We start from the raw sequence: 72,089 nt of genomic DNA on the forward strand, positions 1-72,089 counted from the left end.
TCAATGGTGAAAAACTGAAACCATTTTCAGTAAGATCAGGAAAAAAGGCAAGGTTGTCCACTCTCAACACTATTATTCAACATAGTTTTGGAGGTTTTAGCTACAACAATCAGAGAACAAAAAGAAAAAAATGGAATCCAAATCACAAAAAAAGAAATAAAATTGTCAGTTTACAGATGACATGATACTATACAAAGGGAATCCTAAAGATGCTACCAGAAAACTACCAGAGGTAATCAATGAATTTGGTAAAGTATTAGGATACAAAATTAATGTGCAGAAATCTCCTGCATTCCTATACACTGATGATGAACAATCTGAAATGGAAATTAAGGAAACACTCCCATTTACCACTGCAACAAAAAGAATAAAATACCTAGGAATAAACCTACCTAAGGAGACAAAGGACCTGTATGCAGAAAACTACAAGATACTGATGAAAGAAATTAAAGATGATACAAACAGATGGAGGGATATACCATGCTCTTGTATTGGAAGAATCAACATTGTGAAAATGATTCTACTACCTAAAGCAATCTACAGATTCAATGCAATCCCTATCAAGCTATCAATGGCATTTTTCACAGAACTAGAACAAAACATTGCACAAGTTTTATGGAACACAAAAGACCCCAAATAGCCAAAAGAATCTTGATAAAGACAAATAGAGCTGGAGGAATCAGGCTCCCTGACTTCAGACTATTCTACAAAGCTACAGTAATCAAGACAGCATGCTATTGGCACAAAAAAAGAAATATAGATCAATGGTAGAGGATAGAAAGCCCAAAGATAAACCCATGCACATATGGTCACCTTATTTTTGATAAAGGAGGCAAGAATATACAATGGCGAAAAGATAGCCTCTTCAATAAGTCGTTCTGGGAAAAATAGCTACATGTAAAAGAATGAAATTAGAACACTTCCTAACACCACACACAAAAATAAACTCAAAATGGATTAAAGACCTAAATGTAAGGCCAGACACTATCAAACTCTTAGAGGAAAACAGAGGCAGAACACTCTATTGCATAAATCACAGCAAGATCCTTTTTGACCCACCTCTCACAGAAATGGAAATAAAAATAAACAAATGGGACCTAATGAAACTTAAATGCTTTTGCACAGCAATGTAAACCATAAACAAGATGAAAAGACAACCCTCAGAATGGAAGAAAATATTTGCAAAGGAAGCAACTGATAAAGGAGTAATCTCCAAAATATACAAGCAGCTCATGAAGCTCAATATGAAAAAAAACAAACAACTCAATCCAAAAATGGGCAGAGGACCTAAATAGACATTTATCCAAAGAAGACATACAGATTGCCAACAAACACATGAAAGGATGCTCAACATCACTAATCATTAGAGAAATGCAAATCAAAACTACAATGAGGTATCACCTCACACCAGTCAGAATGGACATCATCAAAACTCTATAAACAATAAATGCTGGAAAGGGTGTGGAGAAAAGGGAACCCTCTTGCACTTTTGGTGAGAATGTAAGTTGATGCAGCCACCATGGAGAACAGTATGGAGGTTCCTTAAAAAACTCAAAATAGAGCTACCATATCACTCCGCCATCCCACTACTCAGCATATACCCTGAGAAAACCATAATTCAAAAATAGTCATGTAGGGCTTCCCTCGTGGCACAGTGGTTGAGAGTCCGCCTGTCGATGCAGGGGACATGGGTTCGTGCCCTAGTCCGGGAAGATCCCACATGCCGGGGAGCAGCTGGGTCCGTGAGCCATGGTCGCTTAGCCTGCTTGTCCGGAGCCTGTGCTCTACAATGGGAGAGGCCACAACAGTGAGAGGCCCGTGTACCACAAAAAAAAAAAAAAAAAAGAGTCATGTACCACAATGTTCACCACAGCACTGTTTACAATAGCCAGGACATGGAAACAAACTAAGTATCTATCAACAGATGAATGGATAATGAAGATGTGGCATATATATACAATGGAATATTATTTAGCCATAAAAAGAAACGAAATTTAGTTATCTATAGTGAGGTGGATGGAACTAGAGACTGTCATACAGAGTGAATTAAGTCAGAAAGAGAAAATCAATTACCGTATGCTAACAGTTATATATGGAATTTAAAAAAAAATTGTTCTGAAGTACCTGGGGCAGGCCAGGAAAAAGCCGCATATCTAGAGAATGGATTTGAGGACACGGAGAGGGGGGAGTGTAAGCTGGGATTAAGTGAGAGAGTGGCATGTACATATATACACAACCAAATGTAAAACAGGTATCTAGTGGGAAGCAGCTGCATAGCACAGGGAGATCAGCTCAGTGCTTTGTGTCCACCCAGAGGTGTGGGATGGGGAGAGTTGGAAGGAGATGCAAGGAGGAGATATGGGGATATATATGTATAGCTGATTCACTTTATTATACAGCAGAAACTAACACACATTGTAAAACAATTATACTCCAATAAAGATGTTAAATAAATAACTAAATAACATTTTTTAAATACATATATCTATAAAATCATCACTATGATGGTATGAGCAATAAGAAGATGATTTCAATTTAAATGAGATGTAGATTATATATTTAAATAAAATGCAGGACAGTAATAGGATATTTGTGAGAATGAGGATAATGGAGATAGAGTGTCCAAAGCTTAATTCCGTACTTGCTAATATATTACAAATACCAATTAAGATGCAGAGCTGTTAAATCTGGGTTATTTAGGTATGACGTAATTTGTAACAAAATCATATTGGTAATAGTACAAGAAGGTAAAACAGTCTAAATCTGGATATGCCTTTTAACATGATTTCAGAAATTTAAAGCAAAAACTACATGGAGACTCATGGAGATATAGACTCAAGATCATCAGGTTCATACTCTTTAATAAAATACAGAATATTTGCAAAAAGTATGCTCATATAGTAATCATAAAGCAAATCTAAACACATTTCCCAAGGCCAAATTCATACAGAATACTTTTTAGTCGAGAAAACAATTAGTTTGAGATCATAGGAAGAGGCAGTCCAAGATGGCAGTGTAGGAAGATCATGAACACACCTCCTCCCACAGACACACAGAGTCTACAACTATATATGGATCAGTTTCCTCAGAAAAAGACCTGAAAACTAGCTGAACAACTCTTCCACAACAAAGTATAAAAGGGCCACGTGGAGATGTGTTGGAGAGGCAGAGATGGGGGTCTCACCAAAAACTCTGCCTTCAGAGCAGCAACACACAATTAAAAGGGATATTACAAAGCAGAAGTTTCTTTCTGAGGAGCATGGGCTTTGTGCACCACAGCATGTACCTCAAGCCTTGGGAACTGTACCAGAAAGCACTCAAACCATCTAGTTTTGAAAAGCAATGGAGCCTTTGTCCAGGAGTCCCTAAGGGCTGTAGGAAACTGAAATACTTCTCTTAAGGGGCTTACACACAGACTCAGTCACCCTGGGTCCAGTGCAAAAGCAGCAGTTTGAAAAGTATCTAAACTATTTGTGAAGGACATCCATTTGCTAATCTTAAAAAGCCTTTTCGGGTAGGGGTGGTGCTGGGGGAGGCAGGGTCTGTTGGAAGTCTCTCCTGGACAGAGGCAGTGGTGGGTGCCATTTTTGCACTTTCCTCCTACATTGCTAGTGCAAGCAGGTGTACTCACCTCCTGCAATCTCCCACTTGCCATGCTAATTCCAGCAGGCATGCCCCATCCCTGCACTTTCTAGCTGCTCTGCTGAAGCTGGTAGACATGCACTTTCCTGTTCTTCCATGCTTCCTGCACTTTCCCACTGCCTTGATAAAGCCAGTGGTCATGTTCAGACCACACAAGAAGACTTGACTGCCTGACTCTGGTGGTCAGAGTGGCTTGTGTTCCTACATCTCACAGATCTGTAACAACTGGAGACAGTTCTTGGCAGGCTACTACCCCCACAGCACCACACAGACAGCAGACTGAAACACATCCCCAGTCTTCCTGTGAAAAAGGCCTATTCACATGTTCCTTAGCTTCAGCTTGAGTGGCAGGCTTCAGATTTTCCACATATCTAGAGGCTATAGTGTTGCTCCCAGGGACATATGCCAGGAGAAGCCATCTTTGTTCTCTCCCTAGGTCTCACTACAGCTAGTTGGTACCTACTAGAAAAGGGCTTATACTCATCTGGAACCCTGATTTTTGCAACTGTTCACAACAGACATCTACAGATCACCTGGTTTGGAGGTCACTAGGGTTTATGATGCTGGTCCCACAGGACTGTATACATTTGCACTTTAAAAGCTGTGGACTGAGTGTCCAGCTTCCAATCAGCCTGCAACTAGGTGCTGAGTGAGATTCCTCCTTTTGGAACACTAACAGATTTTTGGCATATCTTCAACAACTGGAACTTACCAAGAACAAATCAGGCTGCTTAGACAATCACAAAGGTTCGAGAGACAACAAAGAGCTAAAGAAAGGTTGAACAAAAAATACTCATTTCCCACATAAGGTCACTCCTTCAAGACTGGGAGAGGCAGCTGTTTCACCTAATACACAGAAACAGAGAGAGTCAAGCAAAATGAGGAAATAGAGGAATATGTTTCAAATGAAAGAGTAAGATAAAATCTCTGAAAAAACAGTAACAAAATTGAAATAACTTATCTAATAAACAGTTCAAAGTAATGGTCATAAAGATGCTCATCAAACTGGGAGAATAGTCGATGAACACAGTGAGAATGTCAATAAAGAGATAGGGAATATAAAGTATCAAACAGAAGTCACAGAGCTGAAGAATAGAATAATTGAACTGAAAAATACATTAGAGGCGTTTAGGAGTAAACTAGATGAAGCAGCAAAAAGGATGAGTGATCTAGAAGACAGGACAGTAAAACTCACCCAAACAAAGCAACAAAAAGAAAAAATAATTTTAAAAAGTGAAGATAGCCTAAGGGACCTATGAGAGAGCATCAAGCAGACTAATATTTGCATTATAGGGGTCCTAGAAGGAGAAGAGAGAAATAAGTATACTATACACATATATAGTATGGTATATGTGAGTCTCATGGTAACCACAGAGGAAAAACCTATAATAGATTCACAAGACAATGAGAAAGGAATGTAGATATGACACTAAAGAAAGTCATCAAACCACAAAAGAAGAGAACAAGAGGAGAGGATCTATAAAACAATCACCTATCAATGATTACTTTAAAAGTAAATAGACTAAATTCTCTAATTAAAAGACATGGAGTGGCTGAATGGATTAAAACAAACAAACAAAGTAAGACCCAACTATATGCCTTCTACAAAAGACTCACTTCAGATATAAGGATACACATAGACTGAAAGTGAAGGCATAGAAAAAGATGTTCCATGAAAATGGAAAACAAAAGAAAGCTGGAATATACTATACTTATATCAGACAAAATAGACTTTAACACAAAGACTGTAATAAAAGAGAAAGAAAGGCATTACATAATAGTAAAATGTCAGTGCAACATGAGGATGTAATATCTGTAAATATTTATGCACTCAGTATAGGAGCACCTACATATATAAAGCAAATATATATATATATATATATATATATATATATATATATATATGAGAGAAATAGTAACACAATAATGGTAGAGGGTTTTAATACCCCACTTACATTAATGGATAGATTATCTAGACAGAAAATACATAAGAAAACATTGGCCTTAAATGGCATGTTAGATCAGGCAGACAGAGAACATTCCATTCCAAAATAGCTGTATAAATATTCTTCTCAAGTTCACATGGAACATTCTCCAGGATATACCATATGTGAGGCTACAAAACAAGTTTCAGTAAATTCAAGAAAATTGAAATCATATCAAGTGTCTTTTCTGACAACAGTGATATAAAAATAGAAATCTATTACAAGAAGAAAACTGGAAAAATCACAAATATGTGGAGATTAAACAACACCTAATGAACAGCAAATGAGTCAATGAAGAAATCAAAGGAGAAATCAAAAACTACCTTGAGGTAAATGAAAATGGAAATATAACATAGCAAAATCTATGGGATATAGCAAAAGAAGTTCTAAGAGGGAAATTCACAATGATATGGGCCTACCTCAAGAAAGAAACCAAAAAGTTCAAATAAACCATCTAACTTACACCTAACTGAACCAGAAAAAGAAAGACAAATAAAGGCCAGTTTACTAGAAGGAAGAAAATAAAAATCAGAGTGCAAATAAAACAAAAAGAGACTAAAAAGGAAAATAGAAAAGATCAATGAAACTAATGGCTGGTTCTTGGAAAAGAGAAACAAAATTGAAAAATGTTTAGCTAGAATTACCAAGAAAAAAAGAGAAAGGGCTTTTATAAATAAAATCAAAAGTAAAAGAGAAGTTGCAACTGATACCACAGAAATATAAAAGATCATAAAAGACTACTATGGACAATTATACACCAACAAAATAGTCAACTTAGAAGAAATGAATAGATTTCTAGAAACATACAATCTTCAAAAACTGAATCATGAAAATGTAGTAACTTTGAATAGAGTGATTACTAGTTAGGAGATTGAATCAGTAATCAAAACTTCCCGACAAACAAACACTCAAGACAAAACAGCTTCACTGGTGACTTCTACCAAACATTCAAAGATTTAATGCCTATCCTTCCCAAACTCCTTGCAAAATATTGAAGAGGAAGGAATACTTCCAAACTCACTTTACAATGGACAGCATTATCCTGATACCAAAACCAGACAAGGATACCTCACAAAAAAAGAAAATTATAGGCTAACAGCACTAATAAACATAGATGCAAAAATCCTCAAAAAATACTGACAAATTGAATTCAACAATACATTAAAAGGATCAAACATCAAAATCAAGCAGGATTTATTCCAAGATGCAAACATTTTTCAACACCTGCAGATCAATCAACATGATACACTACATTTAAAAAATGAAGGATAAAAATTATTTGTCTCAATGGATGCATAAAAAGCATTTGGCAAAATTAAACATTCGTTTATAATAAAAATTCTTAACAAAGTGGGTATAGAGAGAACGTACCTCAACATAAAGGCTACATATGACAAGGCTACAACTAACATCATACTCAGTGGTGAAAAGCAGAAAGCTTTTCTTCTAAGATCAGGAATAAGACAAGGATGCCTACTCTCACCTCTTTTAATCAACACAGTATTGGAAGTCCTAGTCAGAGAAGTAAGGCAAGAAAATAATTAGAAGACATCTAAATTGTAAAGGAAGAAGTAAAACTGTAACTCTATGTGAATGATATGATTATATATATATATATGTGTGTGTGTGTGTGTGTGTGTATACACAAACCCTAAAGATTCCATCAACTAACTTTTAACACTAATAAATGAATTCATTAAACTTACAGGGTACAAAATCAATACACAAAAATCTGTTGTATTAATTTATACTAACAGAAAACTATCAAAAACAAATTAAGAAAACAGTTCCATTTACAACTGCTTCAAAAAAAAAAAAAAAAAAAAAAAAAAAACCTGGGAATAAACTTAACCAAGGACATGAAAACCTGTACACTGAAAACTGTAAGATACTGATGAAAGAAAATAAAGACATAAAACAAAACAAAACAAAAAAAACAGAAAGATATTTCATGCTCATAGATTGGAAGAACTAATACTGTTAAAACATTCATACTATCCAATGCAACCTACAGATTTTATGCATTCTGTATAAAAAGTTCAATGGCATTTTTCACAGAAATGGAAAAAAAAAATCTTAAAATTTGTATGAACACATGAAAAATCCTGAATAGCTAAAGCAACCTTAAGCAGCAAAAGCAAAACTGGAGGCATCACACTACCTGATTTCAAACTATATTACAAAGCTACAGTAACCAAAAGAGTATGATATTGGCATAAAAATAGACACATAGGTCAATGGAACAGAATAGGGATCTCAGAAATAAACCCACATATATATTGTCAAATAATTTACAACCAGGGAGGCAACAATCTATAATGGGGAAAGGACAGTTTCTTCAATAAATGGGGTTGGGGAAATTGGACAACCACATGTAAAAGAAAATAGATTACTATCTTACACCATTCACAAAAAAACTTAACATGGATTAAAGACTTGAATGTAAGACATGAAGTCATAAATCTCCTAGAATAAAACATGGACAGTTAGTTCCTTGACATCTGTCCTAGTGATGATTTTTTTCTATCTGACTCCAAAATCAAAGGCAACAAAAGCAAAGCCAAACAAATGGAAGTACATCAAAGTATACATTTGTATAGCAAAGGAAACTGTCAACAAAATAAAAAGGCAATCTCCTGAGTGGGAGAAAATATTCATAAACCGGGTATCTGATAAGGGGTTAATGTCCAAAATGTATAAAGAACTTATACAACTCAATAGCAAAAAAAAAAAAAAAATCTGCCTGTTCAAAACTGGTCAGAGGATCTGAATAGACATTTTTTCAAGGAAGACATACTAATGGCCAACAAGCACATGAAAAGATTCGCAACCTCACTAATTATCAGGGAAATGCAGATCAAAATCACAATGAGATAACACCTCACAAGTGTTTGAATGGGTATGACCAAAAGGACAAGAAATATCAAGTCTTAGTAAAGATATGCAGAAAAGGGGACCCTCATGCACAATTCGTATTGGTGGGTAAACAAATTGGTGAGGTCACTATGGAAAACAGTATGAAGTTTCATCAAAAAATTAAAAATAAAACTATTATATGATTCAGCACTTCTACTCCTAGGTACTTATCTGAAGAAAAGAAAAACACTAATTCAAAAAGATGTATGCATCTCTGTGTTTACTGCAGCACTGTTTACAACAGCCAAGATATTAAACAGCCTAAGTATTCACTGATGGATGAGTCAATAAAGAAGATGTGGTATACATATGCAATGGAATAGTATTAGCCATAAAAAAGAAAGAAATCTTGTCATTTGTTATAAAGTGGGAAGGACCTTGAGGAAATTATGCTAAGTGAAGTAAGTCAGAGAGAAAAAGACAAAATACTGTATGATTTCACCTATATGTGGAATCTATAAAACAAAATAAAAAAACAAAAATCAGAGATACAGGAAACAGGATAGTGGTTGCTAGGGGTAGGATGAGGTTGTGTGAAATGGGTGAAGGGAGTCAAGAGGTTCAAACTTCCAATTATAAAATAAGTAAGGCATGGGGATGCAATGTACAGCAAGGTGACTGTGGTCAGTAATATTGTAGAGCATACAAAGTTTCCAAGAGAGCAAATACTTAAATTTATCATCACAAGAAAAATAATATAATTTTTTATGGGAAAGGATACCTAGACCTACTGAGGTGATCATTTCACATTGTATACAAATACTGAATTATTATATTTTATATCTGTGACTAATATAATGTTATATATCAGTTATACCTCAATTAAAAAAAAACAGCTTGAAGTTAGTATCTAATATATAACTAGAAAATACCTATGATTTGGTAAGTTAAGAAAATAACTTATTAAATAAACCTTTAGGGAAAAGTCCTAATTGAAACTATAGAATATTTAAGTGAACTATAAGCAAAGAAATATGTATGAACACTTGTGTATTGTTATAAAAAGACATTATATAATCCTAGAAGCAAATATTAGTAAGAAAAAATAGTTTTAATTTCATGAAATTTCATCCATATTAAGAAGTTGGGAAAACATTAGATGAAAGAAAATAAAAAGATAAAAACAGAAATTAATGAAATAAACTATACTAGAGAAGATAATTTCAAATGTTTACTTTTAAAGGCTTTTAAAAGACTAAAATGATATAGGCATGAAAAAATAATAAAGATAAAGATATCAAGTACCATCACTTTGATTCAATATTGAACTAAAGTTTCTAGGCAGTAATGTGGCTGGGCCCATGAGCCATGGCCGCTGAGCCTGTGCATCTGGAGCCTGTGCTCCGCAACAGGAGAGGCCGCAACAGTGAGAGGTCCGCGTATCGCAAAAACAAACAAACAAACTTCTCTATCTAGGCAGTAATGCAAGAAAAAAAAATGATGTTATAAAAATCAAAAAGGAAGAAATAAAGCTCCCATTTTCCATGAAGATGTGGAACACACAACAGATTGAAGATAAATTTAGGGATTTAAAACTGGGTTTAGAAATTTTACAGAATACAAGAAGAAAGAAAATTCTATTGATTTTCTATAAAATTACACACACTTGGGTATGTGAATGCATATATATTCTAATTTTAGGAATATATATAAAACACCCAGAAAGTATCCAACAAAATGTGCAAGACTCATACAAAGAAAAATATAAAAGATTAATGAGGCAATTAAGAAAAAGATAACTAGTTAACAGCAAAGATATATCATGTATATGGTTTGGAAGACTCAATATTAGAATGAAGCTCACTGTCACAAAATTATTCTGATTCGACTCAATCTAAACAAAAAATCTAACAAGTAGACTCTAAAGCACATATGGGGAAAAGGGAACAAGAACAGTCAAAATATTCTTTAAAAATGGAAGACAGAAAATAATGGTTTTCCCAGATATCAGGAATTATTATAAATCTGAAGTAATTAAGACAGTGTAGATTGGGACATAAGATAATTTTTTTTTAAATGTTGAATATAGCAGTAGACAGAATATTTTTCAATAAATAGTACTGGAAAAATTGAATATCCATATATATATGAAAATAAAATCTGATTCCTTTCTTCTGCCTGCACAAAATTCTAAATAAATTGTATGTCTAAGTTCAGATCTTAATTATATATCATAATGTGAAAATACCTTCTTGGCCTGTACATAATATTTTTAAACAATACACAAAAATTCACAACAAATGTAATGATTAAAAACTAAATTATATTCTTATTAAAAACATAATCAAAAGAAAAAAGAAAGTAAAAATGAATATCATCCTTTGAAAATATATGCAGCTTAACTAAAATATTGTTAATAAAATATACAGGTATCTAACTGTACGAGGAAAATATTAAACAAAATCAGCAAGAGATCTTATCAACCACTTTTAAAAAGAGAATATTCCAAGTTCTAATATGGAAAAGTTCTTAACATCATTATTTATAAGGAAAATTAAAAAACAAAATGCTGCAAACCTACCCTGATTACTGAAATTCCAAAGATTTAAAATATAAAGAATTCATAAGGATATGGATCAATGGATCTTTTGGTGAAAGAGTAAACTGGCACAACTGCTTTGTAAAAATCTCTACTGAAGTTCAGAAGTATCTATTGAATTTGAACACGTGTATTCAGACATGTATCAGCATTTGCACTGAGAAATATGGACAAGAAATTTCTGCAAACCTTAACCATAGTAGCTAAATCCTGGAAACAACACGAATGTCAATCAATACTATAATGTAAAAGTAAATTAAGATATATTCATGAAATGGACTTCTATTTAGTAATAAAAAATAATGAACTCCTTCAAGCTATTTAAAAGATAAATCTTACAGATGTAATGCAATCAATGAAGCCAGACACAAAGAAATAAACTTCATTCTTTCCTTGATGCAACAAGCATCAAGCATTCTTTCCTTTATCAACAAGCAAACCTAAACTGTAATTTTAGGTGTAAATACATAGGTGAGAAAACCCTAAAGAAAAGCTAATTAATTACACTGAAGGAGAACTGAAATTGGCAAGAGGTATGTGGAATGCTTTGGGTTCCTAATAATGCTTTATTTCTTTTTCCATGTGGTAATTACATGTATTTAATTGATAATAAATACAGTAAGTTGTACTTTCTTTCACCATAAAAAAGTGAAAATTCAGTTGCACTTAAAACAGAGAGAGAATGGAAGTGAGAAACTTGAAATAGTGAGTATGAAAAGAAATATTAAAGAAATAATCAGTTCACTAAAGAAAGAGAAATGGTGATAGGGGTGATATGACTAAAGTTTTTTGTTTTTTGTTTGTTTCTCAAAATTATGGGAGGCATTACAACATGGATATATAATAGTCAATGTATTAATAGATAGACTTTCTTATAAATTTATGACAGAATGATTAGTTATAATTAGGACAACAGAACCAGAAAGTTTACCAGTTTAAAGAATAGAATAGAAAGCTATAGAAAAATATTTAGTATTACTATAGTAAAAAAAAGATTAAGAACAATATTGAATGTCAAATATATTTTTAACATACCAGATTTGCAAAAATAAAAAATATAGGGCTTCCCTAGTGGCACAGTGGTTGAGAGTCCGCCTGCCGATGCAGGGGACACGGGTTCGTACCCCGGTCCGGGAAGATCCCACATGCCGCGGAGCAGCTGGGCCCGTGAGCCACGGCCGCTGGGCCTGCGCATCCGGAGCCTGTGCTCCACAACGGGAGAGGCCACAACAGTGAGAGGCCCGCGTACCGCAAAAAAAAAAAAAAATATATATATATATATATATATATACAGTGTGTATACTGGAGGAAAAGTGCATATTTTGAGGAGAAACAAGCATTCTGATACAGTTATTTATAGTAAAATACTGTTAAATATTCCAGAAGAATACCTGATAAAACTCATCAAAAACTTTATACTTATTTTTACACAGAAATTCCACTTTTAGGTATTTAAAAACAACAATTTCTTTCTCTATAATAATTATATATAATATTTTATTGCAACATTGTTAACAATTGATGAAATATAAAATAAATATCTATGGGAAATTGACCAAAATTATTATATTTATGGATACATGAAAAGTCACCTGACATAGCTATTCTTAATTATAAAAGACGCTTGCAAGAAAGCATTCTCAGTGTTACCCTATTTTGGGGAGAGAGAGTACCTCATATACTTTTTAGTTATCTACCTATCTTCCCACATATTTTCATAAAGAATTAAAAATAATAATGATAATGGAATACATTCATGTACTGCTTAATTCGGGTCAAACACAGTTTGGAAATCTTAACATTTATGCTTGTATTTAACCTTTACAAGTGCCCTATGATAAAGATATTATTCCAATATAATCTGTGTCTTTTCAGATTCAAAAATGTATGACACAAAAGGTTAATTAACTTGCCCCAAACAATCCCTAAGTGTTAGAGTTTGAATTTTAATTCAGGCGTTTGCTTCAGCATTTATGGTCTTAAACACTACACTGAACTGCCATCACCACAAAGTATTCTATTAAAGCAATCAGTCAATAAACCATTATCTGATAGTTTATTTTTTCTCATCTTGTCAGCTTTTAAATTTCACAGGTACCTCTTATCTGGAGAACTGTCCTCTGCTAAATGGAGCTGCCTCACCAGGGAAGTTCCACTCCCAACAGCAGCCTTCAGTCAATGCCTGCCTGACCTGTGGTTACAAAGGCTAGATGAGACCTTTAGAGGCTTAGCCTTGTGATGCAACTGATGCTCCAAGGGAGTCCCTCTGTGGGTAAGGCCAAGGCTAGGCTTTACCTGAAACCAAATCCTTGTTCATCTCTCTCCTAGATTCCTGTTCTGCTTCACTTCTTCCCTTTTATGCATTCCATGAAAAATCCTCTCCCAACAAATCATACGCACTTGGATCCTTGTCTCAGGCTCTGCTTTTATAGAACCTGGCCTAAAACATTTAACCTTCTCACGCCACATTTTCAAAATGCAAATACATGGAAAATTGAGACACTAATGAAAATAAATGAAGTTGACTGCAGATAATGAACTACAGAACTGAGGACCTCTTAGAGAGGCAGCAGTTACAGGGGAATGCAGCCAGGTGTAAATTCAGCATCCAGTCTCAATTTTCCCAGATGTCTATTTTTAAAAAGATTCAGAAAATATTTAATTTGGGTGAAGCATGTGATGGCTAAATTTGATAAGTTCTTCAATTAAAAAGTTATATTATGTGAGATAAAACATTTACAAGCTAATATGGCATGTAGGCTCTACTGTTAAATTTCTGTATTTCCTTTTTATAATCAGAAAATAAATTATAAAGTCCAGATGATATTTTAAATTTATAGTCTTATCTGATAAGGTTGGATTTTACCTAGCAACTAATGTTTATTGAATCCCCTAAGAATTTTATAACTACACACTTATAGGATCATCAGAACATGATTAATACTTATTAATTATTAAAATCATTATCATTTAGAAAAGCAAACTGAAAATAGATACATTAACTAACTTAACTCTCTGTATGACAATGGGCAACTGGTAGATCAGAGTGTCAAAGATAGATCAGAGTGTCAAAGATTATGTTTTAAACACCATGCTATCTTGCCTCTGACCAACAAAGCTGTTGTTGTTTAGTTCCACTCTGAAATGAAATAAAGCGTATGAAAGAACGTATCAATTAGAAAATGTCCCTAAAGGATGGTGAACTGCTCTAGGACAGATTATACATTCATAGAATTAATCAGTTCTTCATAGCACCACATAATCAACTTTACTGACTGTTAGATTGAACTGACCAATTTAAATAGTCGACTTGTCTTCGAAAAATACATCTTTGAAGAACAGTCACAAAGCCCAGATTTAAAAGGAGAGGATGAAATAATATTAGTGCCAGATTTGAAAATGGTCCTACATACACAGAAGTATGCATATACACCATTTCCAACCTGAGTTTTCTTTTTTTTTCTCTTATGCTTAAATTTTTTTCATCACAAATCATTTTAAAACTTGTTATTAACATGAGTTTCATATTTTTGAATGCCTACAATCTGTCTTATAAAAATAACTGGTTGATAATGAAAAGATTTATCAGAGGCCATTAGGCTTGGGCAAATAAGCTAACTGAGAAAATCTTGAAGAATTAGTGACAGGTAGTGAGTCTACATTAGAAAAGAAAAATAAAATATAAAGTCTGCTGAAAATGTAAACTGATCCATTAAATACATATTTGCAAAGAAGGAGAAACCAGTGAAGTATTAAAATAAAGAGAGAGCAGCTGTTCCCAAGTATGGTCCATAAACCGGTAGCATGGACATTATCTGGGAACTTGTTAGAAATCCAAATTCTTATATCCTATCCCAAACCTATGGAAATTCAATCTGAGGGTGAGGCCCAGAAATCTATTTTAATGATCCTTGCAAGTGACTCTAATCTACTCAAGAGTTTAAAAATCACTGATATATAGAATATAAATTTTTGTGCATATTCAGCATGCCACTCAGCAAATTTTGCAGGTTAGACAGGCTCTTATTTGTTGTTCATTTGTTGTTTATTTTAACTTAAATTATATCTTAACAGAGATCATCAGAATTAAGAATTGTCTCTGCTAAGCAATCTCAAAAGAATTGATGCATTAATCAAAAGACAACTATTAATTTCCTAAAATAGATGATTGATATGTAAATCCAGGTTTTGTATGAGAACAGAAAACACTGCAGGCATTTTATTGAAATGAAATTTACAGACGAAATGTGTTGCCCTCAAAACCATTGCAAATGGATGGAGAACAGCTATCATGGGGACCAACAGGAGGGAATCTGGTGGTATAGAAGTCATGGGCAGCTACCTCCAGTGGTCTAGCTGCCTGCATCACATAAGGTGATTAACTGTAGATGTCAGGGAAGCCACTGCCAACATCATTTCTTCTAACTGCCCAAGCAGTTAGCCATTTCTGCAGGTGTAGCATAATAGCTTATGCTTTTCTTCTAATTTCTAAACCTCACATATGTGCTTTTAATTTGGAATCCTGCAGTCAAGGGAGTCTGGGAAATGTAGTTGCTAGGTTTCCAGCCGTTGCTACACAGCAAAATGTTAGATGGGTAATGGTAGTTTTTTGGGGTTTGGGTTTTTTGTTTGTTTCTTTCTTTTTTTGCGGTACACGGGCCTCTCACTGTTGTGGCCTCTCCCGTTGTGGAGCACAGGCTCCGGACGCGCAGGCTCAGTGGCCATGGCTCACGGGCCCAGCCACTCCACGGCATGTGGGATCCTCCCCGACCGGGGCAGGAACCCGTGTCCCCTGCATTGGCAGGCGGACTCTCAACCACTGCACCACCAGGGAAGCCCTATGGTAGTTTTTAATACAAAAATAAAACAACCCACACAATCTGTCCCTTTGGATGCTCAACTTTCAAATACACCCTTCCATACAAATAAAGTACGGAAACAATAATAACCAAAAGCATGTTTCCACACTGTATGGTGGTAAATATTGTACAAATGAACAGATGGTCACCCTTTTCCCCCATAGGGAAGGCACAAAATCCATCAATCACTGGAGCCATTTCTGGGTACCCTATAGAATCTTCTGTCTTCCAAATATATACCCCTTACCCGATAGTAGTCTCATTTCTTCTTGATCATGATAATAAAGATCAATTACCACAGTCACTGGTGATGTTTCTGTAGCATATGTCTCAGAACCCAAAATGGCCAGATGGCATGAAGAAATCAAAATGGAAAGGCGATAGGATCAAACTCTAGTTCAGTGGAACCATTACTGTTTCATGGTAGAAACACTACTACTAAATTAGGTAGAAACAATACCTCTAAATCACAAGAGGGTAAAATTGGGGAAATAAGAATTAAGGACAACTGAGAACGTAATAAGGAGTAGTAGTGAGAAAGTATTCGGCCTTGCATCTCTTGGTTCTTATAAGTGAGTTCTGGTTTGCAATAAAGTACTCTATTTTAGATGCAGATTTCAGGTGCATGGTATATTTTTATAGATAGTACCTAAACATGTAAGCTCTTATTACCTAGATGGCAGTGTAAATGATATTTCAATATTCTGTTACAAATCTTTCCAAATGTCATGTATGTAGTAAGACTGCAAACTTCCTTGAGGTGTTGCTCGTTGCCTCTTTTGTTATACAATTATTGACTTGTCAAAAGCAATGTTGTGTGAGGTGGCAGGGAAGAAGATGACTAAATCAACATATGAAAATGTGGACAGAAGCCTCAGAAGCAAGGAAGGTAAATCAATATTAAGATTAATTCACTTATCTAATAAAGAAAAAATACTTGCACTGTTAATTTTGGAAAAAAACCAAAAACCTCAGTGTAATCAATTTGCTACCAGGTAGCTAGCTTGTTCTCTTATGGAAAAGTAGCATATTGGTACCTCACACTGGTCTCTACCTTTGACAGAGGTGGTACTCAGAAACGTGTCATGGCTAGTTATGACAATGAACAAGTATAGTATGGCTGAGAAAGCAAGCTGACAATCATATAAACAACTAGCTACGTGGTACCTTTCATTATCAAGATGTTCCACTATGATGGTGAAATTTGGTGTACATACAAATAGGACACAAAATATGCTTGAAATACCAATTCTTAAACCTGTCACAGATCTTCAAGTAAACAAGTCCATGATCATACACCAAACCATTACTTAACTGTGTATAAATTAATGTATATTTTATCCCTGGTCATATTATATACCAAGGAAGGTAAGCAGCAAGATCCATTTTTGACATTCTAATCAATGGGAGGATTTTTTCTCCAATTTTCTTACATAATCACATAAGTATAGGGTTATAATTCAGGACATGCATTGTCAACTCTTACCACAATCTTCTAAAAACCAAGATTGAGGTTTGCTTGTTTGTTTGTTTTCTCAGACAAAATTTCTTTGGAAGCCGCTATGAGACCAGAAGAGAGGGTTGATGGAGAGATCTAAATACATCATAAATAGCTGCCCAGCGGATGAAGTCAGTGTCAAAAACTGTATAGGGTCTGAGATTTTAAACTAGTTGCAAGCTAACAAGTTAGGCTGCCACGGTTTCAAGGATGTTGGTAGTTGACAGGAAATTCCTGAGTCAGAAATGAAGAGAAGTTTATTCCTCATGAAAATAGCTGTAGGCAGAATATCAACATTTTTTTAACCTACTTCCCAAGTCCAAATTCCCACAGGGAGATGGTAAAGTGAGTCAGATGATTACCAGCGCCCACATGGAGTAGCATTATGGGAGAGGAACACTGAGCTTAGGGAATATGAATCTTTTACAATGGACACTAAACATGCCGTCCCTTTGCTCTTGAGGAATACATTTATTATACGAGATAATAAACATACCTGCCTTTTGCTGTAGAGAGAGTAACTGAGGTATGTATGTGTAATAAATAATTTGTATCAAAAATATAAAAATCTTTATGACTCAGTAATAAGTAGACAAGCAATTCAAATATGGGCATATGTTTTGAACAGACATATCACTAAATATGGAGAAATATAAGCACATAAAAGTATGCTCATTGCCTTTCATCTTCAGGAAAATGCCAGTTAAATTTCAGGAAGATTCCACTACACCCAACAGGATATACAATATTCAAAAGACTGAAAATACCTATTTTTTGTAAGGATAGGAAACAATGTTTTTTCTCATACATGGCTGGTGGAATTGTAAAAATATACAACCATTTTGGAAAGACATATGAGAGTCTCTTATGAATACAAATATTTTTTAATAAACAAATTTATTGCCTTTACCCTGTTACCAGAATATAAGCAGTGTAACAAATATTCAAATAAACCTCTAAATCAGAGGGTCCCAATTTTGGCTAATTAATATCTGGTAATTTAACTATATATTTATAGTTATAACTATATAATTAAACTATATTAGTAACTGTATACTGTATATTACATATAATTTATGAACTGTTATATACAATTTAATATGTATATATAATATGTATTATTAAGCATGTGACTAACTATCTGGAATTTTTAAAAAATACCTATACCATTTATCACCACACACACACACAAACCACCCACCCGATGTGTAAGTCTCACTCCAAACAAACTGAATCAGAATTTCTGGGAGTGGGCCTGGGCATAATTTTAGTAGATAAAACAAAACATAGGATGTCAGAACTATGTCAGCCATGTCACAAGAGTCAGGATTCCCATTTGCTTTACACGTGTGAAAGAACAATTAAATAGCAATACAAAAATCTGTGAGGCATATTTTGCCTCTTTTTTTTTTTTTCACAATAGATTTATTTTATTATTTCCCTATGTCCGGCCCTGCCAGTTTATACCTAGAATCTGCATAGCCAGCTTTCTTTCCCCTATACATATAAGACAAACATTTAAACATGCTTTGATTGTCATTTTCTGTTTCTTACAAACTCAGATACACTCCTACACTTGTCTAGTTGCTTCCAAACATCAGGTAGAATGACTGTTCTCTGCTGTCTTACTTGGAATCATTTGGGTCTTGGAATTAAAATTTACAACGTTTCCCCTCCATATGGCAATGTCAAACAATGACACCTAATTTCCTATGGCTGTGCTCTTTGTCACTAATTATCTTGTAAAACTGAAATATTTAAAGAAACATTTCTGATATGATTGTACACTATTACTCTGTTAAAGTACCTATTGCAGGTACACATGCATTATGTTAATGCAGATCTTTGGGATTTTTCAGACTTGAAAAACACCATTTCTTTTTACTTCATACAAAATTTTTGTTAACCTGTAGCCGTTTTACCTCTCCTATCTAACGTGATTGAGACTAATTCATAGGAATCAATAGTTGTTAAGGGATGCCATAAGCTCTGAGGCAGAAGAAATTATTTTATCATGTCCTCCTCCTTGGATATTCAGTTTAAAGGAATGTAGCGGCTTTAAACCTAGGCAGAGACAGCTCTGTATCTGTCCCAAGTATATGGGAACCCCTGTCTTAGCTGCATTACCCCTGGAATGAATTTTGTCTACCTTTGAAAAGTTTTATTCTTGGAGAGCAGAATACTAGAGCATAAATCCTTGACTCTAATATACTGGCTGACAAGTGTTGGGTGAGGCATTTAATTCTCTGAGCTTCAATTTTTCCTCAAGTGTAATGTGGGGGATGATTTCTATCCCAAAGGATTGTTGATTGACTAAGAAAAACTCATGTAAAATCTGGTGCTGGCAACAAGAAGTCGAAATCCAGAAGTCATTACTATTCAGAGACTTACCAGGAGGGTCCTGTGCAGAGGTCCTCCCAGTTGGAATTTACACCAGTAGAGGACAGGGGGAGGTTTAGAGATTATTGTCCAAGGGGTAACTCTGGCTGAAGTGTGGTGTCCATCACACGGGCTGTACAGTAGCCCAAGTCTTGGGACTTCTGCCTTAGTCTCAAGAGGAGCAGTGCAATAAGAACAAGTCAAAAGTGGAACCAGGGTCCCTGGGCCAGCGGCGCCGCGGCGTGCACGCGCATGAGCACACACGGAACTGGGAATCGCCAAAGGACAGGACAGAAGTGCCAAGGAATTTTCATCCCTGAGAGCAGCCTTCAACCAATGACAAATGGAAGCTGAAGGATATATACATATACTACCTGTGGCAGGCTGGAAAATGTCCTCTGAAGATATCAGGCTCTGAAACTGTTGAATTTTATGTTGTAGAGCCAAAGTCGTGTGGATGAAAGGCTCTTGGTGCTCCAGCCCAGGAGGCAGGGCTCTGCCTCTGAGGTAGGAAAGCCAACTTCAGGACACTGATCAACAAGAGACCTCCCAGCTCCACATAATATTAAACGGTGGAAATCTCCCAGAGACCTCCATCTTAACACCAGCACCCAGCTTCACTCAACGACCAGCAAGCCACAGTGCTGGACAACCTATGCCAAACAACTAGCAAAACAGGAACACAACCCCACCCATTAGCAGAGAGGCTGCCTAAAATCATAACAAGGCCACAGACACCCCAAAACACACCACCAGACGTGAACCTGCCCACTAGAGAGACAAGATCCAGCCTCATCCAGCACAACACAGGCACTAGTCCCCTCCACCAGGAAGCCTACACAACCCACTGAAACAACCTTAGCCACTGCAGACAGACATCAAAAATAACGGGAACTACGAACGTGCAGCCTGAAAAAGGAGACCCCAAACACAGTAAGATAAGCAAAATGAGAAGACAGAAAAACACACAGCAGATGAAGGAGCAAGATAAAAACCCACCAGACCTAACAAATGAAGAGGAAATAGGCAATCTACCTGAAAAAGAATTCAGAATAATGATAGTAAGGATGATCCGAAATCTTGGAAGTAGAATAGACAAAATGCAAGAAACAGTTAACAAGGACCTACAAGAACTAAAGATGAAACAAGCAACAATGAACAACGCAATAAATGAAATTAAAAGTACTCTAGATAGGATCAATAGCAGAATAACTGAGGCAGAAGAACAGATAAGTGACCTGGAAGATAAAGTAGTGGAAATAACTACTGCAGAGCAGAATAAAGAAAAAAGAATGAAAAGAACTGAGGACAGTCTCAGAGAGCTCTGGGACAACATGAAACGCACCAACATTCGAATTATAGGGGTTCCAGAAGAAGAAGAAAAAAAGAAAGGGACTGAGAAATTATTTGAAGAGATTATAGTTGAAAACTTCCCTAATATGGGAAAGGAAATAGTTAATCAAGTCCAGGAAGCACAGAGAGTCCCATACAGGATAAATACAAGGAGAAATACGCCAAGACACATATTAATCAAACTATCAAAAATTAAATACAAAGAAAGCATATTAAAAGCAGCAAGGGAAAAACAACAAATAACACACAAGGGAATCCCCATAAGGTTAACAGCTGATCTCTCAGCAGAAACCCTACAAGCCAGAAGGGAGTGGCAGGACATACTGAAAGTGATGAAGGAGAAAAACCTGCAACCAAGACTACTCTACCCAGCAAGGATCTCATTCAGATTTGATGGAGAAATTAAAACCTTTACAGACAAGCAAAAGCTGAGAGAGTTCAGCACCACCAAACCAGCTTTACAACAAATGCTAAAGGAACTTCTCTAGATAAGAAATGCAAAAGAAGGAAACGATCTATAATAACGAACCCAAAACAATATAGAAAATGGGAATAGGAACATACATATCGATAATTACCTTAAATGTAAATGGACTAAATGCTCCCACCAAAAGACACAGATTGGCTGAATGGATACAAAAACAAGACCCTTATATATGCTGTCTACAAGAGACCCACCTCAGACCTAGAGACACATACAGACTGAAAGTAAGGGGATGGAAAAAGATATTCCATGCAAATGGAAACCAAAAGAAAGCTGGAGTAGCAATTCTCATATCAGACAAAATAGACTTTAAAATAAGGACTATTAAAAGGGATAAAGAAGGACACTACATAATGATCAAGGGATCGATCCAAGAAGAAGATATAACAATTGTAAATATTTATGCACCCAACATAGGAGCACCTCAATACGTAAGGCAAATACTAACAGCCATAAAAGGGGAGATCGACAGTAACACATTCATAGTAGGGGACTTTAACACCCCACTTTCACCCATGGACAGATCATCCAAAATGAAAATAAATAAGGAAACACAAGCTTTAAATGATACATTAAACAAGATGGACTTAATTGATATTTATAGGACACTCCATCCAAAAACAACAGAATACACATTTTTCTCAAGTGCTCATGAAACATTCTCCAGGATAGATCATATCTTGGGTCACAAATCAAGCCTTGGTAAATTTAAGAAAATTGAAATTGTATCAAGTATCTTTTCTGACCACAACGCCATGAGACTAGATATCAATTACAGGAAAAGATCTGTAAAATATACAAACACATGGAGGCTAAACAATACACTACTTAATAATGAAGTGATCACTGAAGAAATCAAAGAGGAAATAAAAAAATACCTAGAAACAAATGACAATGGAGACAAAACGACCCAAAACCTATGGGATGCAGCAAAAGCAGTTCTAAGGGGGAAGTTTATAGCAATACAAGCCCACCTTAAGAAGCAGGAAACATCTCGAATAAACAACCTAACCTTGCACCTCAAGCAATTAGAGAAAGAAGAACAAAAAAGCCCCAAAGCTAGCAGAAGGAAAGAAATCATAAAAATCAGATCAGAAATAAATGAAAAAGAAATGAAGGAAACGATAGCAAAGATCAATAAAACTAAAAGCTGGTTCTTTGAGAAGATAAACAAAATAGATAAACCACTAGCCAGACTCATCAAGAAAAAAAGGGAGAAGACTCAAATCAATAGAATTAGAAATGAGAAAGGAGAAATAACAACTGACACTGCAGAAATAAAAAAATCATGAGAGATTACTACAAGCAACTCTATGCCAATAAAATGGACAATCTGGAAGAAATGGACAAATTCTTAGAAATGCACAACCTGCCAAGACTGAATCAGGAAGAAATAGAAAATATGAACAGACCAATCACAAGCACTGAAATTGAAACTGTGATTAAAAATCTTCCAACAAACAAAAGCCCAGGACCAGATGGCTTCACAGGTGAATTCTATCAAACGTTTAGAGAAGAGCTAACACCTATCCTTCTAAAACTCTTCCAAAATATAGCAGAGGGAGGAACACTCCCAAATTCCTTCTACGAGGCCACCATCACCTTGATACCAAAACCAGACAAGGATGTCACAAAGAAAGAAAACTACAGGCCAATATCACTGATGAACATAGATGCAAAAATCCTCAACAAAATACTAGCAAACAGAATCCAACAGCACATTAAAAGGATCATACACCATGATCAAGTGGGGTTTATTCCAGGAATGCAAGGATTCTTCAATATAAGCAAATCTATCAATGTGATAAACCATATTAACAAATTGAAGGAGAAAAACCATATGATCATCTCAATAGATGCAGAGAAAGCTTTCGACAAAATTCAACACCCATTTATGATAAAAACCCTCCAGAAAGTAGGCATAGAGGGAACTTTCCTAAACATAATAAAAGCCATATATGACAAGCCCACAGCAAACATCATCCTCAATGGTGAAAAACTGAAAGCATTTCCACTAAGATCAGGAACAAGACAAGATTGCCCACTCTCACCACTCTTATTCAACATAGTTTTGGAAGTTTTAGCCACAGCAATCAGAGAAGAAAAGGAAATAAAAGGAATCCAAATCGGAAAAGAAGAAGTAAAGCTGTCACTGTTTGCAGATGACATGATACTATACATAGAGAATCCTAAAGATGCTACCAGAAAACTACTAGAGCTAATCAATGAATTTGGTAAAGTAGCAGGATACAAAATTAATGCACAGAAATCTCTGGCATTCCTATATACTAATGATGAAAAATCTGAAAGTGAAATCAAGAAAACACTCCCATTTACCATTGCAACAAAAATAATAAAATATCTAGGAATAAACCTACCTAAGGATACGAAAGACCTGTATGCAGAAAATTATAAGACACTGATGAAAGAAATTAAAGATGATACAAATAGATGGAGAGGTATACCATGTTCTTGGATGGGAAGAATCAACATTGTGAAAATGACTCTACTACCCAAAGCAATCTACAGATTCAATGCAATCCCTATCAAACTACCACTGGCATTTTTCACAGAACTAGAACAAAAAATTTCGCAATTTGTATGGAAACACAAAAGACCCCGAATAGCCAAAGCAATCTTGAGAACGAAAAAAGGAGCTGGAGGAATCAGGCTCCCTGACTTCAGACTATACTACAAAGCAACAGTAATCAAGACAGTATGGTACTGGCACAAAAACAGAAAGATAGATCAGTGGAACAGGATAGAAAGCCCAGAGATAAACCCACGCACATATGGACACCTTATCTTTGATAAAGGAAGCAGGAATGTACAGTGGAGAAAGGACAGCCTCTTCAATAAATGGTGCTGGGAAAACTGGACAGGTACATGTAAAAGTATGAGATTAGATCACTCCCTAACACCATACACAAAAATAAGCTCAAAATGGATTAAAGACCTAAATGTAAGGCCAGAAACTATCAAACTCTTAGAGGAAAACATAGGCAGAACACTCTATGACATAAATCACAGCAAGATCCTTTCTGACCCACCTCCTAGAGTAATGGAAATAAAAACAAAAATAAACAAATGGGACCTAATGAAACTTCAAAGCTTTTGCACAGCAAAGGAAACCATAATCAAGACCAAAAGACAACCCTCAGAATGGGAGAAAACATTTGCAAATGAAGCAACTGACAAAGGATTAATCTCCAAAATTTACAAGCAGCTCATGCAGCTCAATAACAAAAAAACAAACAACCCCATCCAAAAATGGGCAGAAGACCTAAACAGACATTTCTCCAAAGAAGATATACAGAATGCCAACAAACACATGAAAGAATGCTCAACATCATTAATCATTAGAGAAATGCAAATCAAAACTACAATGAGATATCATCTCACACCAGTCAGAATGGCCATCATCAAAAAATCTAGAAACAATAAATGCTGGAGAGGGTGTGGAGAAAAGGGGACACTCTTGCACTGCTGGTGGGAATGTGAATTGGTTCAGCCACTATGGAGAACAGTATGGAGGTTCCTTAAAAAACTACAAATAGAATTACCATATGACCCAGCAATCCCACTACTGGGCATATACCCTGAGAAAACCAAAATTCAAAAAGAGTCATGTACCAAAATGTTCATTGCAGCTCTATTTACAATAGCCCGGAGATGGAAACAACCTAAGCGCCCATCATCGGATGAATGGATAAAGAAGATGTGGCACATATACACAATGGAATATTACTCAGCCTTAAAAAGAAATGAAATTGAGCTATTTGTAATGAGATGGATAGACCTAGAGTCTGTCATACAGAGTGAAGTAAGTCAGAAAGACAAAGACAAATACTGTATGCTAACACATATATATGGAATTTAAGGGGAAAAAATGTCATGAAGAACCTAGGGATAAGACAGGAATAGAGGCGCAGACCTACTGGAGAACGGACTTGAGGATATGGGGAGGGGGAAGGGTGAGTTTTGACAGGGCGAGAGAGAGTCATGGACATATACACACTAACAAACGTAGTAAGGTATATAGCTAGGGGGAAGCAGCCACAAGGCACAGGGATATAAGCTCGGGGCTTTGGGACAGCCTGGAGAGGTGGGAGGGGGAGAGTGGGAGGGAGGGAGACGCAAGAGGGAAGACACATGGGAGCACATGTATATGTATAGCTGATTCACTTTGTTATAAATCAGAAACTAACACACCATTGTAAAGCAATTATACCCCAATAAAGATGTTAAAAAAAAAAAAAAAAAAAAAAAGTGGAACCAGGGGCACTAAGATGCTGCAAGCAGAAGTCAGGATTGTGTTGCAGCCCGTGTATCACATGTGGCACAAGGAGCTGTAGGGCACTCTTCACACTTGGTCTGAGTGATGGCATGAATCATGGGCTGGGAGAGGCTTTGAGGGACACCTTGCTTGAGGAACTTTTAGGCCCAGTCACAGCAGACATCCCACTGCTGTTTGATCGGGAGGAAATAGGTGTGACTCATGCATGGACTCATCAGAAGGACACATACTCAGAACCACTGTGGAGGTATTTGAGGCAATGCTCAAGTATCCAACAAGAAATGGGGGAGGGTGGAGCCAAAAAACATTTGCTCTTTCCAGGCTGCTCTGGCTATGGGACCCGGGTTATTTCTGAATTCTCAGTGATACCTCACGGAGCTCTTCATTCTAGATATCAAGTTCTACTTCCTCTCTAGTTGGCTTGCCATCTATTTTTTTCCTCCTCTATATTTGTCTATGTATCATTTATGCCATTCTTGGAATATGAATAACCACATGTCATTTCTTTGGATTTATTATTAGTTGGATTTTGCCCAACCTTTGTAGTTTATAGAGTGTGGAATATGGTTTTCACACTTGAAATTGTTTTCGCTCCTATTCCTCAGGCTTGTTCCTTGTACCTCTCTAACCAGATAATCTTGGTTCTCCCTTATTTCTAATCTGATTTTTATGATTTCTTACCTTCTGCTAACTTTGGGGATTTTTATTCTTCTTTCTCTAATTGTGTTAGGTGCAAGTTTAGGTTATTTATTCGAGATGTTTCCTGTTTCTTAAGGTAGGATTGTATTGCTATAAACTTCCCTCTTAGAACTGCTTTTGCTGCATCCTATAGGTTTTGGGTTGTCGTGTCTCCATTGTCATTTTTTTCTAGGTATTTTTTTATTTCCTCTTTGATTTCTTCAGTGATCTCTTGGTTATTAAGTAGTGTATTGTTTAGCCTCCATGTGTTTGTATTTTTTACAGATTTTTTCCTGTAATTGATATCGAGTCTCACAGCATTGTGGTCAGAAAAAAATATTTGATGTGATTTCAATTTTCTTAAATTTACCAAGGCTTGATTTGTGACCCAAGATATGATCTATCCTGGAGAATGTTTCATGAGCACTTGAGAAGAAAGGGTATTCTGTTGTTTTTGGATGAAATGTCCTATAAATATCAATTAAGTCTATCTTGTTTAATGTATGATTTAAAGCTTGTGTTTCCTTATTTACTTTCATCTTGGATGATCTGTCCATTCATGAAAGTGGGGTGTTAAAGTCCCCTACTATGACTGTGTTACTTTTGATTTCCCCTTTTATGGCTGTTAGCATTTGCCTTATATATTGAGGTGCTCCTATGTTAGGTGCATAAATATTTACAATTGTTATATCTTCTTCTTGGATTGATCCCTTGATCATTATGTAGTGTCCTTCTTTGTCTCTTGTAATAGTCTTTGTTTTAAAGTCTATTTTGTCTGATATGAGAATTGCTACTCCAGCTGTCTTTTGATTTCCTTTTGCATGGAATATCGTTTTCCATCCCCTCATTTTCAGTCTGTACGTGTCCCTATTTCTGAAGTGGGTTTCTTGTAGGCAGCAAATATATGGGTCTTGTTTTTGTATCCATTCAGTCAGGCTATGTCTTTTGGTTGGAGCATTTAATCCATTTACATTTAAGGTAGTTATCAATATGTATGTTCCTATTCCCATTTTCTTAATTGTTTTGGGTTTGTTATTGTAGGTCTTTTTCTTCTCTGTGTTTCCTGCCTACACAATTTCCATTGTTTCAAATGGCAAAGAAAGAAAGAACCACATATAAAGAGAGGGAGGAATAGTTGAAGGAAAAGTGGAAAGAAGGAGACAAGATACAATTGAAGCAGGAAGAGGTCCATGCTACAGTGCGTATCAGTTGTCAGACCCTTTTGATGGTTGTGACATGCATGAGACAAGGGGCTTTGACTGTGCTGGTTTTAAAAGGACTTTAGTGCTGCAGTGAACATTGAGGTGCCTGTATATTTTTGAATTATGGTTTTCTCTGGTTATATGCCCTGCACTATTTATAACAGTCATGACATGAAAGCAACCTAAATGTCCATCAACAGATGAATGGATAAAGAAGAATGTGGTACATATATACAATGGAATATTACTCAGCCATAAAAAAGAACTAATGCCATTTGCAGCAACATGGCTGGATGACCTACAGATTTTCATACTGAGTGAAGTAAGTCAGACAGAGAAAGACAAATGTCATATATCGCTTACACGTGGATTAAAAAAAATGGTACAAATGAACTTACTTATAAAACAGAAATAAAGTCACAGATGTAGAAAACAAACTAATGGTTACCAAGGGGGAAAGGGGGAGGAGGGATAAATTGGGAGATTGAGATTGACATATACATGCTACTATGTACAAAAATGATAACTAATAAGAACCTACTCATAACACAGGGAACTCTACTCAATACTTTGTAATGACCTATATGGGAAAAGAATCTAAAAGAGAGTGAAATATGTGTGTGTATAACTGGTTCACTTTGCTGTACAGCAGAAACTAACACAACATTGTAAATCAACTATACTCCAAAGAAATTTATTTAAAAAATAAATTAAAAGACTTCAGGAAATAATAAGTATGCAGAATTGTAAGGGTCATGTGCTTCCAATTTGCATATTTTAGATAACATGAAAAGATAACATTTTATTATGTAGTCTACCTTTGCCACAATACAAGTTTAATATTTGACCCTTACAATGTATGGACTTCAAAAAATAAGCACTACTTAGTATAGACTATACACATTTTATCCTGTCTTAATATCAAAATTAGCTCATTGTATCAAAAGAAATCAATCACTGAGACTTTGGAACTAATAAAACACAAATCAGTAAATCAATGTCTGCATATAGAAATGACTTCATTTGGAGATATGTAGCCTCTTTAAAGTGCATGCTGAACAATTACCCCATTAATGTGATCAATGTTGACAGTAATTTGTGATGATTTAAGTTTTGAAGTTCTCTTTTATTTTTCTCTTAGATGCAGAGGGTTTGTTTTACTTTAATTATTTAGGTCATTGCCTTAATTCCCCATTTCACATTACGAGTAAAAAGACGTTCCCATTTCTAAAACGTGGCCTTTTCAATGAAGTTCTTTCTACTACTGACTTTAACCTTTAAGCTCCCCATGTTATGACACTATATGTAAATGGCCACCTTAATAATAACATTTGACACAGCTCTGGAAAGAAGAGTAGCAGGAAAGCAGTGAACTTGAGATTTTCCCCTTCAATTTTAAATATATTGGACTGAATCATCATTTCTCTTGGAAATGAAAAAAAAATTATTCTTGGATATTTTTCTTTTAATTTCTCTTTTCCTCTCTTTCTCTTTAAACCCCTTTCACTCCCTTACTCTCTCCTGTTATATTTTAGAGTGCAGTTTTTATAAAGACTAAATTATATACAAAACTTGGACTTTTATTTGCACAAGTTTTAATGTTATTTCCTAAACAATGTCTCAATAATTACACAAATTAGTTCATAAATTGATATTGTTTAAAATTTAACTGTACTTCTTTATTAAATGTGTTTAAAATATGACATTGAATTTTTGTTTGTTATAAACTAAAACACTTCTATAAATGCATTTTCAAGATTGACTGAAAAACAATGAGTTTAGTAATTTAATAAAATGTGAGTTTTGAGGTCAAGTTAATATTTCCCCCAAAAGACAATGTTGCTTTATGTTTAGTTTTGTTTTATCATGGCATACTTATGTGCCATTATTCTTTAACTCGATTCAGTTTAAAACTTTTGTCTTAGAAAAATTTTATTGCTCTTTTTTGTCTTTATGATTGATAGATGTTCATGCCTTGAGGATGAGAATAACAAATTAATTTTTACATTTAATTCTAATATAATTACCAATGATAAATTGACAAAAGAATTAGGTAGTCACACCTAAGCTGAATTTTAGTTTTAATTTAGCTAAATTTCGATTTTCCATCTTATTGTGAGATAGAACAGCAGGATAATTTTCTTTAAAGTCATTAAGCAAGATTTTGCAATACCTAGGGTGATGTTTATACTTTAAGGGTCCATGTTGATCACTCTGGTTTATGTTTATAAGGGGCTTGGTAACCTTCTGGGAGGAAATTCACTCTAAGCAAAATAGAAACAAAGAAATCTACATAGGATACAGTTTCAGAGATTATGCATTCTCAAATCCTTGAATTTATCTTCAAATATATTTTCCTCTTGTCTACCCAACTACTATGTCATGCTGGAATCCTAGATCTTATCATTACCCGTAATAACACCTTCCAGAGTACCCAAGTGTCCCAAACTTCAGGCTGCACTCATGACTTTCCAGTATTCTAACCCTGTAGTATTTCAACTCCAGAGGTTTTTGGATAAAAATGTAGTCACACTCAAACTAATGAAAGTACAATAATTCTTAGCTGTCTTCCTCCCCACTTAATTGAATGATGAACCATCTGTTGTCCTGTGTAAGGAGAGGTGCTCTTGTGTACAGGATACAGTGTATATTTGATTATTTGATCATATTACATATGCAATTGTTCCTTTGTACTTTTTCATGATTGACTATTTCAGCTTTATTGAATTAGTCGTGTCAATGTACAAGCCAGAACATGAAAAGAAGAAAAAGCAAATCCTTCCAATGATCCTATATCTCATTCAACTATGACTCATTTCTCTGCTCATTTTTACAGCTATAATATTCTATTTTTTCTTGAATCCAAGAAAGGATTTTGTCACCACCATTCCTCTCAAGCAGCTATTAACCTCTAAATGTTGAATCCAATCATCATATCTCAGAAGTCATCTTACTTAGACTGTGAGCAACATTTGAAACAACTGATTCTCCCAGTTAGGGGAATACAACCATTTATAACAAGATGCCTGTGTTCAAAGCTGCCTTGTGGTTCAAGATATTCCTGTTCAATTACCACTGCATTGTGGCACAAGATTTATTTTCCAAATTACCTTTCCAAATCCTCTTATGGCATGAGATCTGTCTAATTTTGTTCTATGGCACAACGTAACTCTGCCCACAAGCTCACCTGTATTAAAAGAAACCTCTCCCCAGACAGTAAATAAGACCCATCAAACTACAATGAAGTGTAATCTTGTAAAGATACCCTTCGTTAATTCCTCATAACCACTGTGTCAGAGACTGCCAAGTATTTCTTGGTTAATTGGTATTCATGAGCAGATAGGATAAAAAACTTTCTCAGCTTTTCTGTGTAATTAGTTCAGTGCCAGATGACTGCATTTTGGTCAGGATTGTGTGGGAAGAAGTAGAGTTGACCCTTGAATAACATGGGCTTGAACTGTGTGGGTCCACTTTTAAGCTGATTTTTTTGTATAAACGTATATATTACTACACTATGCGAGGTTGGTTGAATCTGTGAATGTGGAATGACATGTACAGAGAGCTAACAATGGGACTTATATATCTGAGGATTTTAGATGTGGGGAGGTCCTAGAGGTACCGCTGCAGGTACTGAGGAACAGCTGTATTTGGAACCCTTCAGTCCTGGGCATAAAGACTCCTACATGCTATTCTGTTATGTCTCTCCTTCTGTGAAGGCTACATAGGTCATTTGTCTAAATGACAGCAAAACAGAATGACAGGAGATAAGAACACAGTGCCATTTCTTGGGGAGTCATGCAACATGTACTGAACTGTGACCTAAGAAAAAAATATTGTAAGACACAGAGATATGGGATTTAATTCAGTAGCCAAATATAAATATATATAAAATTTCATACTGTTCTCCCATGTTGACACACATATCTACCATCTGAAATCCTGCTCTTGGAATCCTGATTAGCAGCTGCAAATTGAAATAACTAAAACTTAATTCTTGATTTTCACTTTTCCCAAATAATAGGTTGTTCCCACAGTGTTCCCTCATTTTATGTGCAGTTTAGGCCAAAAATCTTGAGTCAGTCTTGACTCTTTTCTTGTGTTTGCATGCTATATCTAGCATAACCGATTTCTTTGGGCTAAAACTTACAATATTTATAATCTCTATCCAAACACTTTTCCTTCCCATTGTTAGCACCCTAACCATATTACCTCTTATGTAGAACATCTCAGTGACCTTCTAACTGATGTTTGTTTTGAATGCATCATACTTCTGACTAAATCTCTAGAGTGAATTTTCATCTTTTCAGACAAGCCAAACCATGTACTACAATGTTCACTACAGCTCTATTTACAATAGCCAGGACATGGAAGCAACCTAAGTGTCCATCAACAGATGAATGGATAAAGAAGATGTGGCACATATATACAATGGAATATTACTCAGCCATAAAAAGAAACAAAATTGAGTTATTTGTAGTGAGGTGGATGGACCTAGAGACTCATAAAAAGTGAAGTAAGTCAGAAAGAGAAAAACAAATACTGTATGTTAACACATATATATGAAATCTAAAAAAGAAAAAAAATGGTTCTGAAGAACCTAGGGGCAAGACAGGAATAAAAATGCAGACATAGCAAATGAACTTGAGGACATGGGGAAGGGGAAGGGTGAGCTGGGTTGAAGTGAAAGAGTGGCATGGACATATATACACTAGCAAATGTAAAATGAATAGCTAGTGGGAAGCAGCCACATAGCAAAGGGAGATCAGCCTGGTTCTTTGTGTCCACCTAGAAAGCTGGGATAGGGAGGGTGGGAGGGAGATGCAAGAGGGAGGAGACATGGAGATATATGTTTATGTATAGCTGATTCACTTTACTATACAGCAGAAACTAACATACCATTGTAAAGCAATTATACTCCAATAAAGATGTTAAAAAAACAAACAAACAAAAAAAGCGGTCTGTGCTGGATTTGGCTCTAATCTCATAAGGAAACTTTGGTAGGAATCATAGGAAAAGATTTTTGACCTAAGAATCAGCACCTACTTGTATCAGGTGGTAGAAGCTGGCTTAAGAAAGATGGCTAGAAGCAGGCAGCATGGATTCTTTCACTCTTAGAGATTCTGTATGAATGTGAATTTCCCCTTGCTTCTGAATAGAAAGCTCTTACAAACATATAATAAGGAATATTGGAGATTCTAGTGCAAGTTCTTAAATAACCCTATTTGTAACAAGTTAGTGTATTTCCAGGTATTGTCCATGATATCAAAGGACCATGGTTAATTATAGCAGAGGCCACAAAAATATCAATTATCATGAAGCAAGGATATTTTGGAGATACATAGCTAAGAAGGGAAATCATGTAAATCCTTGCATGTGAGGCTATGGCTATAAAAATATCTTAAAATCAAAAAGCAATATATTTTATGAAGATAATTTTGTCAGTTGGTCAGTGAGATAAATTGAAAGATCTAAGACTAATGATGCGAAAAGAGTTAGCAATATACTGGAGGAATCTAGATAAGAAATAATGAGGATTCAAATCTCTGTACAGCAATGGTGTTGTAGAGGGAGTGATTGACAATAATGAAGGAAAATTATAAGAATTTTGTGATTTGGGGAATGATCGAACATTGGACATAAAGAAATGAAAGGGCTACAATATATAACAATACCAGCTTTTGGAAATTGGTGACTTGTGCAATCATCATCTGATACAGAGTTTATAAGAAGTGAAGTTTAGTTTCCCACTTACATATTACCAAGGATCATTTTAACTTAGATTGCAAAAATCAACTTGAAAATTTAATTGCTGCTCCTAATCTAAATTTCAGTAGCGGCAAATGGAAGTTGATAATACGTGTGGTCTGAAAAACATTTAACCATTAAACTGGATTTTTTTTTCTACTGTTCTAACCACACGAATGAACACCTTAATGTACCAAAAAAAGAAGAACACAATATTGAAAGAAACATCATCAGGTCCATGATGCTAATAAGAAATGGATAGTTGTTTTGTCTATAGATTTTAAATTAAAAACCTAAATCTTTTCATCTACAATTAAATGCAACTTCTCGGTATAATTGACCATAGTGATATAATTACTGATTTGGGGCATTCACACAGATACACACACACAATCACTGTTACATTTCAGAAGGTATTTAGACTTACACCTGGAAATCACATATAAAAGATGTAATTCAGGCCTCTGTCATATAGCTGGAAACAACTGTGAAATAAAAAGTCTCTAAATACAACACACTATCAGGGAAAAAGACTGAAACTAAAATTTTCATTTTATAAGATCAGGACAACACGTGGTTACCGTTTCTTTGTTAATACATATAAATAATTAGTACCTTCATTCATTAGTTCCTCCTTAATTCTCTCAACTGGCTAAAGGGTCTCATTACTCTCTCAGGCTGTATTATCATTTTATTTAAAAAAAGTCGGAATTCCCTGGAAGTTCAGTGGTTAGGACTCTGCACTTTCAATGTTGAGGGACCAGGTTCAGTATCTGATAGGGGAACTAAGATCCTGCAGCACAGCAATAAATAAATATTGATTAAAAAATAAAAATATCAAGGCAAAATCAATTGAATTGCTCTTGGGAAATACATCTGCTGGAAGAATCAGAATTAAAAATAAAATAAGAGCTTCCCTGGTGGCACAGTAGTTGAGAGTCCACCTGCAGATGCAGGGGACGCAGGTTCGTGCCCCGGTCCGGGAAGATCCCACATGCCGTGGAGCGGCTGGTCCCGTGAGCCATGGCCACTGAGCCTGCATGTCTGGAGCCTGTGTTCTGCAATGGGAGAGGCCACAACAATGAGAGGCCTGCGTACCACAAAAAAATAATAATAATAAATAAATAAAATAAAATAAACCTTATAACAGTGGATTCATTACATCATACTTTATCTTGATATTGGAAGAAATATAATAATAAAAGTAATAGAAATATTCTACTAATACAATAATAGGTTTGTAAGATTTAATAAGCAGAAACCTCAATTAAATACATGTGGGAAACCAGAGGGAGGAGCTGTCACACCTTGCAGTGATAGCAGAAGCCAATAGGAAGAAGAGAGACTCCTCTTCTTTCCTGGAAAGAACTCAGCCAATCAAAAGCTATGTTTGTTTACTGTAGCCCTCCCACTTTCCTTTCTCCCTCTATAAAAGCCCTCTCCTTGCCTGATGAGCCAGGACTTACATGTGGCTCTCCATGTTGGCAGACCCCAAATTGCAACTCTCTGCTGATCCTGAATAAACCCATCCCTGCTGAAGAAATACCTGGCAGTCTAATTTTGCAGCCAACAAGTATTAATATTAGTATTAAAAACTATATAAATGCCAAGTACTCTTTTACTTACGTAATGTTTATTATATGACAATTATCAGAACATCCTTCAGAGGTAATGTTTTACATGAGGAATGGAATTTGTAATTAATTTTAAGGAAAAACAGTCAATGGTGGTGCTAGATTTCAAATCCAATTATAATATACTGGCTTCCTTTATTTGAAATATTCCTAATATTTTAGTGATAGAAATCATTTCTGATTTTGGCACTGTGGCATTTGGTATTAATGATTTTAAGATTTTCTTGTGGGTGTGCTTCAAGATGGCAGAGGTGTAAGACGGGCAGATCACCTTTCTCCCCACAAATATATCAGAAATACATCTACATGTGGAACAACTCCTACAGAACACCTACTGAACACTGGCAGAAGACCTCAGATTTCCCAAAAGACAAGAAACACCCCGTGTACCTGGGTAGGAAAAAGAAAACAGAAAAAGCAGAGGCAAAAGAATAGGGACGGACCTGCACCTCTGGGAGGGAGCTGTGAAGGAGGAAAAGTTTCCACACACTAGGACGCCCCTTTACTGGCAGAGACGGGGGGTAGGCATGGGGAAGCTTTGGAGTCATGGAGGAGAGCGCAGCAACAGGGGTGGAGAGGGCAAAGCAGATAAAGTCCCGCACAGAGGATCTGTGCTGATCAGCACTCACCAGCCTGAGAGGCTTGTCTGCTCACCCAACGGGGTGGGCAGGGGCTGGGAGCTGAGGCTCAGTCTTCAGAGGTCAGATCCCAGGGAGAGGACTGGGGTTGGCTGCATGAACACAGCCTAAAGGCGGCTAGTACACCATAGCTAGCTGGAAGGGAGTCCGGAAAAATTCTGGAACTGTCTAAGAGGCAAGACAAAATTGTTTTGTGGTGTGTGAGGAGAGGGGATTCAGAGCACCGTCTAAATGAGCTCCAGAGATGGGCACGAGCCACGGCTGTCAGTGCAGGCACCAGAGATGGGCATGAAATGCTAAGGCTGTTGCTGCAGCCACCAAGAAGCCTGTGTACAAGCACAGGTCACTATCCACACCTTCCCTCCTGGGAACCTGTGCAGCCCGTCACTGTCAGGGTCTCGTGATCCAGGGAAACTTCTGCAGGAGAACACACAACACGCCTCAGGCTCTTGCAACCTCATACTGGACTCTGCTGGAGCAGGTTCGCTCTGCATTCCATACCCCTCACTCCCTCTGGCCTGAGTGAGCCAGAGACCCCAAATCAGCTGCTACTTTAACCCCGTACTGTCTGAGGGAAGAGCAGATGCCCTCAGGCGACCTACACGCAGAGGTGGGGCCAAATACAAGGCTGAATCCAAGGAGCTGTGAGAACAAAGAAGAGAAAGGGAAATCTCTCCCAGCAGCCTCAGGAGCAGCAGATTAAATCTCCACAATCAACTTGATGTACCCTGCAACTCTGGAATTTCTGAACAGACAACGAATCATCCCAAAATTGAGGTGGTGGACTTTGGGAGCAGCTGTAGACTTCCGGTTTGCTTTCTGCATCTAATTTGTTTCTGGTTTTATGTATATCTTAGTTTGGAATTTAGAGCTTATTATCATTGGTAGATTTGTTTATTGATGTGACTGCTCTCTTCTTTTTTTTAATTATATATATAGATTATATATATATTTTTTTCTCTTTTTGTGAGTGTGTATATGTGTGCTTCTTCGTGTGATTTTGCCTGTATAGCATTGCTTTTATCATTTGTTCTAGGGTTCTGTCCTTTTATTATTATTATTTTTTCTTTGTATAGTATTTAGTGCTTGCTGTCACTGGTGGATTTGTTTTTTGACTTGGTTGCTCTCTTGTTTCTTTCTCTTTTTTATTACTTTTTAGTTGTTTTAATTTTTACTAATTTTTATAAAAAAATATTCTAATAACTTTATTTCATTTATTAATTTTTCTTTCTTTTTATCTCCCTTTACTTCAGAGCCATGTAGCTGACAGGGTCTTGGTGCTCTGGCCAAGGTTCAGGCCTGTGCCTCTGAGGAAGAAGAGCTGAGTTCAGGACATTGGTCCACCAGAGACCTCCCAGCTCCACATAATATCAAACAGTGAAAGCCCTCCAAGAGATCTCTATCTCAGTGCTAAGACCCACCTCCATTCAACAACCAACAAGCTACAGTGCTGGACACCTTATGCCAAACAACTAGCAAGACAGGAACACAACACCACCCATTAGCAGAGAGGCTGACTAAAATCATAATAAGGTCACAGACACCCCAAAACACACCACTGGACACAGACTTGCCCAACAGAAAGACAAGATCCAGCCTCATCCACCAGAACACAGGCACTAGTTCCCTCTACCAGGAAGCCTACACAACCCACTGAACCAACCTCACCTACTGAGGGCAGACACCAAAAACAATGTGAGCTACAAACCTGCAGCCTGAGAAAAGGAGACCCTCAGAACAGTAAGTTAAGCAAAATGATAAGACAGAGAAATATGCAGCAGATGAAGGAGCAAGATAAAAACCCACCAGACCAAACAAATGAAGAGGAAATAGACAGTCTACCTGAAAAAGAATTCAGAGTAATGACAGGAAAAATGATCCAAAATCTTGGAAATAGAATGGAGAAAATACAAGAAACGTTTAATAAGGACATAGAAGAACTAAAGAGCAAAAAAAAAAAAAAAACATGAAGAACAACACAATAAATGAAATTAAAAATTCTCTAGAAGGAATCAATAGCAGAATAACTGAAGGAGAAGACTAGATAAGTGACCTGGAAGATAAAATAGTGGAAATAACTACCACAGAACAGAATAAAGAAAAAAGAAGGAAAATAATTGAGGACAGTCTCACAGACATCTGGGACAACATTAAATGCACATACATTCGAACTACAGGGGTCCCAGAATAAGAAGAGAAAAAGAAAGAGACTGAAAAAAAATATTTGAAGAGATTGGAGTTGAAAACTTCCCTAATATGGGAAAGGAAATAGTCAATCAAGTCCAGGAAGTGCAGAGAGTCCCATACAGGATAAATTCAAGGAGAAACATGCCAAGACACATATTAATCAAACTCAAAAATTAAATGAAAAGAAAAAAAATATTAAAAGCAAGGGAAAAGCAACAAATAACATACAAGGGAATCCCCATAAGGTTAACAGTGGATCTTTCAGCAAAAACTCTGTAAGCCAGAAGGGAATGGCAGGACATATTTAAAGTGATGAAAGGGAAAATCCTACAACCAAGATTACTCTACCAGCAAGGATCTCATTCAGGTTACACAGAGAAATTAAAATGTTTACACACAAGCAAGAGCTAAGAGAAGTCAACACCACCCAACCAGCTTTACAACAAATGCTAAAGGAACTTCTCTAGGCAGAAATCACAAGAGAAGGAAAAGACCTACAATAACAAATCCAAAACAATTAAGGAAATGATAATAGGGACATACATAATGATAACTACCTTAAATGTAAATGGATTAAATGCTCCAACCAAAAGACACAGACTGGCTGAAAGGATACAAAAAGAAGACCCAAATATATGCTGTCTACAAGAGACCCACTTCAGACCTATGGACACATACAGATTGAAAGGGAGGGGATGGAAAAAGATAAGAGAATCCTAAAAATCATATCAGAAAACTACCAGAGATAATCAATGAATTCGGTAAGGTATCAGGATACAAAATTAATGCACATAAATCTCTTGCATTTATATACACTGATGATGAAAAATATGAAAGAAAAATTAAGGAAACACTCTCATTTACCATTTCAACAAAAAAAAATAAAATACCTAGGAATAAACCTACCAAAGGAGACAAAAGACCTGTATGTAGAAAACTATAAGACACTGATGAAAGAAATTAAAGACACAAACAGATGGAGAGATATAACATATTCTTGGATTGGAAGAATCAACATTGTGAAAATGACTCTACTACCCAAAGCAACCTACAGATTCAATGCAATCCCTATCAAACTACGAATGGCATTTTTCTCAGAACTAGAACAAAAAATTTCACAATTTGTATGGAAACACAAAAGACTCCTAATAGCCAAAGCAATCTTGAGAAAGACAAACAGCACTGGAGGAATCAGGCTCCCATACTTCAGACTATACTGCAAAGGTACAGTAATCAAGACAGTATGGTACTGGCACAAAAACAGGAATACAGATCAATGGAACAGGTTAGAAAGCCCAGATATAAACCCATGCACATGTGGCCACCTTACCTTTGATAAAGGAGACAAGAATATACAATGGAGAAAAGACAGCCTCTTCAATAATTGCTGCTGGGAAAACTGGACAGCTACATCTAAAAGAATGAAATTAGAACACTCCCTAACATCATATACAAAAAGAAACTAAAAATGGATTAAAGACCTAAATGTAAGGCCAGAAACTATAAGACTCTTTGAGGAAAACCTAGTCAGAACACTCTATGACATAAATCACAGCAAGATCCTTTTTGAGCCACCTCTAGAGAAATGGAAATAAAAACAAAAGTAAACAAATGGAAGCTAATAAAACTTAAAAGCCTTTGCACAGCAAAGGAAACCATAAACAAGATGAAAAGACAACACTCATTATGGGAGAAAATATTTGCAAATGAAGCAACTGGCAAAGGATTAATCTCCAAAATTTATAAGCAGCTTATGCAGCTCAATAACAAAAAACAAACTACCCAATCCATAAATGTGCAGAAGACCTAAATACACATTTCTCCCAAGAAGATATACAGATTGGTAACAAACACAGGAAAGAATGCTCAACATCACTAATAACTAGAGAAATGCAAATCAAAACTACAATGAAATATCATCTCACACCGGTCAGAATGGCCATCATCAAAATATCTGGAAACAATAAATGCTGGAGAGGGTGTGGAGACAAGGAAACACTCTCACACTGTTGGTGGGAATGGAAATTGATATAGCCACTATGGAGAACAGTATGGAGCTTCCTCAAAAAACTAAATATAGAGCTACCATACGACCCAGCAATCCCACTACTGGGCATATACCCTGAGAAAACCATAATTCAGAAAGAGTCATGTACTACAATATTTATTGCAGCTCTATTTACAATGGCCAGGACATGAAAGCAACCTAAATGTCCACTGACAGATGAATAGATAAAGAATATGTGACACATATATACAATGGAATATTACTCAGCCATAAAAAGAAACAAAATTAAATTATCTGTAGTTAGGTCAATGGACTTGGAGATTGTCATACAGAGTGAAGTAAGTCAGAAAGAGAAAAACAAATACCATATGCTAACACATATATATGGAATCTAAAAAAAAAAAAAAAAAAAGGTTCTGAAGAACCTAGGGGCAGGACAGGAATAAAGATGTATACGTAGAGAATGGACATGGGGAGGCAGAAGGGTAAGCTGGGACGAAGTGAGAGAGTGGCATGGACATATATATTACCAAATGTAAAATAGCTAGTGGGAAGCAGCCACATAGCACAGGGAGATCAGTTCTGTGCTTCGTGATCACCTAGAGGGTTGGGATAGGGAGGGTTTGAGAGAGATGCAAGAGGGAGAAGATATGGGGATATATGTATATGTAGAGCTGACTCACTTTGTTATAAAGCAGAAACTAACATACCATTGTAAAGCAATTATACTCCAATAAAGATGTAAAAAAAAAAGAATAAAATAAAGTGAAAAGAAAAACAACGGAAAATGGGAAATAGTAAAAATAAGAAACGTTTAATAAAAATGGCATATCATCTTGGAATTTTAAGTATGTAAGCCCAAACTAAGCTATACATACACAAATTTTAAAAATTCAAATTTTAAATATGATGGAGTTTTAAAGCAAACATTGAAACCAATATATAAGAGGAATTCTGCAAGAACAAAACCATTGTAGAAGGAAACAAATCAAAAATTGATTTAATTATGTGAGTCTGACTGTTATCTGGGTGTGAGGCAGAGGTGCAGATAGGAACAGGAATGGCACACCTATAATGTGCCTTGAAAATGTTCTACAGGAGAGACTGTTATACTTGTGAGACTAACTGAACGTGTCTGGGAGACAAAAGTCTTACTATCTCCCAAGCTCTCCAAGGAAACTTTGAAAATGATAGTCACATTTCTCTTAAGGCATACAAAGAGACAGTGAGGGAAAAGGCATAAATAAAGTTTAAGACTGAGATACCCAAAAACATCCCCTGTCCCAGACATGTTGAATTAAGGAACATTAGAGTCATAGGAAAGCAAGGTACCCTAACTGTAGATTTGGCAACATGATTAATACTACCGTTACATAAGGTGGTTTGGTGACCTGTAGTGAGGTGAAATGATTAAGTTTGGAAATCTAGGACACAGAATAGGTCAAATGCAAGTATAATTTATAATTACCCCATCTTCAAACACTTACCAAATGACACTCTGAGAAGGCTTATAGGTCTTTTAAGTTAAATATCACTGCATATTACAGGAACACATAATACACCTGTTATTCTAGATAAAAAATATCAACTGGATATTGCAGGTAAAGAAACCCAGAAAGAGGAACACAAGACAGATGAAGATTTCAAGTTTTAGGGTCAGTATCCTTTATGTCTAAAATTATATTAATTTTGAATATGAGTTTGAGAGGGTACCTACTATTACTATAAAAAGATGGAGGAAATCTTTCAAACGAGGAGTAAAATAGCACTTGTGTTAGAGCATCTCAGAGACACATCTACATGGGATAAGTGTATAAACAAAAGTTTCTGAGTTGGAAATGAATTACTGGAAATCACATGAGATTTGCCTCATTTTCTCTATAATGTTGCATCCAATCACTGATTTGTTACTGGAGGAAATTAAATGCTCATGATTTGGCAAGAAATGGTAGCATCTGTACAGCTCAGAGGGAAGATTACTGATTTTTTTTCACTTATGTGCAATTTGGTCCCATCCACCTATAGACTTCTATATTCCTATTATATATTCTTTCCATAGCTCATTATTGGGAGAAGTAAAAATGGAACTGTCACACTGGTGGGTATTTCAGGGTTCACACTGCTGGGCAACTCCCTCTATTTCAGGGAAGATTTAAGAGATGTATAAAAGAGCCCTGGACTTGTCCTCAGTCATTGTCATAGATCTATGGACTGTGTCTGGAGCTCCTGCTTTATGTGGGACTGTTGGATTTAGGGAAGTTTTGAGAATTCCTTCTTGCTTTCATTCTCCATCTTTTATAGCCCCAAACTTGAATATTTCCAGCCTTAAATTTTATGCAAATTATACACTTCCTGAAAATAAAGTTTATAACACTAGATGTTCAAAGATCATGCAAACATATTAATATTACAATGATAGAAAAATTACCCAAAATGATGAAAAATACTAATTTTGATATTGGATGGCAGTTTACCAAATGAGTTGATAATATACCAGTTATATAACCAGAATTAAGGTATCTGCTGGGATTTCTGTTTCATGTGTGTCTCCAAATTCAGAGACTCAATAAATGGATAAATTTGAACTCTTGAGAAAATTTCTTTTTTAAACATCTTCAGGCTTATTCATATTCACACTATATAGAGTAAAATCATTTGATAACAGCTGTTAAATCTTACTGCTGAACAGCTGGAATATGTCAAGGAACAAAGCAGACAAATCTCTTCTCTCGTGGGGCTCAGGATTTAATGGCTTGTTTGTGTGTGACGTAAGGAGGAATAAACCAGTTTATCTAGCTACACTTAATTCAAATAATGATCGTAGTCTGACTAATCCAAGGGGATTATAAAATCTGCAAATTTTTTTGTTTGTTTGTTTTTCAATTGCTACGTGGCATACCTGCAGAAAGTAATAAAAATCTTAAGTGTATGGTTTGATGTTTGATATATACCCATGTAATTTCCCCCGCATCAAAATACATAACATTTTAAGTACTTCAGAATCCTATCTTGTGATCCCTCTACAGTACTATCAATTTCCCTGATAAAGATGACTACTTTTTTTTAAAGGTTTGCCTTTTAATTAATTAATTAATTAATTAATTTATTTATTTATTTATGGCTGTGTTGGGTCTTCGTTTCTGTGCGAGGTCTTTCTCTAGTTGTGGCAAGCGGGGCCACTCCTCATTGCGGTGCACAGGCCTCTCACTATCGTGGCCTCTTTTGTTGGGGAGCACAGGCTCCAGACGCGCAGGCTCAGTAATTGTGGCTCATGGGCCCAGTTGCTCTGCGGCATGTGGAATCCTCCCAGACCAGAGCTCGAACCCGTGTCCCCTGCATTGGCAGGCAGATTCTCAACCATTGCGCCACCAGGGAAGCCAAAAGATGACTATTTTTATTTCTAACACTGGTGATTAGTTATGCCTGATGTGGCATTTCTTACTTTTTTTTCATTCCAGGTTGTATCTGTGAGATCCATCAGTGTTTTACATGTAGTTTTTTTTTTTTTTTTTTTTTTTTTTGCGGTACGCGGGCCTCTCACTGTTGTGGCCTCTCCCATTGTGGAGCACAGGTTCCGTACGCGCAGGCTCGGCGGCCATGTGTCACAGGCCCAGCCACTCCACTGCATGTGAGATCTTCCCGGACCGGGGCACGAACCCGTGTCCCCTGAATCGTCAGGCAGACTCTCAACCACTGCACCACCAGGGAAGCCCTACATGTAGCTAATTTTGCTAAGCCTTTAGCCTCCCTGCTACTTCTTTCTGCTGTAATTCTTGGTAATTCTTCATCTAGCATACAAGTAATTTACAGGTAAGCAAATATTTGAAGGAAGGAGAGCTGGCACAGTTTGAGATTAATTTCATCAATGTTTCCTCCTCTCCATGATTCTATCCTCTAGATTTAGCTACTTTGTCTACCATGAATTCAAATCTCAGATTCCTCATCCCATTTCTCTCTTCTGCATCTCAAGTTTCTCCCTTTTCTGGATTTTCTTCCACCATTATACAGACATACATGGATGTCTTTTACAATGAAATCTATCACAACCACATGTGCATGCATGTATGCTCTCATGCCAAACAGCTCTCTTTCTTCACATTTATCTCCAGCTATTTATCCATTTCCTTATTTCTTTCACCCAAATCTCTGGTTTATCACCTCCTTTCTCTTCTTATCCCACTTCATTCCACACCATTTCACTCAAACTGCTTTTATCCATATCACTAATGATCCTTATATTGCTGAATTTTGTGTTTGCTAGTCTGTAAACATCTTTATCAGCTAGTCAGCATCATTTGATGCAATTTTTAATTTCCTCTATACCAAAAGATTCTTCTTTCGGCTTTGATGTCACATTGATCTTATATGTATTTTTAAGATTTCTTTATCCACTGGGTGGACCACTGACTATAAAGAATAAAGAGTAAAAGGAGAGACCCATGTTAGCTGACTATTACAGCAATCTGTAAGTGACTTAGTCTTAGACTTAAGTGCAAAGAAGGGTAGAGAGATAAACACACATAATCAGGACATGTTTTCTAATTAGAATAGAAATTAAAGACACTATAGGCTGATGAGGGAAAGGAAATAATGTCTCAAAATGGCTTTATTTTTAGATATGATAGTTGGCTGAGTGTGGATACAGTTACCCAAAATGAACATTTGTCAAAAGAGATCTGTGAAAATAAAATTTCTCATTTAACTATGTCAAGTAGTGGATAGGATATACAAGATTTACAGAGTTTGATATATAAATGTGAAGTCCTTGGAATATAACGTGAGCCATAGAGAAGGACTTTTGGAAAGAAAATAGATAGCAAAAAATAGGGAGAAACAGGATTGAGCCCTCCCTTTTCCTAATATTTACAAATGATCTCAGAAGATTAAACATTTACTGAATTGCTCCAGACTCCGCAGACATCCTTCTGCAAATCTGATATTCCATCTTCAAGTACTGAGTTACCTGTGAACTGAAGTATTAAAACTTGACTCCTTTTCACTCCTTCTCAACTCTTTTCCTAGGCAGATCATTTGAAAGCATAGGAAGTAGTCCGAGGTCTTGTCCAGCTTTGTAGGGCAACAGAGTTATTGGGTTGGCCAAAAAGTTCATTTGGGTTTTTTCCATACCATCTTAATGGAAAAACCTGAATGAACTTTTTGACTAACCCAATAGTTTGTCTCAACCTAAACAGTATCCCAAAATCCCACAGAGCTCCCCTGGGCCTTAAGCAGAGCCTTACCTATCAGGTATACCTTCCAATGCCACCTTGCCTTGGCTACCACTGTTTCCTTGTGTTGAAGTTGATAGAAAAATGGCTGGAGAGACAAGACCTTAGTCAAATGATGAAAACCTGCAACACATTTAAATTGGTGACTGGTCTGTATGCTTTACGTCTCTATATAATCTGCTGGAGATGAACTTTGCCTGTGTCTATGCTTGTACCTATCAGTCTACTATCCCATTTTGCACAGCAGGATTAGTAGGAAATGACATAATCATGACTCTCATATCTCCTACACCTAGAGGTGTAAGAAGAGCTATGAGAAAATGAAGGTATTGAATTCTCTCTGCCTTTAATAAAAGAAAATGGCTATAAGAAAAAGAAAGCATCTGGAACAAGCTTGGGACACAGGAGAGAGGTGTGAGCATTCAGTGATGAAGGTTAAGTAGATTTTTCTGGCTGGAAGAGATGAGAGTGAAAGATAAAATTTAAGAACAAGACATATTTTCTATCAACATAAGTAAAGAGAAACATGGATTACAGACTTGAGTCTACTGTGTTGGTGAAAGAGGTCAACACCTTTACATTGCTAAAGTTTTTGATCAACTGTAAGAACAAAATTGCTACCTCAGGTCCATAGGCATGACTTCCACCAACCTCTTATCCCCTACAGCTTTCCAAGGTGCCACAACACAAATGTTTAAGGCATGAAGTGTAAATATGAAAACACAGGCTCTTTCTGGATATAAAGATTAATTTAGTTTGGAGATTGTAAGTCTTATCATGCTTTATTCTCTACATTTTGTGACCATGCTACTCAAATCTTCAGAAAGTGGGTCTTTTTCTGTAGGACTATATACACATGAGCCAAATACAGTATTTCATATCTGCCTGCCAACAGATAAGGTACTGGATAATAAGACTGTTCATAAGAACCTTGCCGACTATGATCTACAACTAAGACGCTGGACCAATTTAGCCAAATACCATCACTGGGGAAATCATCTTTACATTTGGAAATGAGTGACTACATTTATCACTGGAGATCCAAAACACCAAAGTAACCCTAAAAGGAAACTCTGAGGGGAAAAAAGCCTTCTCGCAAGGATATTCATGGTTCTTAAACCACTGACTTTAAAGTTCATTTTGGAAAGGAATATAACAAAAATATTCAAATGTTGTCTATCTTTTTACATTACCTTTTATTACACGCACTAAGCAACAGGATTAAGGTTTTAAATCAACATTTTCTGTTTTTGCTACTTTAAGTTAGATATTCAGATATGAATATAACTCAAACTTAAAAAAAAAAAAAACCCTCAAATAATGTAAATGAGAATTCTAGATCCCTACAACTTCATTATAAACTTAGTAGAAAACTAAGTTAATTGGGGCTTCCCTGGTGGTGCAGTGGTTGAGAGTCCGCCTGCCGATGCAGGGGACACGGGTTCGTGTCCCTGTCTGGGAAGATCCCACATGCTGTGGAGCGGCTGGGTCCGTAAGTCATGGCCACTGAGCCTGTGCGTCTGGAGCCTGTGCTCCGCAATGGGAGAAGCCACAACAGTGAGAGGCCCGTGTACCGCAAAAAAAAACAAAACAAACAAAAACAACAAAAAAACTAAGTTAACATCAGTGTTACCTTGAAACTGGAAAATTGAGGCTAAATAGTAGCAGTTACCTTATGGTGTTATGGCTAATGGTATCAGGGCAAAACTATATTACTTTAACAATTTACTTAAGATTAGTAGCAAGTTCTAATTTTGTAAAGGTAGAAGACAAATATAAAGTATCTACTGAGCTCAGTGTTCATGATTCTACCTTAGCTTCTTTCCTTCTGATTTCGAATTCCTATATTCTCAAATATATTAAATTTGTATTTTAACACATGTTGATTCAGACAAGTTATTATATTACATTAGGTATTATATATATATATATATGGTATTATACAGGTATTACATAAGGTATTATATAATATACATAATTACCTAAGGGTAATATTGATATATATTATAATAAGGGTTTATATTATATTGTAAGGGTATTATATTCCATATGGAATAGTGCTAAGAGTTGTAAAGTATGCTTAGCTGTCATGGCAAAGTAGTGCTTAATGTGTTTATAAATAAAAAATATATGAAAAGGAAGGCAAGGGAAGGTAGAATTTTGGTGTCTTGGAAACAAGTATAATAAAATATTTCAAGATCAATAAGCTTTCTCCTGCATAAACAGTGGTGGGAAATTGATTAATATTGTATCAGAAAGGAGGCAACAGGGACTTGTCAGCATGGAAGCAACTGGTGATCAAGAAATAATGCTGATGACAAGGGAAAGATGAAACTCAAAGTACAGTAGCTTGAGAAGAGAATGAGTTTGAAAAAAAATGAGACTACTTAAAACAACTCTTTAAAGAAGTTTGTTGAGGACAGGTGAGGAAACAGTTACATTTAATTCTTCGGCACTTTGAAAAAAAAAGACACAATGAGAGACAGTTCTGGAGTAATACAACATGAAAATGAGGAAGGAAATTTATTATTAAAGCAGAATATTTAGACTGAGAACGGAGACTTTTAGGCTACATCTACCTGTATAAGGAATGGGAGAAACATTTTGTAGGACTTTCTTTTCTCTGTAGGGAAAAGAAATTGGCTCTTTTTTTTTTTTTTACCTGACCTGCACTATGTAATTCTTTAGAAGAGCTGCCTGTCTTGGCTAAAATAAGCCTTATGATTAAGTTATTCATTGATAGACTTTTGGGAGCACATCCAAATAGATTCTTAAAAGTCCTAAATCAAATAAAAACAGTGATTCTGACATGGAGATGTCTCCAAATAGTGTACAATTCTCTGACACTCAGTAATTCTTCCCACCCCATGCCAGCTCCTAGAAATTAGCCACAGTTCTGGAAGACAACAGGCTCAGATGATAATCCATTAAGGTTACAAAAGACGAAAAAGAGAAAAGAATCAGACAAATCAGTAATCAATCAACCAGTCAAGATAAGTTGCAGCTTACAGTTAAGTTTCCTATTTTATGTATCTTCTTTTTTATTACTCAGAATCTGGGTATTTCTCCTTGCCTTGACTAAGTATTCTTTTTCTGAAATGAGTTTTTCATTGAGGTTGACTTTTGAAAGCTAGTGGTTTACACTCACATTTTACTAAGCTTTTTTTTGTCTGTTAGATATATTTAGGATTTGTTTTCTTTACAATGATGGTATTTGATCCACATTTTAAGCTTGTGGGCCTGAAACAGATAAAGGCAAACCTGCTTACTGAGGTTAATATTGCCTGCGTGACATGAAGCATCTCCATGCAAAATTATAGGCCAGCCACATTCTATACTGAATTTTGGAGTAAAATAACAAGATACAATGTGGTCATGTTTCATCATCTGTTCACAAATGTCCCTTTTGGATTTTGAGGCAAGGGGTGGCTGATTAAGGACAGAATCACTTTTGAAGAACCTGATGTTACAGATGTCTATGTTTTTAATGTATCTGTATCAATTATTGGCTTGACTAGTGATTTTCCCATTTCATTGTTACAAACATTAACTAAATCTCATATTGCATTTCTAGATTTTCATATTTTGAAGTGATGTCTCAATAGGTTTTGTTGTTGTTTGTTTGTTTTTCCTTTAATCATAGAAAATGTTCCTACTTAGGAGCAAAAAAAAAAATCAAAGCTCCCTCATGCTCAGGAATGAGCTGATTATTTGTTGTAATTCTGAACAAATAGGAATGATAATTTAAATAGTGTTTCAAATGTCTGAAAGGAACATTAGCATTCAAACTAAAACCATAGCATTTTAATATTCTCATCAGGGCTGATCAGTTAATAAAAATGGGTCATTAGAAAATAACTAACTAGGTCTCTCATTAAGGCACAAATAAGCCAAAATAATATTAATATTTTCCACATTTGCCTAATATTCATGGAGACGATAGTAGTCAAGCACCGACCTCTTTCCAATCTTATTAAATTTTCCTAATTGTATATATATTGTATGTTTATTTGTTGATATAAAACACGGGAGAGGGCTTCCCTGGTGGCATAGTGGTTGAGAGTCCGCCTGCCGATGCAGGGGACACGGGTTCACGTCCCAGTCTGGGAAGATCCCACATGCTGCAGAGCGGCTGGGTCCGTGAGCCATGGCCGCAGAGCCTGCGCTCCCAGAGCCTGTGCTCCACAACAGGAGGGGCCACCACGGTGAGAGGCCCGTGTACCACAAAAAAACAAAAAACGAAAACAAAAAAAAAACACGGGGGAGAGAGAAAATGTTGGAGGCAGAAAATGAACTCACAGTCAGTCACGTGATTGCGTAAAACTGGGGTAAAACTGGGGTCACTGGCTCTTAGCAAGTCAAGTGGACATTGTCAGGGCTTTTCTAATTTGACTTAGCAGCAGACCTCTTACTCCATCTCAGATCAAACTGTCCCCGGGGTGGCACAGTCCTTACACTCTCCTGATTGTCCAGCAGCTCCTTCTTTGTATCATCTTTGCCTTCATCCCTGAACCAACTAGAACACTGAGTTATCCATGATGATGCTTTATCCTTCATCCCCCACATCCAATAAACACAAGTCCTTGGAGATTCTCTTTAATAATCTACAGTTCTCATCTACTTTTCTTTATTCCACTGTTTTGGCCCAAATCACGAAATTCTGTGGTCTGGACACTATAATTGCTTTTTTTTTACTGGCTTCCACCAATGAATTCACACTTCTAGCTACACACCATCAATATTTACTGAGCAAAAATGTATTTTTATCACCCTTGTGCATATTACAGTAAAAGAGCTTCTCATTACTTTAAAATAATAATTTTTAAAATAATCTATGACATGGCTACCATCCCATGCCATGTACCTTCCCAGTGTGTTTTCACCCTTGTCACACATTTGTATTCCATGATACAGTCTTTCAGATATTCCTTATAAGAAAATATGGTATGTATTTTCTGGACTCAGCATGCTTTACTTACTGTCCTAGTCTTTCTATATTTCTGTTTTGGCTAACTCTAATTTGTCATTTCAGTATCTGCTTAAAAGTTACATTACAATTAAGCATTTAATGACTTTTAAAACTGATTGAGTAGCCAGAGTATATGGATTCATAACATGGTGCATTTTATGTTTTTAAAAATTTATAACATACTTAATAATTTATTTGACTGCCTATCACAGTAAAGTATATGCTCTAGGAAATAAGGGATGAAATGTCTTATACACTAATATATCTATAGCATTTCTTTATTGTTTGCTAAATAGATGATAAAATGGTCACAAATGAATTAATTATTAAATGATTTAATACCTCTTACCTTATAATTCACTTGATTTTTGGAAGATATGGAAATGCAATTGATGTTAAACCTCCAAATGAATTAATAACTGTTCTTTATGGTAAGAAGCATCTTTTATTCCATAAAAATCCACATTTATTGTGTTAAGATCTTAGAATAAGGTAGATGATTATTGTTTTAAAAAATCAGTAAAACACTCTAAGAGTATGTATAAGGGCATCGGTTAAGCATTCTGGAATGAACATACCAGTTTACAGCTGCTCTTTTAAAAACAAACTTACACTAAATGAGTGGGTTTAAACAATAAATAAACTCAAATACCAAGAAAATGAGAAAAAGAAAACAACAACAAGCTTTGGAAACAGGAAAGTATAGGGCTAATAAATAAATAAACAAATAAATAATATTATGCAAAAAAAAAAGAATAACACTGAAATTCTCAGAATGACTCAGGAATTTGATGAGCCAAGTAGCCAAGTACCTCTGAAATTTTGGGGTGCCTGTGAAGCTGACAGCAGGAGAAATCATATGAAATCTGTAAAAACAGAAAATAGACTCATGATACTCTTTAACATCCTTTTCAACTGGTAAACTCCCCTTTGCCCCCTTGAAGAGTAAACTGTAAATATCCTCTTTGGAGACACTGAAACAGAAAAACTTAGAAGGAATCCTAAAACACAGTGGAGATTAAAGATGCTATGCTTTAAACATGGAAATAATTATAAAGTTTATGTTCAGAATACAGGTGAGACTTCCTCCCAAGACCCTTTCTCCCACTGTGAGAACATGGTATCCAGGCTTAAAATCTTATGCAAGAGACCAAAGAATTGCTTTCTGGTAATAATTAGCTTTCTAAGAGAAAAAAAAAAAAGTACAGAAATACTGTTCTTTGAGATGTCCTTTTATGTAAGGGTCTGGAAAGATCACAATAAAATTAAAAATCAATAAACTCTGTTAACCCAAATAGAACGTCCAATTAGCTAAGATACGGTCTTAGTCTTTAATATGAAGGAAGAACCCAGTCTCACCAGACATTGGCAGAAAACCTTTAACATGAAACAGATACCAGAGCAAGCAGACACATATAAAAAAGAAAGAAAATTCAGGAAAAAGAAAAAAGGCAAAATTATAGTTAATTAAATAATATTAATGTACCACAAAATGAATATTAATTAGATTATCCATGCAAAACACCAATAGGTTCTACAAAGAAACAGTAGGAGGACTTGAATAGTACTTTCTCCAAGAAATAGACAAAATTGCTAAACTAGATGGAAGTACTAAGTGGAGAGTTATACTTCTGTTGGAAAGATAAGGTATATTTTATTGTATATACACAGAAAATTAAGCAAATGAGACTATTATTAATTTAGAGAAAACACAAACTGTATACATAAGGGAATAAAACCATAATATGATAGATTTACATCTATAAGTATTAACTATCTGTCCTTTACAATGTTATCATGTAATACTGAAGTAGCACAAAATTATGATACAATTATATGAAAAAATATATGAGGAATTGTGTACATGTGGGGAGAGATATGAGGGAGCTAACTGTATTTTTCTTTTTTTAAAATATCTTTATTGGAGTATAATTGCTTTACAATGGTGTGTTAGTTTCTGCCTTATAACAAAGTGAATCAGTTATACATATACATATGTTCCCATATCTCTTCCCTCTTGCATCTCCCTCCCTCCCACCCTCCCTATCCCACCCCTCTAGGTGGTCACAAACCACCGAGCTGATCTCCCTGTGCTATGCTGCTGCTTCTCACTAACTATTTTATGCTCGGTAGTGTATATATGTCCATGCCACTCTCTCACTTTGTCACAGCTTACCCTTCCGCCACCCATATCCTTAAGTCCATTCTCTAGTAGGTCTATGTCTTTATCCCTGCCTTACCCCTAAGTTCGTCATGACTTTTTTTTTTTTCATAGATTCCATATATATGTGTTAACATACAGTATTTGTTTTCCTCTTTCTGACTTACTTCACTCTGTATGACAGACTCTAGGTCCATCCACCACACTACGAATAACTCAATTTTGTTTCTTTTTATGGCTGAGTAATATTACATTGTATATATGTGCCACATCTTCTTTATCCATTCATCTGTTGATGGACACTTAGGTTGCTTCCATGTCCTGGCTATTGTAAATAGAGCTGCAATGAACATTTTGGTGCATGACTCTTTTTGAATTATGGTTTTCTCAGGGTATATGCCCAGTAGTGAGATTGCTGGGTCGTATGGGAATTCTATTTTTAGTTTTTGAAGGAACCTTTATACTGTTCTCCATAGTGGCTGTATCAATTTACATTCCCACCAACAGTGCAAGAGTGTTCCCTTTTCTCCACACCCTCTCCAGGCAGTCACATCAATAGATTTTTAATTGTGTTACTTGACTGTCCTCCAGAGGTGCTTTATTCATATTTCTCAAATAATTATATGAGCAAATTTCACCAAGAAAATATTTTTTATCACATTTAAAGGGCCTAGGGAAAATTTCTTCCTTAACTCCTTTTTAGGTAAATGGAAATAAATTCGGTATTATCTAGCCTATACTTTCAATTCTAAATCATATTTAGTTTATTCACAAATATTTATCTCTGAAATATTTATTTTAAGCTCTAGTCCTATCTTCTGAAGGAAATTTAATTCTGTATATTTTATGATGTGAGCATTTAATGAGTATGATATTGGTTACCTCAAATCAATACAGCCACGACTTACTTTATTATGTTATTTAATGTGGTAAGGGAAAAGTGGTTTTAAGCTGTGTTATTTAAGAATATATAACTATTAAACACTGATACTGTTATAAATTATACTATTTCCATTATATAATTTTGAAATAGTATTTATCAATGAAAAGAAAACAGGCTGACTTTAATTTAAAAATCACTTTCATACAGAATTATCATTTACATATCGTGTCAAGGATAGTGATAAACAAATGTGAATATAATGTTTCTGGTGCAGTTCTCGCAAATCAATGAGTTTGGTTTTACAAAGAGTAAATATATATGCTAATAGAGCATTTTCTTATGTTCTATAAAATTTATTTAATGAATAAATCATCAAAAATATGTACCTTGCTTCTTAACTAACTTTATATAGTTGAAAATGACATGAAAGTAAATAAGGGAGTAGAGGAGAGAGATTGACATGCATCCCATCAACAGATCAGAATTTTTCTTCATATTTCTCTCATTTTTCCCTCTTGTTCAATAACCAAGTATTGATAGATGTCCCAACTAAGTAGTTTTCAAATTCTGTCCAATTCTCTATCCCCACTATCACTGTTCTAAATCAGGACTTTACCATGTTTGCTCAACTGCATTTTAACAACTCAACACAGCCAGCTTATTTCATTATCCACACCACTACCGTATTTATCATATTATTAAGAATTTATACTATTATGTTTAAAATAAATAAAATAAGCTACAAGGATATACTGTATAACACAGGGAATATGGCCAATATTTTATAATAATTATAAATGAAGTATAACTTTTACAAATTGTGAATCACTATGTTATAAACCTGTAACTTATGTAAGAGTGCATATCAAATATATCTCAAAAAAACAAATGTATGTATGTATATGTGTGTGACTAATACGTTCATAGATTAATATGAATATATATTTGTGTGTGTCACTCCTTCAATATTTCCACACAGCCTGTAGGTATAAAACAAAATATCTTTAAATGTTATACAAGACCCTTCATAATTCAACACGAACTTGTCATTGGAGACTCTCCAATAAAATCAATCTTTCTACTAATATCATTATATTTATACAATAAACACTATATAAGCATTTATAATTTTGTACTTAATTTCCCTCTTCTTTCCTGAATATCCCCTACAAACTATAGCATATCAGAAAAACTTGCACAAAATGTTTAAGCTCAAAAATTTCCTTTTCTTTATCTCTTGTCCTTTACCCTCTTCCCAAGCAATTTGGGTTATTTTTTCTCTCTGTTCCTAGTGTGCCATCTACACATTTCTCATATCAACTGAAAATATGTTTAAGTATAAATATGTATATTTGTTTCTGTGTGTTTAAATTGTTTATTTTTACCTCCGTACATTGCTACAAGCTTCTATTCTTCAATTTAAATTTTGTATGTATATTCCCAACCTCTTTAGAATGAGAATATAAAAGAATTACTTCATAAATATTTATATATTTAATGAAAAACTCTCATTACAATATCCTCAAAATATTCTGTAAAAGTAAAAGAATGTATGTGAAGTTATATTATATTAACTTTAAGAAATCATGTGGAATGTTAAAGAACAGTTTATCTTCTGTATACATGTAAAACAGATGGACAATAATTTCAAATTCACTTTTTCTTCTACCTAATTAAATTGGTCTCAAAAACAAGCCTTCATTAGTGGTAGAAATAGAAACTGTTTATTCAGGGCATACTGTTTAACAATTAACCACTTTGCATACAAGTGAGGTCAGAAGGTTCTCCAATGAAAACCAGTGTGCTTTCTCATATTCATCACTGGGCTTCATTATGTTATGAATGGCATGTGCTATGGTAGCAAGTTTTAGATTCTTGTTTTATTCAACAGTAATACTCAGTGATCATTCATTATTAAAGCATCCTATTGGAATTCTAAAGAGTGAAGGATGAAATACCTTAGCAAATATGGCTAAAAATCATACAGTTAACTATTTAAAAAATAGATTGCTTTGTTGCATCAAAGTTCTACTAAAGATGAGAAAATAAACAAAGGTGGGAACATGTATTTATAGGAGTTACAAAAATCACTTGAATTTTGTAGATGAGCATTTATTCCATTCAACAAATAGTTGCATTGTTACATAAACTCAACCAAATTAGACTGTTGGAAATTCTAAAAAAAATACTGAATCTGAAAAATAATTCATTTAATCAAGAAGCTACAGAAAATTTTGTGAATGAGTATTACATGCAACCAACTCTAATTAAATATGACTTTGTTTCTGTAAACACACACATACACACATATATAAATTGACATACAGAAAGGCAATTTTGTTGGAGTATACAAATGGGAATAAAAACCAAATGAACTCTGGTTTTAAACTGGTTGTTAAAAAACACCATTATATGATGTGTAAAAGCTCATCATCAAACTCTTCTTTGGGCTTTCAGTGATAACTTAGACTTGGCAAAAAGATGGCATTGAATATTTTGTCCTAAAATGCACTCACTCTATCTATCTATCTATGCACATATGTAATAGAGAAGGAGGGAAACATATTGAACAAACTATAATTCATAGTACTTAATTAATTATAATAATTACAATTCAGAACTTACCAGTATACTAGACCAGGTCTCTCTCCTGTGTGACATTTTGGTTTCAATTTGAATTTCTAATCCAGTGCAGCTTGTTTTGGCACTGCTTCCATTTCTAGCATGGACCACAACAGATAGTATTAATATGTAATTTGCCAAATAAAACTTTAGTGATCATTCACAAGATTTTAAATATATTCACATTGTAAATCAATTTTATATGTCTAATAAAGCATTAAATGCAGTCATACTCTGCTCTACCATGTCCAAAGATAATAATGAATTCTGCATTTGTTATTTTCCTCCTGAATACCTGTAGATAAATTTTATTCAAAGCCCAGTTGTTTGTTGTTTTCAGCTATCAAGTTGTCTAAGAATATCCAGAATTTCTTCACTTTTGAAAAAAAAAAAAATCCTGAAGCATTTCAAAGCTGCAAAAGGTTTAGGTTCATCTTGTACTGAATTCACTCAATTTGGGGATTTCCTTTGGAAGACAGTACAAAGGAATGTACTATCCTTTCATTAAGATAGTACATAATGAAATGTATGTTTTATATGGAATAGCAGTATTCCTTTGAATGAAACATATGTTTAATATGGTACAGCAGTATTCCTTTAACTTCCTCAGGGAACTAAGACAGAAACAGAGCAACCTATAGAGACTGAGCATTTTTGTTGTTGTGTTTTTTGGTTTTATTTATTTATTTTTTTGGCCGCACCACAAGGCATGCGGGATCTTAGTTCCCTGATGACCAGGGATCAAACCGGTGCCCCCTGCAGTAGAAGCTTCATGTCCTAACCATTGGACCGTCAGGGAATTCCCCCAAGAGGCTGAGCATTTTTAAAAAGCTTTGTAGAATTGTTTTGTTCTAGAGGCTACACGCACCCACACACACACACACACACACACACACACACACACACACACATCCAATCATTGTCATTTAACTGATTTAACTCTAAAAAGGTCAGGTTACTCTATATTTTTTGGACATATCCAACCCCTTGTAATTTTGGAGAAATTATCATTTAAGCTTTTGCAAAGAGTTATATACCTCTATGAAGCTTTTCTCTTAATAGAGATAGACATTTTTTTCTTCTGCAAAATATTAGTACATTTACTTGTGCAAATATTAAGTATAGCATGTAGTGTATACCAATTTTTGGTAACTTTATAAGACTGTAAACTTCCGGAAGATAGCATTTTTTTCTTATTTACCACTGTACCCTTCCTTTCAGCACACTGCCTAGCACAAATTTGATAGGTATTCATAATATCTTTGTTGAAATGACAGGTTTATAAGTTCCAGTTATTTAGCTATTTGAGCTGGTCTACTACATATTTACCAGGCAATGTACAAAATAATAAATGCACATAATAGCATCAAAGCATATTGTACACCTAAGATGTAATCACTGAGCTATCCATTGAGGTGCAGAAATGTTACTTGTTGCTCGCTGTTCACACAAGAAACACACACACACACACATTGCTGTTGAAAGAATTAGATTGCTTTCACCAAAAATGTAAACTTAAGCCATAACAGAACAACTACATTACTGAAACCCTGTAATTAACAAATAACGTACTCATTCACTAAAGCTGGACAATACTATTTGAGATTACTTTAATTCATATATGTAAAAAGCATCATCTCAATAACACTCAGATTCCATATTTATCTATAATTTCAAATGTGAATGTGTAAATATAATTTAAAAATATTACTTAATCTTACCCAGTTACATCATTATAGATCATTTATTGAATGGGGAAAATTTTAGGGCCAGTGGCTTTAGGGAATGAAGTTGGGCTCAAAAATATTCTCTGCAAGAGAAATGAAGTCACCCTGAATATCCAGACATGCTTTACACTTCAATACTATGACACTAAAAATGATGGCTAGAAGATTATATAATCTAAAGGGAACTGTGATTATGAACTTTATGTGTCAACTTGTCTGAGCCATAGTGTTCTAGTGACAGGTCAAACATTATTTTGGCTGTTTCTGTGAAGGTATTTTTTGGATGAGATGAACATTCCAGTCAATGGACTTTGCATAAAGCAAATTATCCTCCATAATATGGGTGGGTCTCATCCAATCAGTTTAAAGATTTACCTTCCCAGACCAAGAAAGAATTCTACCAGCAGACTGCCTTCAGAATGCAGCTCTTCCCTGGATCTCTAGCCTTCTGGTCTACCCTGCAGATTTTGGACTTACCAAACCCCACAATCATGAACAAATTATTTAAAATAAATCTACAATCTATATACAAATTATTTGGGTTTTATTTATCTGGAGAACCCTGACTAATACAGGGATTTAGGAGTAACCTGATTATATCTGTAGACTCAACTGCTAGAAAAGTATAGTAAAACTGTGTTCCCAAAAAGAGACATTTGATATTAAAGCTTGCTAACTTCTTAACTGGTATCATTGCCAATTTGTCATTATTTCATCAGGTTTTGGTGAAATTTGACTAAATACACTTTAAGGTATATTGGATACATGTAAAAAGATTTGGGTAAATGTATAGAAGCATTTTTAAACTCAAGCACACATAAAATGATACACAGAATCAAACCAATACAGATTACTAATCATTAAATTTATAGTCTTATTCCACATATAAGCTGATGCCTCCTATATTGCTTAATAACTTATAATTAATAAGCAAGAAAATGTCTAGCATTTACCAAGTGCTAATTGTGTACCAGCCCTTAAGCTATGCATTTTACATTCACTTTTTTAGTAATGAAAATCTATGAGGTAAGATTATTGGTAATCACATGTGAGGAAACAGGCTGAGACATGGAACATAAATTCTTTAGACTTACAATAAGTGACTGTACTGGGAAGCAAACTGAAGTCTCTCTTACTCCAGAGCCAGAGATCTCAACCTGTTGGATAACAGCCTATGCTAAATTGTTCACAGTAAATGGCTCCTTAATAATCAGTAGTTCTTGTAAATCCTCAGCTCACTTGCAGTCATTTGGAAATATTTAACTACCATTTTTATTTCAATTGTGCTAGAATATTCATTTACCAAATTTACTACTACATATGTTCCTCAAACTTTGTTGTGTTATAGTATATGATATCAGCATCTTGGATTTTCAAGGATTTAAAATTTTAGCTCATTCTTATGAAAAGTATGGACACAATATCCTTTTTGATGCTTTATGTTGGATAAAACCTATTCTGTGTGATTTACCAAACACATTTTACTAATGATTGATTTGAAAGATTGTAGTGAGACAGGGTTAAGGGCATGGTCTTTGGAGCCAGAATGTCTGGGAACAAATCTTAGTCCCTCCACTGTCTAGCTGTGTGAACTAAGTCAAATCACTCAAATCACTGTGTCTCAGTTCCTCCAAGTGGAACAACAGGATAGTAAAAGTCTCCACCTCAACGGATTTTGTGGGATTTATATTAGTTCATACTTGTAAAGCTCTTAGAATAATCATAAGCATGGTACAGGGTTTGGTAGTATTTTAAATAAATACCATAGTATTTCAAATAATAGTTTAACACATATATAAAATAACCAGGTATTCTGAGGTAAAAATATAAATTGTTTATGATTTTAAAGTACTATTTCACCCTTTACTGTTTTGCCTATTTTGTCTATATTATAAACTATCTTATTCTTGGTTCCATTCAGTTTACGATGCTTGCTTAGTCAGCCTTATAAGCCAACCCTAATTCCAGGCAGAGATTCAGCCATCCATTATGTTAGCTCTGTTATTTGGGATCAGTGGTTAATGGATTTCTGATGTAGAGGGAAGTTTTTGTGTAACTGAGATATCATTTTGACGGATGAGGTCTCAATAGGTTTAACTGATGTTCTTTCAAGCCTGAGGAGTGCTTGCTTAAGTAGGTTCAGCTGAAGCATTTCAGAAGCAATGCATTGTACCTACCAGTCTAGATTATTTTATACAGATACATATCTTTTATTGTTTAAATTTTGTTTCAAGGCTTTTTAAAAGTTTTAAAAATGGATAAAAACCAATATTCTTGTTAATTAAACAATCTTTAATGGATAGTTTGAAAGGACTAGACATCTGCACTAGAATAAAATGCTGTCTTTGATGCAATTTTCATTAATTTGAATTCAAAGTTATTAAATTCAGTGTCTTGTTTTTAAACAAACCCCTTCTATTTTATTTACAGTATCATATGTTCTGAATAAAATGTGCTAAACAAGAAGAGCTAAAAAATAGGATTTTATTTGAAATCTTATTTTTTTCCTTTCTATTAAACCATCACTATTATCACAGTAATATTAAGGTATAATGTAATTATGATGTTCAGGAAACCAAGGCATTATATGTTTTTAGATCATTTTCTTTATTAATAAAAAAGCAAACAAAATTGGAAAATTAAAAATTTTATGCTACCTTGAGTAGTCAAAATATCAACTTATAGTTCAAATGAGCTCAATTTAACATTTTTGTTGTACACTAAAAAGAAGTAGTATGTGTGTTGACAATTAAAATGGCACAATTTTCAGACTAGTGAATCAAAAGAAAAAATTACAATGTATAAAAAGCAAATAAGTTTTAAAATGTAATGCGCTCAGTAGAGTTTATCCTTATAAGTTCAAACACTTATAAATGAAGTAGAACGTTGTGTGGATTTTGTATTGAAATGAATATATTTCACTCTGTCAATAGCAGGAAATAAAACAATCCGGTGTTTTGTTTCTGTTGTTTTGTTTTTAGAGAAGGGAAAATTGATGATTCTGGAAAGAGAGGGTCAAGTGGAGCTACTGCCCTTACTCAGGAGCATGGACAATTCAACTGTTGTAAGAGGAAGAAAGTTAGAAAATATATGGGTACGAACAAAGGAGGTCACAAAATTTGGTAGAGGGAGCACATAAAAGTTCTTTTTAATTGCTTCCATTTTTCAGTGAAATAAAAAAAGTAGGTTTATTAGCTAGGAATAAAAAAATGGAGAGCCAGTACTGGAAAACTAAGAGAAAGTAAAAAACACTAAGTAGAACAAAATGTGAATTGACTGGGGTGCATAATAATAATAATCCAGTGCTTACTAACCTTTCTCTTCCTCAAATTCACTTGAAGTATTTGTTGGAAACAGATTCTCATGAAGATTTTGATTCCATGTGCAAGTTTGTCCAAGAATCTCTTTTTAAGGGACCACAGTCAATGGTAAGATTATCCAAAATTAGAAAACCACAGTTAAATAATCATTGAGTGTTTTATACAAGTAGTGCATTAGATAATACCAAAGTTTAAAAAATGAATAATAGTGTTTTATCCTAAATATGGGAAGTATGACATATATATAGATAGATAGATAGATAGATATGCATATTAACAAATGTAATTTCAAATAAAATCTAACTGTAATCTGAAGACTTCAACTGTAACTGATGAATATAATACTATGTAAATAATTCAGAGGAGGAAACATGACACTCTGGATACATGAGTAAATGATCACGGAAGGAAGGAATAAAACCGCAATGCAGGCTTGAAGTTTTTTGTTCTTATTTTTTAAATCAGAAGACTGAACAACTGAGAGGAAGGACAGCAATGCATTTTATGTAGGGAATTACATCAGTGATGGCAAGGAGGTAAGGATGCAAGGTATCTTTAGAAGATAACAGATCTCACTGAAGGAGTTTTCTTATAATCAATAATAGGAGATGAGAACAGAGAGTTTTAGAGTACTTTTATATATTGGGTATATATTAATTGCTAATAACATGCAAAGCACAAAGAATAATGAGGAAAAATGAAAATAAAAAAGATCTATCCTCAAGGAACTCGTAATGTTGTGTATTAACAGGCAGTTAAGCTATGGAGTGATTTGTGTTACGGGAAGGTAAAGCAAAGTATTCTACAGGAGAACATAAAGAATGACCGTCTATATATGGAGAGGAGGGCTAAGAGGGAGGCTGGTGAGGCAGAGTTTACGGAAGGCTTTCCTGATGTCTAAACTGGAAGATCATTGGAAGATGTCTAAATTGGAAGATGATAATCTACAATAGCATGTGGACATAAGTGTGGATGTGTGTGTGTGTGTGTGTGTGTGCATGCATGCACATGCATGCACATCTGTGAGTACTGGATCAGATTGGGCTTTCTAAGCAAAGAAAGTTCAACTCAATACAATGATACTATAATGACATGACCATATTTATATTTCAAAACCTGTCAGTCTGACTTAAATATTAAATAATTAAATGAAAAATTCAAGTCTAGAAAGAAAACAAAAATAAAGAAACTAATTGAAACAGCAGAAAGAGTGATGGAGTAATTCAAGGAAACATTTTCAACAGTTGTTTGTTGAACAACAATTGCTTCCAAAGTATTTTTCTACATACAGGAATATAGACAAGATTGTTGTTACCTTGGTACCTGTTAAAGGGCAAACAATGAGACTGAAACATAAATAAATAAATGAACAAGATGTACAGTTAGTAGCAATTATTATAAATGGGATGTACAATGACTGGAAGTGAGTAACATTAGTAACAAAGACCTCTCAATGGAAGTGGCTGATAAGCTGATTAAGCAGAATAGGTCCACCAAGACAAGATCCAGGGGAAGGATTTCACCAGCAGAGGGGAGAAAGCATTAAATCACACCACTCTGGGTGTTTGAGTAGCAACAATAAAAGTCTGGCATGATCTGAATATAATATAAGTAAAGGGAAAAGTGTGAGTGAGTTTAGAAAGGCACCATGATTGTGACTTTGAGTAAAGTGGTAATACTGGAAATGAACAAAAATTGATCTATTAATCATATAAAAAGCAGGATACATCAGTCAGACTTTGGGGCCTTTGGAAGGTAATTAGGTTTAGATGAGGTCATGACGTTAGTCCTCATTATGGTATTAGCATCAGATGGTAAAAGAACATAGTTCTCTCTCCATCCTCCCCCATCAAATGTATAAAGACAGCTCAGAGAAAGCAGGCTTTCTGCAAGCCAGAAAGAGTTCTCAGCTGAACCGGATCATGCTGGCACCCTTATCTCAGAATTCAAGCCTCCAGAACTATGAGAAACATATTTCCGTTGTTTAAGCCACTCAATCTACAGTATTTTATACTGTTATAGCAGCCTGATCAGACATAGACATGAATTATTTCAGCTTTCTGTGAGCTTTAAAACTGCCAAATCCCTCCTATTTGTACTTTTTGGACAAATAGTTTGTTGTTAATCATCTTTGCTCTTCTAATATGTTATTTTTCTCTGTATTTAATAGTATTTTTAAGTTAATATTTACTTTCTCCAATTTGATTGTGATATGCCTTAGCAGAGGTATATTCTGCTAGGTGTACAGATACACCTAATATGTCTTCCTGTATTCTGGTTTGGATTCACAGAGCTTTTAGACTTTTGAGTTAGTAACTTTTTATCAAACTGTAATACACATACACACACATGTCACTTTTTTTTTTAGTCTCCCTTCTCTTACTTCTCCCTCCTGGAAGTCTCATTACTCATTTTTAACACTGCTTGATAATGTAGCACAGATCACTGATTTATCTATTTATTGTGTTTATGCCCTTAATTTTGGGTGGCTTTTATCACTGTATCTTCAAGATCATTGACCTTTTTATCTGAAGTGTCTAATCTTCTATTACTTGCATCAAGTGACATTTTGATTTTAGATACTGTGCTTTTAATCAGTGTTTTTTCTGAGTTTTAATTTTTCTATTACTCTTTATGCTTACGTTTCCACTTCTTGAACATAAGAAGTATCATGTTTAGAATAGTTGTTTTAAGTCCTTTTCTGCTATTTCTATTATCTTGCTCATTTCTTAATCCAGCCTAGTGACTTTTTTTACATGTATGCGGGTAATATTTTCTACTGATTGAATGCCTGGCAATTTTTAATTGTTTATCAAATTTCATGTTGTTGGATGTTGGATTTTGTTGTGCTAATTTAATGTTTTATATTTAATTATATGCAATTAAGTTACTGGGAATCAACTGGGTCATTTTAAGTTGTGGATTTTTTTAATCAACAAACTTTATATCTCAGAACAATTTTAAGTTCATATAATTTGATTAGACGTACTACAATAATAATTTGTAAATTTTTTCTCACTATTTTCTGCACACATTTTTAGAGAGCAATAATCCCATTTAAAGGGACAATCAAAAGAAAAATTTCTTCCTACAAAAAAAATCTAGACAACCCTAAGAAATTGAGCCCTAGCTCTTCCATTCTTAAATACTACAAATGAAAATTCTTTCAAAGGTAAATAAAAGCATATTAATACAAATACTTTGGAACATGCAAAAGTTGTTGACATAGATTATAAACTTATTGACAATATGTAAACCATATTAGATAGAAATCTAATTCTTGAATCTGGAAAAAGCAATGTATATTCTTAAATTTTCCTTTAGAATTACCAGAAAGTTTTATAAATTGTTCCTGTTGCTACTCTCCCAATATTTATTTAGTCCTTTTGAAAATGATCATTGTAATAAATAATAATAGACTACTAAGTAAAGATATATGTTAAAAGTGTCTTCAATTTTCTTCCATTTCTCTTGACATTGATGCTTTATTATCAACTAATTAGAAAAGAAATGTGTTCTCAAAATAAAATTAAATGACCACTTTAAGGAGAATAAAGTTTCAGGATAAATATCAAAGATTCCTAAGGTTAGATCTTTAGATGATTTAACTTAGACCTTTGAATTTTATCTATATTTGACCATAATAAGAAAAAAATATTTTACACTGAAACCATATATATCATACATGCCTATGATACAGATATAGATAAAATCTTAAAGAAAATATTTAAGATCAAACATCTATGGGAGGGGACGAGGGGAAGATGGCGGAAGAGTAAGACACGGAGATAACCTTCTTCCCCACAGATACACCAGAAATACATCTACACGTGGAACAACTCCTACAGAACACCTACTGAATGCTGGCAGAAGACCTCAGACCTCCCAAAAGGCAAGAAACTCCCCACGCATCTGGGTAGGGAAAAATAAAAAAAATTAACACAGACTAAAGGAAAGGGATGGGACCTGCACCAGTGGGAGGGAGCTGTGAAGGAGGAAAGGTTTCCACACACTAGGAAGCCCCTTCATGGGTGGAGACTGCCGGTAGCAGAAGGGGAAAGTTTTGGAGCCACGGAGGAGAGCACAGCAACAGGGGTGCAGAGGGCAAAGCGGAGAGATTCCCACACAGAGGATTGGTGCCGACCAACACTGACCAGCCCGAAAGCCTTGTCTGCTCACCCGCTGGGTGATTAAGAGTGCTTCTTAAAGGAGTTCCAGAGATGGGCGCGAGACATGGCTATCAGTGCGGACCCCAGAGACACGCATGAGACGCTAAGGCTGCTGCTGCCACCACCAAGAAGCCTGTGTGCGACCACAGGTCACTATCCACACTCCCCTTCTGGGGAGCCTGTGCAGCCTGCCACTGCCAGGGTCCTGGGATCCAGGGACAACTTCCCTGGGAGAACGCACGGCACGCCTCAGGCTGGTGCAACATCACACCGGCCTCTGCCGCCACAGGCTCACCCCGCATCTGTACTCTTACCTCTGCCTGGCCGGAGTGAGCCAGAGTCCCCGAAGCATCTCTCCTTTAACCCGTCCTGTCTGAGCAAACAACAGACGCCCTCCAGGGACCTACATGCAGAGGCGGGGCCAAATCCAAAGCTGAGCTCCTGGGAGCTGTGAGAACAAAGAAGAGAAAGGGAAATCTCTCCCAGCAGCCTCAGAAGCAGCAGATTAAAGCTCCACAATCAACTTGATGTACCCTGCATCTGTGGAATACATGAATAGACAACGAATCATCCCATATTGAGGAGGTGGACTTTGAGAGCAAGATTTATGATTTTTTCCCCCTTTTCTTCTTTTTGTGAGTGTGTATGTGTATGCTTCTGTGTGAGATTCTGTCTGTATAGCTTTGCTTCCACCATTTGTCCTAAGGTTCTATCTGTCCATTTTTTTTTTTTAATAATTTGTTTTCTTAATAATTATTTTTTAATTTAATAAATATTTTGTTATCTTATTTTATTTTATATTCTTTGTTTCTTCCTTTCTTTCTTTCCTTCCTTCCTTCCTTCCCTTTCTTCCTTACAACCTATCTCCCTTCTTTCTTTCTTTCTCTCTCTCTTTCTTTCTGTCTCTCTTCCCCTCTCTCTCTCTCTCTTTCTTTATTTTCTTCTTTCTTTCTCTCTCTCTTCCCCTCTCTCTCTCTCTCTTTCTTTATTTCCTTCTTTCTTTCTACTTTTTCTCCCTTTTATTCTGAGCCGTGTGGATGAAAGGCTCTTGGTGCTCCCACCAGGCATCAGGGCTGTGCCTCTGAGGTGGGAGGACCAAATTCCGGACACTGGTCCACAAGAGACCTCCCAGGTCCACATAATATCAAACAGCAAAAATCTCCCACAGATGTCCATCTCAACACCAGCACCCAGTTTCACTCACTGACCAGCAAGCTACAGTGCTGGACACCTATGCCAAACAACTAGCAAGACAGGAACGCAACCCCACCCATTAGCAGAGAGGCTGCCTAAAATCATAATAAGTCCACAGGCACCCCAAAACACACCACCAGAAGTTGACCTGCCCGCCAGAAAGACAAGATCCAGCCTCATCCACCAGAACACAGGCACCAGTCCCCTCTAACAGGAAGCCTACACAACCCATTGAACCAACTTTAGCCACTGGGGACAGTCACCAAAAACAACAGGAACTACGAGCATGCAGCCTGCAAAAAGGAGACCCCAAACACAGTAAGATAAGCAAAATGAGAAGACAGAAAATCACACAGAAGATGAAGGAGTAAGATAAAAACCCACCAGACCTAACAAATGAAGAATAAATAGTAAGTCTACCTGAAAAAGAATTCAGAATAATGGTAGTAAAGATGATCCAAAATCTTGGAAATAGAATAGACAAAATGCAAGAAACAGTTAACAAGGACCTAGAAGAACTAAAGATGAAACAAACAATGATGAACAACACAATAAATGAAATTAAAAACACTCTAGAAGGGATCAATAGCAGAATAACTGAGGCAGAAGAACGGTTAAGTGGCCTGGAAAATAAAATAGTGGAAATAACTACTGAAGAGCAGAATAAAGAAAAAAGAATGAAAAGAACTGAGGACAGTCTCAGAGACCTCTGGAACAACATGAAACACACCAACATTTGAATTATAGGGCTTCCAGAAGAAGAAGATAAAAAGAAAGGGACTGAAAAAATATTTGAAGAGATTATAGTTGAAAACTTCCCTAATTGGGGAAAGGAAATAGTTAATCAATTCCAGGAAGCACAGAGAGTCCCATGCAGGATAAATCCAGGAGAAATCCACCAAGACACATATTAATCAAACTGTCAAAAATTAAAAACAAAGAAAACATATTAAAAGCAGCAAGGGACAAACAACAAATAACACACAAGGGAATATCCATAAGGTTAAGAGCTGATTTTTCAGCAGAAACTCTGCAAGCCAGAAGGGACTGGCCAGACATATTTAAAGTGATGAAGGAGAAAAACCTGCAAACAAGATTACTCTACCCAGCAAGGATATCATTCAGATTTCATGGAGAAATTAAAACTTTTACAGACAAGCAAAAGCTGAGAGAGTTCAGCACCACCAAACCAGCTTTACAACAATTGCTAAAGGAAGTTCTCTAGGCAAGAAACACATGAGAAGGAAAAGACATACAATAACGAACCCAAAACAATTGAGAAAATGGGTATAGGAACATACATATCGATAATTACCTTAAATGTAAATGGACTAAATGCTCCCACCAAAAGACATAGATTGGCTGAATAGATACAAAAACAAGACCCTTATATATGCTGTCTACAAGAGACCCACTTCAGACCTAGAGACACATACAGACTGAAAGCAAGGGGATGGAAAAAGTTAGTCCATGCAAATGGAAATGGAAATGGAAATGGAAACCAAAAGAAAGCTGGAGTAGCAATTCTCTTGTCAGACAAAATAGACTTTAAAATAAAGACTATTAGAAGAGACAAAGGACACTACATAATGATAAAAGGATCAATCCAAGAAGAAGATACAACAATTGTAAATATGCACCCAACATAGGAGCACTTCAATACATAAGGCAAATACTAACTGTCATAAAAGGGGAAATCAACAGTAACACATTCATAGTAGGGGACTTTAACACCCCACTTTCACCAATGGACAGATCATCCTAAATGAAAATAAATAAGGAAACACAAGCTTTAAATGATACATTAAACAAGATGGACTTAATCAATATTTATAGAACATTCCATCCAAAAACAACAGAATACACATTCTTCTCAAGTGCTCATGAAACATTCTCTAGGATAGATCATATCTTGGGTCACAAATCAAGCCTTGGTAAATTTAAGAAAATTGAAATTGTATTAAGTATCTTTTGCAACCACAATGCTATGAGACTAGATATCAATTACAGGAAATAATCTGTAAAAAATACAAACACATGAAGGCTAAACGACACACTACTTAATAACGAAGTTATCACTGAAGAAATCAAAGAGGAAAAAAAAAACCTAGAAACAAATGACAATGGAGACATGACAACCTAAAACCTATGGGATGCAGCAAAAGCAGTTCTAAGAGGGAAGTTTACAGCAATACAGTCCTTCCTTAAGAAACAGGAAACATCTCAAATAAACAACCTAACCTTGCACCTAAAGCAATTAGAGAAATAAGAACAAGAAAGCCCCAAAGTTAGCAGAAGGAAAGAAATCATAAAAGTCAGATCAGAAATAAATGAAAAAGAAATGAAGGCAATGATAGCAAAGATCAATAAAACTAAAAGCTGGTTCTTTGAGAAGATAAACGAAATTGATAAATCATTAGCCAGACTCATCAAGAAAAAAGGGAGAAGACTCTAATCAATAGAATTAGAAATGAAAAAGGAGAGGTAACACCTGACACTGCAGAAATACAAAAGATCATGAGAGATTACTACAAGCAACTCTATGCCAATAAAATGGACAACCTGGAAGAAATGGACACATCTGAGAAATGCACAACCTGCCAAGACTGAACCAGGAAGAAATAGAAAATGTGAACAGACGAATCACAAGCACTGAAATTGAAAAAGTGATTAAAAATCTTCTAACGAAAAAAGCATAGGACCAGATGGCTTCACAGGCGATTCTATCAAACTTTTAGTGAAAAGCTAACACCTATCCTTCTCAAACTCTTCCAAAATATAGCAGACGGAGTAACACTCCCAATCCCATTTTACGAGGCCACCATCAACCTGATACCAAAACCAGAAAAGATGCCACAAAGAAAGAAAAGTACAGGCCAATATCACTGATGAACATAGATGCAAAAATCCTCAACAAAATACTAGCGAACAGAATCCAACAGCACATTAAAAGGATCATACACCATGTTCAAATGTGGTTTTTCCAGGATGGCAAGGATTCTTCAGTATACACAAATCAATCAATGTGATACACCATATTAACAAATTGCAGGAGAAATACCATATGATCTTCTCAATAGATGCAGAGAAAGCTTTCGACAAAACTCAACACCAATTTATGATAAAAAAATCTGCAGAAAGTAGGCATAGAGGGAACTTTCCTCAACATAATAAAGGCCATATATGACAAACCTACAGCCAACATCATCCTCAATAGTGAAAACCTGAAAGCATTTCCACTAAGATCAGGAACAAGACAAGGTTGCCCACTCTCACCACTATTTTCAACATAGTTTTAGAAGTTTTAACCACAGCAATCAGAGAAGAAAAGGAAATAAAAGGAATCCAAATCAGAAAAGAAGTAAATCTGTCACTGTTCGCAGATGACATGATACTATACATAGAGAATCCTAAAGATGCTACCAGAAAACTACTAGAGCTAATCAATGAATTTGGTAAAGTAGCAGGATACAAAATTAATGCACAGAAATCTCTGGCATGCCTATACACTAATGATGAAAAATCTGAAAGTGAAATCAAGAAAACACTCCCATTTACCATTGTAACAAAAAGAATAAAATATCTAGGAATAAACCTACCTAAGGAGACAAAAGACCTGTATGTAGAAAATTATAAGACACTGATGAAAAAAATTAAAGATGATACAAATAGATGGAGAGATACACCATGTTCTTGGATTGGAAGAATCAACATTGTGAAAATGACTATACTACCCAAAGATGTCTACAGATTCAATGAAATCCCTATCAAACTACCACTGGCATTTTTCACAGAACTGGAACAAAAAATTTCACAATTTGTATGGAAACACAAAAGAGCCCAAATAGCCAAAGCAATCTTGAGAACGAAAAGCAGAGCTGGAGGAATCAGGCTCCCTTTCTTCAGACTATACTACAAAGCTACAGCAAGCAAGACAGTATGGTACTGCCACCAAAACAGAAAGATAGATCATTGGAACAGTATAGAAATCCCAGAGATAAACCCATGCACATATGGTCACCTTATCTTTGATAAAGGAGACAGGAATGTACAGGGGGAAAGGACAGCCTCTTCAATAAGTGGTGCTGGGAAAATTGGACAGGTACATGTAAAAGTATGAGATTAGATCACTCCCTAGCACCATACACAAAAATAAGCTCAAAATGGATTAAAGACCTAAATGTAAGGCCAGAAACTATCAAACCCTTAGAGGAAAACATAGGCAGAACACTCTATGACATAAATCACAGCAAGATCCTTTCTGACCCACCTCCTAGGGAAATGGAAATAAAAACAAAAATAAACAAATGGGACCTAATGAAACTTCAAAGCTTTTGCACAGCAATGGAAACCATAAATAAGACCAAAAGACAACCTGGTGTGTTTAGTGTTGTCCCAGAGGCCTCTGAGATTGTTTTTAATTCTTTTCATTCCTTTTTCTTTATTCTGCTCCTCAGCAGATATTTCTACCATTTTGCCTTCCAGCTTACTTATTCATTCTTCTGTCTCAGTTTTTCTGTTTTATTCTGTTATTGATTCCTTCTAGTGTATTCTTCTTTTCAGTTATTGTGTTGTTCATCTGTTTGTTCTTTAGCTCTTATAGATCTTTGTTAAACATTTCTTGTATTTTCTCAATCCATGTGTCCATTCTATTTCTGAGATTTGCATCATCTTTACTATCATTAGTCTGAATCCTTTTTCAGGTAGATTGCCTATTTCATCTTTATTTATTTGGTCTTATAGATTTTTACCTTGCTCCTTCATCTGTGACATATTTTTTTGCTGTCTCATTTTGTTTTATATTTTAATGAGTGGGTTTGTGTTCCTGTCTTACTGGTTGTTTGGCCTGAGGCTTTCAACACTGGAGTCTGTAGGATGTTGGGTAGAGCTGGGTCTTGGTGCTGAAATGAGGACCTTCGTGAGACCTCAATCCGATGAATACTCCCAGGGTGGTCTGAGGTTGTCTGTTAGTCCAGTGGTTCAGACTCGGAGCTCCCACTGCAGGAGCTTCGGCCTGACCCCTAGCTCATGAACCAAGATCCTGCAAGCCTTTTGGGGTAGCAAAAAAAAAAAAAAAGAAAAAGAAAAAAGGAAAGATAATAAGAAAGTAAAAAATAAAATTAGACTAGGAAACTAACAGATATGTTAAAAAGAATATAAAAATAAAAATATAGGGCTTCTCTGGTGGCACAGTTGTTGAGAGTCTGCCTGCCAATGCAGGGGACATGGGTTCATGCCCCAGTCTGAGAAGATCTCACATGCCATTGAGCGGCCAGGCCTGTGAGACATGGCTGTTGAGCCTGTGCTTTTGGAGCCTGTGCTCCACAATGGGAGAGGCCACAACAGTGAGAGGCCTGTGTACCACACACACACACACACACACACACAAAAAAAAAATATATATATATATAAATAAATAAATAAATATATATATATATATATATATATATATATATATATATATATATATATATGAATCAGCAACTGGAAGGTACATCAGTCCCACAATAGTAAAAGAGAGAGGAAGGAAAAAAAAAGAAAGAAAAAAAAGGGAGGAAAGGCCTTGGCTGCGGAGGGTGGGACCTAAACAAGGGCGAGGTTTGGGTGGTGGGTTGGGCCTATGCTTAGATCCCACAGGGCTGGAAAAGGTCCTGAGGGCCATGGGTGGTGGGGTTTAGGCTCAAGGAACAGAAGGGGCCCAGGTGTGCCCCCATCCCTGGTTTCAGAGGGTAGGGCACCTCACCTGGGAGCCCAACAGGCTCCCCAGGCTCG

The 72,089-nt window shown here is 35.6% G+C and overlaps 1 pseudogene; it reads left to right on the plus strand.

Moving 5' to 3' along the window:
• Positions 1 to 44,934: 44,934 nt before the first annotated feature.
• Positions 44,935 to 46,330, plus strand: LOC116752700 (annotated as a pseudogene).
• The last annotated feature ends 25,759 nt before the right edge of the window (positions 46,331 to 72,089 follow it).

Source organism: Phocoena sinus, chromosome 4, assembly GCF_008692025.1.
Source record: "Phocoena sinus isolate mPhoSin1 chromosome 4, mPhoSin1.pri, whole genome shotgun sequence".
Lineage (NCBI taxonomy): Eukaryota > Metazoa > Chordata > Mammalia > Artiodactyla > Phocoenidae > Phocoena > Phocoena sinus.